At 47.1% G+C, this 72,089-nt stretch overlaps 1 protein-coding gene across 1 annotated transcript; it reads right to left on the reverse strand.

Annotated features, from left to right (window-relative positions):
* Positions 1-2,156: 2,156 nt before the first annotated feature.
* On the reverse strand, positions 2,157-15,427 carry LOC135057177 (parvalbumin, muscle-like). The gene is made up of 5 exons (XM_063963076.1): positions 15,364-15,427; positions 14,458-14,460; positions 11,869-11,998; positions 9,056-9,165; positions 2,157-2,319 (listed from the first exon to the last, which is right to left on the reverse strand). The coding sequence occupies exons 1-5, from the start codon at positions 15,425-15,427 to the stop codon at positions 2,291-2,293; spliced, it is 336 nt and encodes a 111-aa protein (XP_063819146.1). The 3' UTR covers positions 2,157-2,290.
* Positions 15,428-72,089: the final 56,662 nt, after the last annotated feature.

Here is a 72,089-nt window from a genome sequence, read left to right on the forward strand (position 1 = left end):
CAACACTATGGCATTTTTTTACAGCATACAGGACAGAACCAGCACCCCTGTATTTCCATATTACCCCAACATATTTTTACAGCATACAGAACAGTGCCCCTGCACAGCACAGTAACAGGACAGCAACACCCATGTACAGCTGAAGCACCCATAACAGCACAGGACACCACAGTGACAGAACAGCACCCCTAGAGAGCACACACTGACCTCACCCGACACCACCACCCACAGAGAGACAGAGGTCTGTCTCCCTCACTCTCCAAGTCTGGAGTGAAAATGGCGGTGACACATGGCTCTATATATGGAATTCAAAACCCATGAGAATCCGACAGCGGGATGATGACATTTTGCCTTGTTCTGGGATCCGAGTCTGGCAAGAAGTCCCGAGCTCAGACTGTGACGTTCGGGGAAGTTCGGTTCTCTGAGAACAGAACCCGCTCATCTCTAATTCTAATTTATAGAAATGATAGCATGGTGCATCTGTACCCATTCCTTTTTCAATCTCCTGCATGATATGAAGGGAAACGGAGCTAAAATAGATTTTCAATTAGGCACAGCACTAAGGGTGAGTGGTGGAGGGGGAATGTGGAAGTGTGCGTAAAGTGTTCCTAGTGTAAATGTAGCAGATGTTTGGGTGTGAAAAATAACTGAATGAATTGTATGTGAATGCAACATCACTTATTCTAAAAAAAAAGTTGGAGAAGTCACAGAGCTTTCCTTTATAATGAGTCTCTTGAATTAAATAGTCCATCTCAGTCTCAGTGTCACCACAAAGGGAGCCCTCTGGAGTGGTTATAAGTTTATTCTGGAGTTTGTGATCCCTGTGAATGAGTGCACTAACACGGATGGCATATTTTAGTCATCATAAAATTCTGTTTTCTTTCCATATGTACCGTAGCTTCCCAAACTCCGCTATTACTGTCCGGGTTTAAGGATATCCAAGCTTGAGTATACAATAGATGCGTACCTCCCAACTGTCCCAATTTTTGTGGGACAGTTCCGTTTTTTGTGACTGTCCAGCTCTCCCACCCGTAGGCCGCAATATCCCGCGGTGGGCAGTTGGGAGGTTCCTGTCATTGCTGCCCTGCAATAGTCTATTCAGTGAAGACAGAGGTAGAGGGGGCATGCCAGCAGCTCAAAGAGCATTAGGCATGCCCCCTTAGTGACGGTAAATGGTGGTGTGGCTCACGATTATGGCACTGCCGCGAGGCTCCTTTCGGATAGGCTATGCCCCCTTTTGCGCACACGAGGGAGTCCCGCTTCTTTCATTGAAAATGTTGGGAGGTATGTAGATGGTTAAATCAAATTGACTGAGATATTAATTAAGTCACTCAAGCATGGATTTCCTTAAAACCTGGACTGTAATGGCAGAGTTTGAGATCCCCAAATACTGTAGAGTTCTGCCCACCTTAAAAAAGATCGGGGCATATGTATGAAAGCTTGGAGAGAGATTAAACAGCGAAAGATAATGCACCAACCTATCAGGTTCTAAGTGCCATGTTACAGGCTGTATTTTAAAAATGGCAGTTAAGAGCTGATTGGTTCATTGGAATATCTACAGTATATTGGATGCAGGGTGTGTGGTGCACACGGGCCCCTAGGTCTGGGGGGTCCAACACCGCACACACTGCACCCATGTTTAATCATTTACCTTTTCGGAGTCCCACGTTGGCACTCCAGCAGAAATCACAGTCAAAATGGCCGCTGCACATGTGCAGCAGAGATTAGTCACCAGAAAATGGTGTGCACCATGTTTCCAGAGACCTGCACATGCGCAGTAGACTCTGGCACATTGCCAGTCTACTGCACTGTAGGGAGGAATGGGGCTTACGCAGATTCTGCACACAGGCCCCCTCCTCTGTTAAACCGTCCCTGGTTTGGTTGGTACTTTATCTCTCGCCAAGCCATGATACATATGCCCCATTATCATGCAAACACAGTCAGTAATTTGTAGAACTGAAAATTTAGCTTTCGTTTATACACCTTGTCCAGTTCCTCAGTGATGTCACTGGTTTCTTTCTAGTGAATTCATAGGCTGCATTAATATTGGTTCACACAAAATGGCTGCATCTACTGTGTTTTTACAACCCAATTACAATAGAAACCAATTAGTGGCAAAAAAAAGACAAGAGATTCCAGTTTCTGAGGTGTTTTTGCCCTTTATTGCATTTTGTTATGATTTGTTCCCGGAGGCAGGGACCAGAGGTGGAGTATAAAACAGGAGCAATAAATAATTTGGCTTTTAAGGAAGGTGAACGCTGTGCACAAATAACAACAGAGCTTCAGTGACTTAGGATTCAGACACCATGGTTATGAACTCTGTGAATACAGATGAAAGTACTCTGGTTAGGGGGAAACAAAATCTTTACATACAATATTTGAAATTGAAAAATAAAATTAAGATTTATGGTATATTTTGCTGCAATTTACAACTTTGTTCTTATGTAAATGTGTGTAATAAAATCATATTCCAAGAAAAGAAATGCAAAATAGGAGAATACATTATTAATTATTATTATTATAATTATTATTATTTACTTTTGCAATTGTATAGATGTCGCATACATTGTACATTATGAGTTTGTTATACTTTTTTTGGTAATGTTGTCTGTGTGCTGCCATTTAATTAAACAAATCTTGTTTCAAACCTCTGACTTCTCGGACATTTAGGGCAGATTCAATGAGCCCCACTAATTGCCATGGGCTTATACAGTGGCTGGGGTTATTCAATTGTAGGCTGCTGCAGCCCATGATAGGCCTGCAGGCTCCACTTATTGTGGAAATCCACGGTAAGGAGAGAATTCTGCCCTTATCGCGGGTGATGTAAACTTATGGGCACTTATCTCGGAATCTATGAGTTAATGCTGGTTAGCTGCAGATTTACTGTGTGATGAACAAGGCTTGTAATTGAATAGCTCCAGGCTGAGGTTGCAAGCCCTGTACCTTCCACGGTAATTAGTGTAGCTAATTGAATCTGGCCCTTAGGGTTTTTACTATTAAAAGCATTGCCCTTTTAAATTTAAGCCTTAAACGTGCCAGTTTTCCTACCTACTTCTCAATTTGAATCTCCACCTTAATATCTCAAATCATACTACTTATAAAGTCAAGACAGTTATTCCCCTTTTCCACTGCTCAGACCAGAGGTTCTCAAATGTGGGCCTCAAGGCACCCCAACGGACCAGGTTTTAGGTACAGTATATACAATGGTTCAGCACAGATGGTTAAACCAAATTAACTAAAGTGCTAATTTAGTCACCTGTGACCAAGCATGGATAAACTTAACACACTGACCATTTGGGTGGCTTAAGGACAGCATTTGAGAACCTCTGGCTCAGGATATTGCCAGGACTACTTGAGTCGCGGCTCACTGGAAAAGGGTCCTTGAAAAATAAGGGTAAAGCTGCAGTGTAAACAGGTGACCTGGGTCTCGTTAAAAGCCTATGGAAAGTTGTCTCACTTGTGCTTGGAGATGATGTCATCTCTAGGGTAGCCAATACCGGGATCGGCGGGAACCCGGCCTAAAATTGTCCAGGATTCAATCCTGGGATTGGAGCTTCCAATTCTGAGGATTTCCGGATTGGCCACCACCTTAGTTTTTTCTATAATGGGCATCATTGAATGTCCGTATGAGGCTCAGACCCTGCCTGGCTCACCCTGCTCAGCTCCCCTTGGCCCGGCTGTGCGCACTGCGCAGCATGACTTGAAGGTCAGAGGTCATGCTGCGCAGCCAGATGCCCGCCCTGCACTGCCTTGCACCTCACAGCAAGTGGCCCACCCTCCCTCTTGTCCACATTAGGGTGAGTTATCTTGGCTGGGCTGGGCTGGGCAGGGCAGGAGGGGTGGGGCACATTGAAAAGAAGCCAATTCCGGGAATCCCGGGATTTATCATTTTTCAATCCCGATTCCCTAGATTGAAAAAATGGCCCGGGATTGGCCACCCTAGTAATCTCCAAGCGGCAGCAGAGGGAACACTCGGATCCAGCCTGCAGTGTGAACGGGGTTTCTGTGACATGTCTTGAAATCTGTGCTCAATTGCCTGGGTCGGATCTGGGTTTTAAGTGGAAAAGTCCTATAAGGGGCCTCAGAGCTAATATTTATAGATTGTATATTTTCTATGACACCTTATGCATCTAGAATGAGAAAATGGCGTGCCAGGGTTATTGCATAGAGCATAGATCACTTTCTCACTACTCGATCAGTTCATGCGTACAAAAGGAATGTAATTTTTTTTTCTGTGGATTAGTTTTACAAAATACAGTATGTTTGACTGGTAAGTGACTAATGATGTTACCGCTGGGGATAGCGCTCTGGAACAGCAGAGTTTAGCGGCGACTATTATACTTGTTGGATAGGGTTTCTAATCAGTCATACCAGGACCAGGGGAGCGTTTCAGGCTGGACTAATTAAAGGCTTCTGCAGCTTGAAACCCTGGCATCATGTTACAGTGCTGCTTAGAAATTTGCCATTGAGATCATTTATTTTAATTACATATTAATGTTACGGAAATCCTGCACCACAGATCTGATTTGTATGTACTCGTTTCAGGATAAACGTTGTTTCTAAATAAAAATGGCAACTGTGAATGTCAGATATATATAATTTAAGGCATAGGCATGTGCTGGGTCTTCTTCAATGGTGTGCTTGACATAGCCACGCCCCACTCAGCCACATACCAACTTAGCCACGCCTCCAACTCAGCACACTCACATCTTCCTTGGAAGCTGATGATGTGGTGGTGTTGCATTTGGAGTGCTGACCAGCGCACTATCTGTGCCTACATGCCCCAGGTACACGGCTGGCATTGGTGTCTGACGAATTCTGTGCAGATTCGGGTTGGGGCTGCTACACCCTGCACAACTCGTGCACACGTCTATGATATAAAGTTCACTTTACACATTTACTGGTTCCCAAGAGCACTATATGTTCCTTATGCTTATTTTTGAGAACCACTTTACCTACTGTACTGTTGGGATTGATCTCAGGAGCCATTATATCACCCCTTACAGTATGTGAGTGCAAATACACATAAAATGCTGCTATAGATCCCTTCCATTCAAAGAGAGCAATATTTATTTTTAGTTTCCAATTGTGGGTTCAAGATGAGATGTCAACCTCATGTATAAGAAGGAAAAATGATAAAGTAACCCTACAGACAAATATATCACCTCAAATAGGTGAGTGTAGTTCACTATATCTGTGCTGGTGTGTCAAGATTAGGCTGCAACCTGGTAGACTGCAAGAACGCAAAGATCCACTTGTTAAATACCATTCTCTACGTGGTATCAAACACATTCCAGTACATATTCTGCTCCACATTTTGTTAGTGTTCCTGTTTCATGCTGTAGGCATAGAGTGATAGTATACTTGCCCTGGTCCTTCCAGTTCCCTACAATATGCTTATCTCATACATGAATCCCCATTAATATGTTAATATTAAAGCCATATTCCACACCAATCATCAAAATGTAACTAGAAATACATATAGATATAAATACTATAAAAGAGTCACTAAAGTAAAATACCTACACTGGAGGGCCACATTTCCTTCAATAATGAGCCTTTGAACCAGAGCCAGTCCTAGGCATAGGCAAACTAGGCAAATGTCTAGTGCATTTGTAATGTCATGGGGCACAAGCAGCTTCTGCTCAATAAAATGATATGCAGCATGCCTATATTCTATGTGTAACTGTGGCTCTATCTGCTTTCGAAATGCATTACTAATGTGCGGCATTATGTGTATAAGGTGTACTACAGTACTTTGTGGCGTAACATATAGAAAGGCCACTACTGTGTGGTGTAATGTGAATAAAGAGCAATATGGTGTGGTGTAATGTGAATAAAGAGCAATATGGTGTGGTGTAATGTGAATAAGGGGCACTACTGTGAGCAGTAATGTGGTACTACTGTGTGATGTAACGTGAATAAGAGACTATTGCATGATATAATATGAATAAAGTTGCAGTACTGTGTGGCGTAATTTCAACTGGGGGTATTATTGTGTGGCCATGCTCCTTCCTAGCAAGAACACGCCCCATTTTGGGCTGCACACCGAATGTGCACTGTTCCTATTTAAAATATAGGGGGGTAGGAGCACCAAAATGAGGACTGCTATGGGTGAGGGGTGATGGTGCTGGGAAAGGAGTACAGGGTCAGAGGCGGAACTAGCGTCTGTGCAAGGGGGCACCAGACAAAATCTTGCCTAGGCTATCATATTGGTTAGGGCCAGCTCTGGCGACAAGTTATCTGATAGGGAAGTAGTTACCATACCGTAGCGCTCGCCCCACAGCCGTCACACCAGTGGCCGGGATCCCACTGTCAGTATACTGACATTCAGTATCCCGGCCACCGAGATTACATACTGATCCCATCTGAAGCTTAAGCATTTGTTATACGGTACGCAATGATAATGGGCCTTTGAGTGAGTAGGCTACAGTATTTGTTAGTGTTCCAAAGCTCTAGAGCAATATGTTTAAGACACTAATGATTACGATGCTAGCTAAATCCTATATAATTCAGCATAAGGAATAATCTTGCTATGTCTTCTGATGTGACTCCATAGCTGGATTAATTGCTTTGTAATGACTGTTGATCGATTAAGGCGTATGATGCACATTAGATACATGTAGAAGACAAACCCAATAACTAAAGTATCATATTTTGAATAATGATCTCTTGTTGTAAACTAGTTTAAGCTAGTTTAATCCAATTCACTTAAGAGCTGTTGAGCTTTTATATAAAATGGTGCACAATTTAGCCTTGTCTATGTTTTACTCATCAGTATTTTTTAGGTTTCACATTCAAATCTTTATTTGTAATCCAGATGCTGATATTTTGCTTTCTAAAGGGTCTAATTTACCAATCACAAAACCTCTGAGCCTCTACCGTATGCACCTTGATTTAGCGGCACACAATAAGGTACATCCGGGTACATACCTCCCCACATGACCCTCTCCAAAAGGGACAGAATGCTCTGCTCCTGGGCTTCCCTCTTAATGTATGATTGCCGGCACCTGTGGTCAAACACCTTTCTTATCCATTAACCTGTTCTAAACAGGTATCGGTGATCATAAATTAAGAGGGAAGTCCAGAAGCAGAGCATTGTGTCCCTCCTGGAGAGGGTCATATTGGGAGGTATGCTGGTAGCACACTGACAAACATACAGAGAGGGGGCACAATAAGTTACATACAGTTAGCGGGTCAGGGGCACTCTTTAGAGCATGAAGACAGAGGGGGAGCACAATAAGGTACACAGATGGCAGGTGAGTGGCACTGGTGAGCATGAAGACGCGGGAACAATAAGGTGCACACAAGTGGCACATTACGGATACACTGATGAACATACAGAAGGGGGCGTCCATTTTCCCAGTGATTTTAGTACTGCACATGAGTGAAACGCCTGGAAAATTTCCACAGCGCCATTTTCCCAGTGACTTGTGTAGCACTGCTGCTGTCGACATGGGACTACAGAGGGGTAAGCATTCAAAAAATTGCACCCATTATGGATACACCACTGTAAAGCACATTTCTGAGACTGACCGTCTCCTGAGTTCCTCAATCATAACTCAGACTCTATGTGGCCACTATCCGCATGCTTATGCACTGCACAGTGGGACATGTACGCATACGCAGAAGAAAAAAATCTCTAATACTGTGTCTGACATTGGTAGTGCATGGGACTCAAGTGTGTCTGCAGTGATTGGGGCAAATTATTTTGGTGCACCTCATAGAGGAAATGTTCATATAGATGTTCAATAATAAAAACCAACAATTCTTCTTTGTTGCATCAATCATACGGATTATTGTAATAATGAGAAATAATGGACATGGGGCCTAATTCAGATCTGATCGCAGCAGCAAATTTGTTAGCAGTTGGGCAAAACCATGTGCACTGCAGGTGGGGCAGATATAACATGTGCAGGTTAAAATACAGACATTTAAAATGTCGACAGGTCAAAAAGTCAACACATGTTTTTCAGTGTGTATGTTGACATAGGTTGACATGGACACTGTATAAGTGTACCGTGTCCCCTCGCAGACCGTCGGGATTTTGATTGTAGGTATTTCATACTGATCCCCTCTGTGGTGAATGGCCACACCACTAAACATGGGCCCTATCACTACATTCCCCCCCAGGTGTGCCATTCCTGCCTCAGTCCAACACTGCACATGGCTAGATGGTTACTCTGCATTCCATCTCTTTGTGCTTGAGTCTGGTTAATATGTGTGCCTGCTGAGTCTGAGTCTAATAGGAAGTTAATTCTACTATATCATGGATATTCTTCTGTGTACAGATCAGATGCTAAATAAAAATAGTTTTTAAAATGTTTTAAATCACTCTTCCTTTGCCTGCTTATTGCAGTGAGAGAAACCAAGTGGTGGATCCAACTTCAAAGCATTAATTTCTGTTTATCAAAGAACCGTCTACATGCTGATATACCCTAAGAGGGTTCCTTTTCTTCTCACACATGGATGTGTGGGTTTTTGAGGGGATAATTTGTACCCTTTATTCCACAGGGCAAAGTTTTCTACTAAACGCATTGATTTCATCTGATGTCACCAGGGGTGGATGCTGTGAAGGTTTCATACTATTATGTCCACGTTTTTTCTATTATTATAGGTACCCATATGGAAGAATTGTTTTAGTTTATGAATGAAGATCCCTTTGAACATATTCTGTGTGGGTCACTATTAAGCGCCAACTTCCCTGAACGCTATTCTGTGGTGTTGTTCATTTTCGGAAGTTCAGTGATTCCTTATGGCTCAGGTTGGCTGCACATTGATTTGACCCTTAAAGATTTATCATAGTTTTTTTTTTTTTTGTATTTTGGGGCATCTATTAGATTCTTGCAAAAAAATAACATGGAAATGGAACAAGTAGCGCATCACATAGTGCAGCACGACACAAGTAAAAGTGACATTTGGTTGGTTAACACTAGAATCCATTGTATGTTACCATACCCATTGGTTTTTGGACTTTTATTGCATTCCCTTAAGCATCATACAGATTGGCCCTGATGTCAGTGTAACTAGTGTATAATCCCACCACAATACATACCATCAAGACTAATTTTTCCTTCTCCATTTTTGTCACCATCGGCTAGCATATCCTTTATTTCCTTTTCAGTAAGAGATCTTCCTTCAGGGGAGAATCCTTTCATCATATGACTGCAGAATGGGAGATGTAATTAGTATATTAGACTAATATAATCTGTTTTAAGAAACCATAACATGTAAAAAGATTTTCTATAAAGGCAAATGTAATATAATGCATGTTTAACCAATAAATCCAGAAATGTAACAACCTGCAATATTCAAAAATATTGTAAGCTGGATAAGTGGTCAGTGCGCTAGAGATGTGGGAACTTGAGGTAGAAATTGGCACAAATAGACATTTTGGCAACTTGGGCTGTCAGGTCGATGTGTGTAGCTCCATTGATACAATCTTCAAGTCACATATTGTTTTGCTATTTTACACTCTATGGGGGTCATTGCGACCCATTCGCACGCAGCGTTTTTTCGCTGTGGTGCAAACGGGTGCGGAATGCGCGGCAGCCGGGTTACGTCACGGCTACCGACGGAAGTGGTCGCACCAGTGACCGCTAAGAAGATTGACAGGAAGGAGTCGTGGCTGGGTGGATCCGGAACCGTTTGGAGCCGTTTTCAGGGAGTGGTGAGTGAAACGCAGGCATGTCCAGGACAACGGTGGGCGGAGGAGTGACATCAAAGCCGGGACCATCATCCCTGGATCCATCGCACAGGGTAAGTATGTCCAGGGCTAGTCTAGTTTTGCTTGAATTTTTTTTTAGCTTAGCAGGGCTGCACAAGCGATCGCAGCCCTGCTAAGCTAAAATACACTCCCCCCGTAGGCGTGGACTATTGATCGCAGCAGCAGCTAAAAGTTGCTGGCTGCGATCAACTTGGAATGGCCACCTATATGTTTGAGATGACAATGATCGTTTAATTCTGTGTGGTTGGAGGAGCACTGGGTATGTATAATGCAAAATGTACGCTGTCATGGAGAAAATATTTTGCAGAAAAGGTTTGGATATTTCCGGATGTTTGCAAATTTCATCAGCGGAATTTGGCATAAAGTCTCCTGCCCCAATCACAGCACTCACAATTAATTGACTGTCGTTGTCCTAACTCCATCCATAGACTGGCAATTTGTCAAAATGCAAATGGAGAAACAATATTGAAACTTGAAAATGGAGCTATGGGTTCGATTCAGAGTGTATGCAAACCTAATGTTTTGCAGTCGAGAGATTATTGCACCTGAGTCGCACTGTGCGTGTACCGCATTGGACTTGTGACGACATTTGCAGAGAGGATTTATTTGCAGAATAATTGATAGTCAGGGAACATTTGGGGAGGTACTTTAACTGGGAGTGGCTGCAAAAGTGTCAACGTGTCAAGACCATTTTCAAGGCAGGTCTCAGCCTGCTTCTGCAATCCCATACGCAGTAACAATGGCTCCGGCCAGGGCAGCCATCAGGGGGGGGACTGTGGGGGCTAGTGTCCCGGGACATTACAGAGAGTGGGGCCCACCCCTGCCTCCTACTACCAATACCTGGAGAGCTGCACTAGGCTATAAAACACTGTACTGTTGCGCAGGCAGGACATCTTAAAGCATGCCTTACCTGTGCAGCAGTTTTCACATAGGGGTGGAGCGAAGCGGCAGAATCTTTTTTTTTGGGATGGAGGGGCCCTGTCTATTTTTTTTTTCAGTAGAACTACAGGTACCAGCGGGCCAGTTTCCTCCCCGCATGCTGGTACTTGTGGTTCTCCAAGTACCAGCTTGCGGGGGACGCTTGCTGGGACTTGTAGTTCTTCTGCAAAAAACAATATTCTTTTATTTTACACAAGGCTATCAGCCCCCCAACCGCAGCCCATGGATGGGGGGGACAGCCTCAGGCTTCACCCATGGCCCTTGGGTGGCTGGAGGGGGGGGACCCCTTGATTGAAAAGGTCCCCACTCCTCCAGGGTACCCCGGCCAGGGGTGACTAGTTGGGGTTTTAATGCCACGGCCGCAGGGACCGATATAAAAGTGTCCCCCGGCTGTGGCATTATCTCTCCAGCTAGTGGAGCCCGGTGCTGGTGTTAAAAATATGGGGGACCCCTATGCTTTTTGTCCCCCGTATTTTTTGCACCAGGACCGGACGCAGAGCCCGGTGCTGGTTCTAAAAATACGGGGGATCCCCTGTCAATTTCCCCCCCGTATTTTTACAACCAGGACCGGCTCAAAGAGCCCGAGGCTGGTTATGCTTAGGAGGGGGGACCCATGCAATTTTTTTCAGGGTTTTTTAACCATTTTTGTGCCGTCCGAAAAGTCGAATCCAGGACGTACTTATCCGTCAATTGGTCCGATTTTTCGACAGCGGGACTGTCGAATCCGTTTTTTATTGAATATGTCGAATTCCGGCCCCGGCGGACGGAATTCGACAGTCGAATTGTGTTGAATTTAAAAACGGTCGAATTCCAGCCGGAATTCGACCGCAATTGCATATACCCCAATATTTGAGAACACTTTCACAGCTGCGGCAGAATTGGCGTACACCTATGCGTACTGCTGAAAATCTGGATTTCAGCAAAGTTTTACCAGAATCTTTAGTTCTTGGACATATAAACATTACCCAATGCATTAGAATTGCATATTGCCATGCTACATTGCTGGACATACTGGCTGAAGAATACATTATATTCCATTTGCCTACAGGATTTTTTATAGCATGACTTTATGCGGTTCACAATTTCTTAAAGTGGAAAAATGTTAGTAATGGTGTGTATTAAAAAATCCAGCATACTGAGGAGTACATATTAAACACTCTTTGTGTGTTTGAAAATGTTATAGAATATATCCATTAACCTACCCGAGCTCAACCTCCTTAAGAAATCCACTCTGGTCTGTATCCAGAATGTTGTAAACCTTTTTCAGGACAGCTTTACTCTTGTTCTTTAGGCCGAGCAATTCAAAGAATTTCTTGTAGTTAAAAGAATCAGCTGTAGTGAAACAAGAGACAAGATAATGGATGACAGATTCAAGTATATCAGAGGGATTCAGATTATGGATTCATTATGAGAGCAAAGTAAGGAAACTTTGGAAGTCTCAAATAACTACAATTTTACTTCACTTTCACCAATGTCTCCCATACTAGGGGAAACAATGCAGACGTGATTTCAGCATAAAGGCTGCAACCATAACAAACTGGAATCAAAAAACGACCCTGTTTCACTGAAATTCAAACTGGCATGCTATTAGTTTGTAATTTGTGTGTCTACATGGAGGATATGTCCAGGAGCAGTTCTAGGCACGGGCAAGCAGGGTGGGTGCCTGGGGCGCTGCGGTCACCCCGCAGGCACCCGCCGCCCACCTGCACCCCGCATCCCGCTCCCCGGCGCCACTGTCAGACGTGAGAGGTCATAATTTACCTCTAGTGTCTGTGCGGCGCTATGGGAGAGATTTCATGACGTATCTCCCATAGAGAAGAGCGGGAGGCTAGAGAATGAGCAGCAGCGGCAGCAGCGGACGGGAAGCAGGAGTGGGGCTGGTAAGTATTGTGGGTTTTTTTTTGTTTGTTTGTACAGTAAGCGGTGTTACTAGGGTGCACAGCTACAGGGGTCACAACTACAGGAGTCACAACTACTGGGGGCACAACTACTGGGGACATAATTGTGGCCACGCCCCTTCCTTATGAATACACGCCCCTATTTTTGGGCATGCGCCTTCGGTGCACACTAACTCTGTTTTACCTGTCGGGGGGGATTTTTTTTTTTTGGGGGGGGGGCGCACCAAAGGAAACTTTTGCCCTGGGCGCCACAAGGTCTAGAACTGGCCTTGGATATGTCGACATGAGGAACTGTTGACAAACATTCCCTGGTGGTCTAGTGGTGTTTTACCTTGGGCGGGATGTACTAATGTACATCGCCGCCCTGCGCCACGATGCTGATCGCATATGTACTTACATATGCGATCAGCATTGCGGAGGACAGCTCTTCCGATAAGAGCTGTCCTCCGCGATGCACAGCGGCAGCCTCACTTCCGGGATTCGGCCCCAGGAGTCAGTCTGCGCATGCGCAGGGTGACGGGGGTGGCCGCAAGGCATGCTGGGAGGGATCCGATCGGATCCCTCACACAGCGCAGCGGAGAGAAGCCCATAGGCTTCTATGGACTATCGCCAGCTAAAGCTGGCGAACCCCGCCGCGGCGCTGACCTGCCGGCCGGGGGATGGTACACGAGGAAAATGCGGTAAACAGCGGGTTTACTGCATTTTCCGCTTAGTACATCCTGCCCCTTGTCCCTTGTATCAGTGTCAGGCAGGAACTCTTCCCTATCCCTAGCCCTACCATGTTTTCCAAGTCTCCTCGTAGAATCACAAGTGGAATAAATTATAACCACCTGTGAATCTTTTAATTTTTTTGTCATTTATCAATGAATACATCTGTGGTTCAGCAAGAAGATTAGGAAAACATGCACTGATAATGTGTCCCGAGGACTGGGTTTGAGAAGCACTGGTTTAGCACATATTTGTGTACGCTTTTCTGTAAATTACAGGGATATTAGAAGTCGCAGTGGAATTCAGTGACTATTTAGAAGCAGCAGGCTACAGAGTTTATGCACATATTAAGATCTCATGTATACTATATCCTGGTGCATGATAATGAGTTAGTATTCTGCAGCAAATCCTGAGCAAGGCGAGAGACCACAATACAATGGGGTACATATATATTTGGGTGCGGATCATAGGGTCGACCACATTTAGGTTGACAGTGTCCGACATTTTTTCTAGGTCGACATGGTCTAGGTCTACATAACAGAAGGTCGACGTGAGTTTTTCACAATTTTTTTTTTTACTTTTTCATGCTTTACGATCCACGTGGACTAGAATTGGGAATGGTAACCTTGCCCAAAGTTCACATGCCATGCGAGGGGACACGGTGCACTAACTGGGGTTCCCGGTCACTCTATGGAGAAAATGACACCCCAAAAAATAAAAAAAACTCATGTTGACCTTTTGTCCTGTCGACCTTGTACATGTCGACCTGCAGATTATATCAGCCTAGAAACCATGTCGACCAATAGTGGTTGACCTAGACACTGTCGACCTAAGTGTGGTAGACTCTATGATCCACACCCCTCTACACCTGCATCATTCTGCTGCATAGTAATTCCATGGAAATTTCTTTTTTTTCTGCAATATTATTTTTAGGCAAACTTTCCAAAATAAGATATTTCATAAAATGTCATGTTCTAGGTTACATAAGAAGGCTTATTATTTTATGTGACACAATTTTATTTACAGTTTATCCTAATCTGGCTGGATCTGTCTCTTGCATCATTTTATCTTTAATTGCTTTTTGGGAACAATAAAGCATGGTGTCCCTCAGGCTGCAATTCTCTGTTATCTAAAGATGTTAATCAGATGTTCCTTTAGAACACAGATGGGGAACCTTTGGCCCACCAGCTATTGATGAACTACACATACTGTACCAGCATGCCTTGCTACAGTTTTGCTATATGGCTATGCTAAAACTGTTGCAGAGCATGCTGGGATGTGTAGTTCAACAGCAGCTGGAGGGCCAAAGGTTCCCCATCCCTGCTTTAGAGTGAAGGCAGCCTAATGGCCCACTTTTTGCAGATTTATAACCACATAACCAGTTGTGAAGGACAGATGGAGAGATTTCCACAAAAGAAGAAGACAGAGATGGAAGGAGAGGGGATAAGATGCAATAGCAGCAAGAAAAAAGCAAAGAGTAAGTAATAGATAGATGGGAGGGGACCATGGGAAGTGAATGCTGCAATTTGGGCAATAAAACTTGGCAGAAGATGCCCAAGGACAACCATCATTTTAAAGTGTTTCTTGATTTTTTAAGTGGAATACCCTTTTTTATTACAGCAAAAAACAGTATTATAATCTAGCATGGTACACGATCGGTGTTACTATCTAGTGCAGGCATGTCCAAACTGCGGCCCTCCAGCTGTTGAGAAACTACACATCCCAGCATGCCCTGACACAGCTATAGCATTCTCTGACAGTAAAACTGTGTCAGGGCATGCTGGGATATGTAGTTTCACAACAGCTGGAGGGCCGCAATATGGACATGCCTGATCTAGTGTTTATACTGCGTAAAGTTTTAATTTTTTGATTTTTCTGCAAAGCATGAAAGTGCTGCATAAAGTTCTGAAAGCCGCATTAGCAGGACCAGGTGGGCACTAAAGAGTTACTTAGCTTTCCTGCAGCATAGTGGTATGTGCCATTGTAAAGTATACTATTATAAAGTCACATACTGTTCATTAAAATGTTTTAAGTAATGAAATAGCTTTCATCCATCCCACACAAGCACACACACTGCATAACATATCCTACCTGTAAATTCCTCCACAGCCTCTTTGATAGCAGCAGCAGCAAGGATATCGGTCATAGCAGTCATTGCGGCTTTGGATCTGGAACAGAGTGGGACAGAGAGAACAGATTATATACTGGTGGACCCATCACTTCCAAGGGGCGGTATACATACAGTAAATGGATTATGAAACACCAAGGTAATTAAGATTAATCAATATCAGGTGATATATCCACACACCTATATAAAATATTAATCACCCTTAAATGATTGTCCTTTAATTACAGGAAAGCCATACACAGGTATTCCTTAATATGCAGTTCTCACAAAATAAATGACAATAATGTAGCAGCAATGATTGATGGAGAGCTCCTCTATAATAAAGCACTAATGAAAATACTGTAGTAAGCTCATTTTATAATCTGTGTCTTCCTCCCATGTGTAAATAATCACAGGTTGGAGGGACACAAGAGCACACCGTAGTGCAGAGACCTTTGACAGATGAAAGGATTGTAAGAACTCAATGCACTTACGTAGTAAAGACGTTTTAAAAACATAATGCACCATCCAGTGGCGGAACTACCACCAGTGCAAAAAGGGCCTTGCACTGGGGCCCACTGCTGTCAAGGGGCCCAAAGGCAGCGGCATTTAACCTCTTCATTGGCATGGCTGGAAAATTTCCGGGGGCAGCTGCGCTGAGCAGATTGGCAACACCGGAAATTTTCCGGGCATGCCAGTGCTCCCCCTACCTCCCTCCTCCACTCAGCCGGCCCGATGGATGACGCGAATCATGACGTCGTGATGCTATTGTGACATGACATCATGACTTGATCATGTCATTCCAGAAAACTCTGCCAGCCGAGCGGAGTACAGGAGAGGAGGGAGGAGGGAAGGGGAGAGGATTATAGTGCTGGCGGGCTAGTGCCCACCAGCAAATGCAAATGCTAGGAATAGCCATCAGTGGGTTATCCATCGATGGTCACCATCAATGGATAACATCGATGGTCAGTGGCCATCTCTAGATATCCCTAGGCAACGAGCATTCCCTAGGTAACGAGCATTCTTCGTGGCAACGAGCATGGATCCCAGAGCAGAAAGCATCTGGGAAAAAGCCTGACACAACATGTAAAACCCCTGGCAATGCACATGAAACCCCTGGCAACACGCAGGTAAAAATATCTAAACTGGCACTGTGGGGGAATATCTGGCACTATGAGGGCATATCTGGCACTGTGGGGGCATGTGTATCTGGCAATGTGGGAGCATATCTAGCAACGAGGGGGAATATGTGTATCTGGCACTGTATGGGGCATATCTAGCACTGTGGGGGCATGTGTATTTGGCAATGTGGGGGCATATCTGGCAACGTGGGGGAATATGTGTATCTGGCACAGTGGGGGCATAGCTAGCACTGTAGGGGCATATCTGGCACTGTGGGGGCATATGTGTATCTGACACTGCACTATTTGGGTCATATGTGCCACACCCAGTTTCTGCTGGCGCGCACACAGTACAACTAACAATTTTTTTCTACTTGCACCACTGTGAATATATAATAAGATTTTACTTACCGGTAAATCTATTTCTCGTAGTCCGTAGTGGATGCTGGGGACTCCGTAAGGACCATGGGAATAGACGGACTCCGCAGGAGACATGGGCACTTTAAGAAAGAATTTAGATTCTGGTGTGCTCTGGCTCCTCCCTCTATGCCCCTCCTCCAGACCTCAGTTAGAGAAACTGTGCCCGGAAGAGCTGACAGTACAAGGAAAGGATTTTGGAAATCCAGGGCAAGACTCATACCAGCCACACCAATCACACCTTATAACTTGTGATAAACTTACCCAGTTAACAGTATGAACAACAACAGAGCATCAGATCAACCCTGATGCAACTATAACATAACCCTTATTTAAGAAATAACTACAGTAAGCATTGCAGAAGAAGTCTGCACTTGGGACGGGCGCCCAGCATCCACTACGGACTACGAGAAATAGATTTACCGGTAAGTAAAATCTTATTTTCTCTAATGTCCTAGTGGATGCTGGGGACTCCGTAAGGACCATGGGGATTATACCAAAGCTCCCAAACGGGCGGGAGAGTGTGGATGACTCTGCAGCACCGATTGAGCAAACACAAGGTCCTCCTCAGCCTGGGTATCAAACTTGTAGAACTTTGCAAAGGTGTTTGAACCTGACCAAGTAGCCGCTCGGCAAAGCTGTAATGCCGAGACCCCTCGGGCAGCCACCCAAGAAGAGCCCACCTTCCTTGTGGAATTGGCCTTAACTTATTTAGGCAGCGGCAACCCAGCCGCAGAATGAGCCTGCTGAATCGTGTTACAGATCCAGCGAGCAATAGTTTGCTTTGAAGCAGGCGCCCCAAGCTTGTTGGAAGCATACAGGATAAACAAAGATTCTGTTTTCCTGACCCTAGCCGTTCTGGCTACATAAACCTTCAAAGCCCTGACCACATCAAGTAACTCGGAATCCTCCAAGTCAGTAGTAGCCTCAGGCACCACAATAGGTTGATATGAAAGGATGAAACCACTTTCGGCAGAAATTGTGGTCGGATCCGCAATTCTGCTCTATCCGCATGGAAACCCAGATAAGGGCTTTTATGTGACAAAGCCGCCAATTCTGACACACGCCTAGCCGAAGCCAGGGCTAGTAGCATGACCACCTTCCACGTGAGATATTTCAATTCCACCATTTTGAGTGGTTCAAACCAGTGTGATTTCAGGAAACTCAACACTACGTTAAGATCCCAAGGTGCCACTGGAGGCACAAAAGGGGCTGAATATGCAGCACTCCCTTTACAAACGTCTGAACTTCAGGCAGAGAAGCCAGTTCTTTTTGAAAGAAAATGGATAGCGCCGAAATCTGGACCTTAATGGAACCCAATTTAAAGACCAAAGTCACTCCCGACTGTAGGAAGTGAAGGAAACGGCCCAGCTGGAAATCCTCCATAGGGGCATTCCTGGCCTCACAACAAACCACATATTTTCGCCATATACGGTGATAATGTTGAGCCATCACGTCCTTCCTAGCCTCTATTAGCGTAGGAATAACCTCATCCGGAATGCCTTTTTCTGCTAGGATCCGGCGTTCAACCGCCATGCCGTCAAATGCAGCCGCGGTAAGTCTTGGAACAGACAGCGCCCCTGTTGCAACAAGTCCTGTCTTAAAGGCAGAGGCCACGGGTCCTCTGTGAGCATTTCATGCAGATCTGGATACCAAGCCCTTCTTGGCCAATCCGGAACAATGAGTATTGTTCTCACTCCTCTTTTTCTTATGATTCTCAGCACCTTGTGTATGAGAGGAAGAGGAGGAAATACATAGACCGACTGGAAAACCCACGGTGTCACCAGGGCGTCTACAGCTATCGTCTGAGGGTCTCTTGACCTGGCGCAATACCTATTTAGCTTTTTGTTGAGGCAGGATGCCATTATGTCCACCTGTGGCAGTTCCCACCGACTTACAACCTGCGTGAAGACTTCTTGATGAAGTCCCCACTCTCCCGGGTGGAGGTCGTGCCTGCTGAGGAAGTCTGCTTCCCAGTTGTCCACTCCCGGAATGAACACTGCTGACAGTGCACTTACGTGATTCTCCGCCCAGCGAAGAATTCTGGTGGCTTCTACCATCGCCACCCTGCTCCTTGTGCCGCCTTGGCGGTTCACATGAGCCACTGCGGTGATGTTGTCTGACTGAATCAGAACCGGTTGGTCACGAAGTAGGGACTCCGCTTGACGTAGGGCGTTGTATATGACCCTAGCTCCAGGATGTTGATGTGAAGGCAAGTCTCGTGACTTGACCACAGACCTTGGAAATTTCTTCCCTGTGTGACTGCCCTCCACCCTCGGAGGCTTGCATCCGTGGTCACCAGGACCCAGTCCTGAATGCCGAATCTGCGACCTTCGAGAAGGTGAGCACTCTGCAGCCACCACAGGAGAGACACCCTGGCCCTGGGGGATAGGGTGATTAACCGATGCATCTGAAGATGTGGTCTGGACCACTTGTCCAGTAGATCCCATTGAAAGGTCCTCGCATGGAACCTGCTGAAGGAAATGGCCTCGTATGATGCCACCATCTTTCCCAGGACTCGCGTGCAATGATGCACCGACACCTGTTTTGGTTTTAATAGGTCTCTGACCAGTGTCATGAGTTCCTGAGCCTTCTCCATTGGGAGTTAAACCCTCTTCTGGTCTGTGTCCAGAATCATGCCCAGGAAAGGCAGACGAGTCGTAGGAATCAACTGCGACTTTGCAACATTCAGTATCCAGCCGTGTTGTTGTAACACTTCCAGAGAGCGTGCTACGCTGATCAGCAACTGCTCTCATGACCTCGCTTTTATGAGGAGATCGTCCAAGTATGGGATAACTGAGACCCCTTGCTTCCGCAGGAGTACCATCATTTCCGCCATTACCGTGGTAAATATTCTCGGTGCCGTGGAGAAACCAAATGGCAACGTCTGGAATTGGTAATGACAATCCTGTACCACAAATCTGAGGTACGCCTGATGAGGTGGATAAATGGGGACATGAAGGTATGCATCCTATATGTCCAGAGACACCATAAAATCCCCCCCTTCCAGGCTTGCAATGACTGCTCTGAGCGATTCCATCTTGAACTTGAACCTTTTCAGGTATATTTTCAGGGATTTTAAGTTCAATATGGGTCTGACCGAACCGTCCGGTTTCGGTACCACAAACATGGTCGAATAATAACCCTTTCCTTGTTGAAACCTTGACCACCACCTGTCGAAGATACAATTTGTGAATTGCAGCTAACACTATTTCCCTCTCTAGGGGGAAGCTGGCAGGGCCGATTTGAGGTAACGGTGAGGGGGCATCTCTTCGAATTCCAGCTTGTATCCCTGAGACACAATCTCTATTGCCCAGGGATCCAACTGGGAGTGAATCCACTTGTGGCTGAAATTTCGGAGACGCGCCCCCACTGGGCCTAGCTCCGCCTGTGGAGCCCCAGCGTCATGCGGTGGATTTAGTGGAAGCCGGGGAGGACTTCTGTTCCTGGGAACTAGCTGCGTTGTGCAGCTTCCTTCCTCTGCCCCTGCCTCTGGCAAGAAAGGACGCACCTCGGACTTTCTTGCCTTTTTGTGATCGAAAGGACTGCATTTGGTAATACGGTGCTTTCTTAGGTTGTGAGGAAACATAAGGCAAAAAATTTGACTTTCCAGCAGTAGCTGTGGAGACCAGGTCCGAGAGACCCTCCCCAAACAATTCCTCACCATTGTAAGGTAAAACCTCCATGTGCCTTTTTGAGTCGGCATCACCTGTCCATTGCCGAGTCCACAGGACCCTTCTGGCAGAAATCGACATAGCAGTTATTCTAGAGCCCAGTAGACTAATGTCTCTTTGAGCATCTCTCATATATAGGACAGCGTCTTTTATATGCCCCAGGGTCATTAATATATTATCCTTGTCTAAGGTGTCCAGTTCCTCAGACAAGGTATCCGTCCATGCTGCTACAGCACTACACACCCAGGCTGACGCAATTGCCAGCCTTAGGAAGGTACCTGAATGTGTATAAATGGACTTCAGGGTACCCTCTTGCTTTCTATCCGCAGCATCTTTCAGGGTGGCCGTATCCTGTGACGGCAGGGCTACCCTCTTTGATAAGCGTGTTAAAGCTTTGTCCACCCTAGGGGAGGATTCCCAGCGTAACCTGTCCGTTGGCGGGAAAGGATACGCCATAAGCATCCGTTTGGAAATCTGCAGTTTTTTATCTGGAGATTCCCAAGCCTTTTCACATAACTCATTTAGCTCGTGTGAAGGGGGGAAGGTCACCTCCTGCCTTTTTTCCCCATACATATTAGAGATGAGCGCCTGAAATTTTTCGGGTTTTGTGTTTTGGTTTTGGGTTCGGTTCCGCGGCCGTGTTTTGGGTTCGACCGCGTTTTGGCAAAACCTCACCGAATTTTTTTTGTCGGATTCGGGTGTGTTTTGGATTCGGGTGTTTTTTTCAAAAAACCCTAAAAAACAGCTTAAATCATAGAATTTGGGGGTCATTTTGATCCCATATTATTATTAACCTCAAAAACCATAATTTCCACTCATTTTCAGTCTATTCTGAATACCTCACACCTCACAATATTATTTTTAGTCCTAAAATTTGCACCGAGGTCGCTGGATGACTAAGCTAAGCGACCCTAGTGGCCGACACAAACACCTGGCCCATCTAGGAGTGGCACTGCAGTGTCACGCAGGATGGCCCTTCCAAAAAACACTCCCCAAACAGCACATGACGCAAAGAAAAAAAGAGGTGCAATGAGGTAGCTGTGTGACTAAGCTCAGCGACCCAAGTGCCCGACACAAACACCTGGCCCATCTAGGAGTGGCACTGCAGTGTCACGCAGGATGTCCCTTCCAAAAAACCCTCCCCAAACAGCACATGACGCAAAGAAAAAAAGAGGCGCAATGAGGTAGCTGTGTGAGTAAGATTAGCGACCCTAGTGGCCGACACAAACACCGGGCCCATCTAGGAGTGGCACTGCAGTGTCACGCAGGATGTCCCTTCCAAAAAACCCTCCCCAAACAGCACATGACGCAAAGAAAAATAAAAGAAAAAAGAGGTGCAAGATGGAATTGTCCTTGGGCCCTCCCACCCACCCTTATGTTGTATAAACAGGACATGCACACTTTAACCAACCCATCATTTCAGTGACAGGGTCTGCCACACGACTGTGACGGATATGACGGGTTGGTTTGGACCCCCACCAAAAAAGAAGCAATTAATCTCTCCTTGCACAAACTGGCTCTACAGAGGCAAGATGTCCACCTCATCATCATCCTCCGATATATCACCGTGTACATCCCCCTCCTCACAGATTATCAATTCGTCCCCACTGGAATCCACCATCTCAGCTCCCTGTGTACTTTGTGGAGGCAATTGCTGCTGGTCAATGTCTCCGCGGAGGAATTGATTATAATTCATTTTAATGAACATCATCTTCTCCACATTTTCTGGATGTAACCTCGTACGCCGATTGCTGACAAGGTGAGCGGCGGCACTAAACACTCTTTCGGAGTACACACTTGTGGGAGGGCAACTTAGGTAGAATAAAGCCAGTTTGTGCAAGGGCCTCCAAATTGCCTCTTTTTCCTGCCAGTATAAGTACGGACTGTGTGACGTGCCTACTTGGATGCGGTCACTCATATAATCCTCCACCATTCTTTCAATGTTGAGAGAATCATATGCAGTGACAGTAGACGACATGTCCGTAATCGTTGTCAGGTCCTTCAGTCCGGACCAGATGTCAGCATCAGCAGTCGCTCCAGACTGCCCTGCATCACCGACAGCGGGTGGGCTCGGAATTCTGAGCCTTTTCCTCGCACCCCCAGTTGCGGGAGAATGTGAAGGAGGAGATGTTGACAGGTCGCGTTCCGCTTGACTTGACAATTTTGTCACCAGCAGGTCTTTGCACCCCAGCAGACTTGTGTCTGCCGGAAAGAGAGATCCAAGGTAGGTTTTAAATCTAGGATCGAGCACGGTGGCCAAAATGTAGTGCTCTGATTTCAACAGATTGACCACCCGTGAATCCTTGTTAAGCGAATTAAGGGCTGCATCCACAAGTCCCACATGCCTAGCGGAATCGCTCCCTTTTAGCTCCTTCTTCAATGCCTCCAGCTTCTTCTGCAAAAGCCTGATGAGGGGAATGACCTGACTCAGGCTGGCAGTGTCTGAACTGACTTCACGTGTGGCAAGTTCAAAGGGCATCAGAACCTTGCACAACGTTGAAATCATTCTCCACTGCACTTGAGACAGGTGCATTCCACCTCCTATATCGTGCTCAATTGTATAGGCTTGAATGGCCTTTTGCTGCTCCTCCAACCTCTGAAGCATATAGAGGGTTGAATTCCACCTCGTTACCACTTCTTGCTTCAGATGATATCAGGGCAGGTTCAGTAGTTTTTGGTGGTGCTCCAGTCTTCTGTACGTGGTGCCTGTACGCCGAAAGTGTCCCGCAATTCTTCTGGCCACCGACAGCATCTCTTGCACGCCCCTGTCGTTTTTAAAAAAATTCTGCACCACCAAATTCAAGGTATGTGCAAAACATGGGACGTGCTGGAATTTGCCCATATTTAATGCACACACAATATTGCTGGCGTTGTCCGATGCCACAAATCCACAGGAGAGTCCAATTGGGGTAAGCCATTCTGCGATGATCTTCCTCAGTTGCCGTAAGAGATTTTCAGCTGTGTGCGTATTCTGGAAAGCGGTGATACAAAGCGTAGCCTGCCTAGGAAAGAGTTGGCGTTTGCGAGATGCTGCTACTGGTGCCGCCGCTGCTGTTCTTGCGGCGGGAGTCCATACATCTACCCAGTGGGCTGTCACAGTCATATAGTCCTGACCCTGCCCTGCTCCACTTGTCCACATGTCCGTGGTTAAGTGGACATTGGGTACAACTGCATTTTTTAGGACACTGGTGAGTCTTTTTCTGACGTCCGTGTACATTCTCGGTATCGCCTGCCTACAGAAGTGGAACCTAGATGGTATTTGGTAACGGGGGCACACTGCCTCAATAAATTGTCTAGTTCCCTGTGAACTAACGGCGGATACCGGACGCACGTCTAACACCAACATAGTTGTCAAGGACTCAGTTATCCGCTTTGCAACAGGATGACTGCTGTGATATTTCATCTTCCTCGCAAAGGACTGTTGGACAGTCAATTGCTTACTGGAAGTAGTACAAGTGGGCTTACGACTTCCCCTCTGGGATGACCATCGACTCCCAGCAGCAACAACAGCAGCGCCAGCAGCAGTAGGCGTTACACGCAAGGATGCATCGGAGGAATCCCAGGCAGGAGAGGACTCGTCAGAATTGCCAGTGACATGGCCTGCAGGACTATTGGCATTCCTGGGGAAGGAGGAAATTGACACTGAGGGAGTTGGTGGGGTGGTTTGCGTGAGCTTGGTTACAAGAGGAAGGGATTTACTGGTCAGTGGACTGCTTCCGCTGTCGGCCCAAGTTTTTGAACTTGTCACTGACTTATTATGAATGCGCTGCAGGTGACGTATAAGGGAGGATGTTCCGAGGTGGTTAACGTCCTTACCCCTACTTATTACAGCTTGACAAAGGGAACACACGGCTTGACACCTGTTGTCCGCATTTCTGGTGAAATACTTCCACACCGAAGAGCTGATTTTTTTGGTATTTTCACCAGGCATGTCAACGGCCCTATTCCTCCCACGGACAACAGGTGTCTCCCCGGGTGCCTGACTTAAACAAACCACCTCACCATCAGAATCCTCCTGGTCAATTTCCTCCCCAGCGCCAGCAACACCCATATCCTCCTCATCCTGGTGTACTTCAACACTGACATCTTCAATCTGACTATCAGGAACTGGACTGCGGGTGCTCCTTCCAGCACTTGCAGGGGGCGTGCAAATGGTGGAAGGCGCATGCTCTTCACGTCCAGTGTTGGGAAGGTCAGGCATCGCAACCGACACAATTGGACTCTCCTTGTGGATTTGGGATTTCAAAGAACGCACAGTTCTTTGCGGTGCTACTGCTTTTGCCAGCTTGAGTCTTTTCATTTTTCTAGCGAGAGGCTGAGTGCCTCCATCCTCATGTGAAGCTGAACCACTAGCCATGAACATAGGCCAGGGCCTCAGCCGTTCCTTGCCACTCCGTGTGGTAAATGGCATATTGGCAAGTTTACGCTTCTCCTCCGACAATTTTATTTTAGGTTTTGGAGTCCTTTTTTCACTGATATTTGGTGTTTTGGATTTGACATGCTCTGTACTATGACATTGGGCATCGGCCTTGGCAGACGACGTTGCTGGCATTTCATCGTCTCGGCCATGACTAGTGGCAGCAGCTTCAGCACGAGGTGGAAGTGGATCTTGATCTTTCCCTAATTTTGGAACCTCAACATTTTTGTTCTCCATATTTTAATAGGCACAACTAAAAGGCACCTCAGGTAAACAATGGAGATGGATGGATACTAGTATACAATTATGGATGGACTGCCGAGTGCCGACACAGAGGTAGCTACAGCCGTGGACTACCGTACTGTACTATGTCTGCTGCTAATATAGACTGGTTGATAAAGAGATGTAGTAGTAGTATGTATGTATAAAGAAGAAAGAAAAAAAAACCACGGGTAGGTGGTATACAATTATGGACGGACTGCCGAGTGCCGACACAGAGGTAGCTACAGCCGTGGACTACCGTACTGTACTGTGTCTGCTGCTAATATAGACTGGCTGATAAAAAGATGTAGTAGTAGTATGTATGTATAAAGAAGAAAGAAAAAAAAACCACGGGTAGGTGGTATACAATTATGGACGGACTGCCCAGTGCCGACACAGAGGTAGCTACAGCCGTGGACTACCGTACTGTACTGTGTCTGCTGCTAATATAGACTGGTTGATAAAGAGATGTAGTAGTAGTATGTATGTATAAAGAAGAAAGAAAAAAAAACCACGGGTAGGTGGTATACAATTATGGACGGACTGCCGAGTGCCGACACAGAGGTAGCTACAGCCGTGGACTACCGTACTGTACTGTGTCTGCTGCTAATATAGACTGGTTGATAAAGAGATGTAGTAGTAGTAGTATGTATGTATAAAGAAGAAAGAAAAAAAAACCACGGGTAGGTGGTATACAATTATGGACGGACTGCCCAGTGCCGACACAGAGGTAGCTACAGCCGTGGACTACCGTACTGTACTGTGTCTGCTGCTAATATAGACTGGTTGATAAAGAGATGTAGTAGTAGTATGTATGTATAAAGAAGAAAGAAAAAAAAACCACGGGTAGGTGGTATACAATTATGGACGGACTGCCCAGTGCCGACACAGAGGTAGCTACAGCCGTGGACTACCGTACTGTACTGTGTCTGCTGCTAATATAGACTGGTTGATAAAGAGATGTAGTAGTAGTATGTATGTATAAAGAAGAAAGAAAAAAAAACCATGGGTAGGTGGTATACAATTATGGACGGACTGCCGAGTGCCGACACAGAGGTAGCTACAGCCGTGAACTACCGTACTGTGTCTGCTGCGACTGGATGATAAATAATGATATAAAAAATATATATATATCACTACTGCAGCCGGACAGGTATATATTATATAATGACGGACCTGCTGGACACTGTCTGTCAGCAGAATGAGTTTTTTATAGAATAAAAAAAAAAACACCACACAAGTGAAGTCACACGACGAGTGTTTAACTTTTTCAGGCAATCACAATATAGTATACTATACTACTAACTATACTGGTGGTCAGTGTGGTCAGGTGGTCACTGGTCAGTCACACTGGCAGTGGCACTCCTGCAGCAAAAGTGTGCACTGTTTAATTTTAATAATAATATGTACTCCTGGCTCCTGCTATAACCTATAACTGGCACTGCAGTGCTCCCCAGTCTCCCCCACAATTATAAGATGTGTGAGCTGAGCACAGTCAGATACGAGTGTTTAACTTTTTCAGGCAATCACAATATAGTATACTATACTACTAACTATACTGGTGGTCAGTGTGGTCAGGTCACTGGTCAGTCACACTGGCAGTGGCACTCCTGCAGCAAAAGTGTGCACTGTTTCATTTTAATAATAATATGTACTCCTGGCTCCTGCTATAACCTATAACTGGCACTGCAGTGCTCCCCAGTCTCCCCCACAATTATAAGATGTGTGAGCTGAGCACAGTCAGATATATACATAGATGATGCAGCACACTGGGCTGAGCAGTGCACACAGATATGGTATGTGACTGAGTCACTGTGTATCGTTTTTTTCAGGCAGAGAACGGATATATTAAATAAAACTGCACTGTCTGGTGGTCACTGTGGTCAGTCACTAGTAAACTCTGCACTCTCTACAGTTCTACAGTACTCCTAAGCTCCAGTAAATCAGGTCAATCTCTCTCTCTCTCTCTTCTAATCTAAATGGAGAGGACGCCAGCCACGTCCTCTCCCTATCAATCTCAATGCACGTGTGAAAATGGCGGCGACGCGCGGCTCCTTATATAGAATCCGAGTCTCGCGAGAATCCGACAGCGTCATGATGACGTTCGGGCGCGCTCGGGTTAACCGAGCAAGGCGGGAAGATCCGAGTCGCTCGGACCCGTGAAAAAAAACATGAAGTTCGTGCGGGTTCGGATTCAGAGAAACCAAACCCGCTCATCTCTAAATATGAACCCTCTTGTCAGGGACTGGGGTTTCCTCTGTGATGCGCAACACATCCTTAATTGCTATAATCATATAACGGATGGATTTAGCCAATTTAGGCTTTAACTTTGCATCATCATAATCGACACTGGAGTCAGAATCCATGTCGGTATCAGTGTCAACAATTTGGGATAGTGGGCGCTTCTGAGACCCTGACCGCCTCTGCGATGTAGGATCAGGCACGGGCTGAGACCCTGACTGTCCTAAGGCTTCAGCTTTATCCAACCTTTTATGCAAGGAATTAACATTATCATTTAAAACCTTCCACATATCCATCCAATCAGGTGTCGGCGCCGTCGGCGGAGACACCACATTCATTTGCTCCCGCTCTGTTTCCATATAGCCTTCCTCGTCAAACATGTCGACACAAGCGCACCGACACACCACACACACAGGGAATGCTCTTTTTGAAGACAGTTCCCCCACAAGGCCCTTTGGAGAGACAGAGAGAGAGAGTATGCCAGCACACACCCCAGCGCTATATAACCCAGGAATAACACAGTAACTTAATGTTAACCCAGTAGCCGCTGTTATAATGATTTCTGTGCCTAATTATGTGCCCCCCCCTCTCTTTTTACCCTCTTCTACCGTGTATCTGCAGGGGAGAGCCTGGGCGGCGGGCTTCTGTCCCGCTTTTCTGTTAGGGATGAGCGGGTTCGGTTCCTCGGAATCCGAACCCGCCCGAACTTCATGTTTTTTTACACGGGGCCGAGCGACTCGGATCTTCCCGCCTTGCTCGGTTAACCCGAGCGCGCACCGAACGTCATCATCCCGCTGTCGGATTCTCGCGAGGCTCGGATTCTATCGCGAGACTCGGATTCTATATAAGGAGCCGCGCGTCGCCGCCATTTTCACACGTGCATTGAGATTCATAGGGAGAGGACGTGGCTGGCGTCCTCTCCGTTTATAGAGAAGAGAGTGAGACAGTAGAGAGAGACACAGTAGTAATTTTGGGGAGCATTAGGAGGAGTACTAGTTACTTGCTGAAGTGATAGATAGTGTGACTGTATATTATCTGACTTGTGGGGGAGACACTGACAGTGGGGAGCAGTTAGAGTCTGAGAGCAGGACTCAGGAGTACATATAACGTACAGTGCACACTTTTGCTGCCAGAGTGCCACACTGCCATTGTGACCACACTGACCACCAGTATAATATATATTGTGATTGTCTGCTTAGGAGTACTACTTGCAAGTTGCTGATAGTGTGACCAGTGACCTGACCACCAGTCACCACCAGTTTAATATATATATATATATATATAATTGTATATAATATATATATAATATTGTATACCACCTACCCGTGGTTTTTTTTTTTTTTTTCTTTCTTCTTTATACATACTACTATAGTAGCTTACTGTAGCAGTCTGCGGTGCTGCTGAGCTGACTGTGTCCAGCAGGTCCGTCATCAGTCATTATATAATAAATATATATACCTGTCTGGCTGCAGTACTAGTGATATTATATATATATATATTGATTTCATCTCATTATCATCCAGTCTATATTAGCAGCAGACACAGTACGGTAGTCCACGGCTGTAGCTACCTCTGTGTCGGCAGTCGCTCGTCCATCCATAATTGTATACCACCTACCCGTGGTTTTTTTTTTCTTCTTTATACATACTACTATAGTAGCTTACTGTAGCAGTCTGCGGTGCTGCTGAGCTGACAGTGTCCAGCAGGTCCGTCATCAGTCATTACATAATAAATATATATACCTGTCCGGCTGCAGTACTAGTGATATTATATATATATATATATATATATATATTAATTTCATCTCCTTATCATCCAGTCTATATTAGCAGCAGACACAGTACGGTAGTCCATGGCTGTAGCTACCTCTGTGTCGGCAGTCGCTCGTCCATCCATAATTGTATACCACCTACCCGTGGTTTTTTTATTTATTTCTTCTTTATACATACTACTATAGTAGCTTACTGTAGCAGTCTGCGGTGCTGCTGAGCTGACAGTGTCCAGCAGGTCCGTCATCAGTCATTACATAATAAATATATATACCTGTCCGGCTGCAGTACTAGTGATATTATATATATATATATATATATATATTGATTTCATCTCATTATCATCCAGTCTATATTAGCAGCAGACACAGTACGGTAGTCCACGGCTGTAGCTACCTCTGTGTCGGCAGTCGCTCGTCCATCCATAATTGTATACCACCTACCCGTGGTTTTTTTTTTCCTTTCTTCTTTATACATACTACTATAGTAGCTTACTGTAGCAGTCTGCGGTGCTGCTGAGCTGACAGTGTCCAGCAGGTCCGTCATCAGTCATTACATAATAAATATATCTACCTGTCCGGCTGCAGTACTAGTGTGATATAATATATATTGATTTCATCTCATTATCATCCAGTCTATATTAGCAGCAGACACAGTACGGTAGTCCACGGCTGTAGCTACCTCTGTGTCGGCAGTCGCTCGTCCATCCATAATTGTATACCACCTACCCGTGGTTTTTTTTTTCTTTCTTCTTTATACATACTACTATAGTAGCTTACTGTAGCAGTCTGCGGTGCTGCTGAGCTGACAGTGTCCAGCAGGTCCGTCATCAGTCATTACATAATAAATATATATATACCTGTCCGGCTGCAGTACTAGTGATATTATATATATATATATATATATATATATATTAATTTCATCTCCTTATCATCCAGTCTATATTAGCAGCAGACACAGTACGGTAGTCCACGGCTGTAGCTACCTCTGTGTCGGCAGTCGCTCGTCCATCCATAAGTATACTAGTATCCATCCATCTCCATTGTTTACCTGAGGTGCCTTTTAGTTGTGCCTATTAAAATATGGAGAACAAAAATGTTGAGGTTCCAAAATTAGGGAAAGATCAAGATCCACTTCCACCTCGTGCTGAAGCTGCTGCCACTAGTCATGGCCGAGACGATGAAATGCCAGCAACGTCGTCTGCCAAGGCCGATGCCCAATGTCATAGTACAGAGCATGTAAAATCCAAAACACCAAATATCAGTAAAAAAAGGACTCCAAAATCTAAAATAAAATTGTCGGAGGAGAAGCGTAAACTTGCCAATATGCCATTTACCACACGGAGTGGCAAGGAACGGCTGAGGCCCTGGCCTATGTTCATGGCTAGTGGTTCAGCTTCACATGAGGATGGAAGCACTCAGCCTCTCGCTAGAAAAATGAAAAGACTCAAGCTGGCAAAAGCACCGCAAAGAACTGTGCGTTCTTCGAAATCCCAAATCCACAAGGAGAGTCCAATTGTGTCGGTTGCGATGCCTGACCTTCCCAACACTGGACGTGAAGAGCATGCGCCTTCCACCATTTGCACGCCCCCTGCAAGTGCTGGAAGGAGCACCCGCAGTCCAGTTCCTGATAGTCAGATTGAAGATGTCAGTGTTGAAGTACACCAGGATGAGGAGGATATGGGTGTTGCTGGCGCTGGGGAGGAAATTGACAAGGAGGATTCTGATGGTGAGGTGGTTTGTTTAAGTCAGGCACCCGGGGAGACACCTGTTGTCCGTGGGAGGAATAGGGCCGTTGACATGCCTGGTGAAAATACCAAAAAAATCAGCTCTTCGGTGTGGAAGTATTTCACCAGAAATGTGGACAACATTTGTCAAGCCGTGTGTTGCCTTTGTCAAGCTGTAATAAGTAGGGGTAAGGACGTTAACCACCTCGGAACATCCTCCCTTATACGTCACCTGCAGCGCATTCATAATAAGTCAGTGACAAGTTCCAAAACTTTGGGCGACAGCGGAAGCAGTCCACTGACCAGTAAATCCCTTCCTCTTGTAACCAAGCTCACGCAAACCACCCCACCAACTCCCTCAGTGTCAATTTCCTCCTTCCCCAGGAATGCCAATAGTCCTGCATGCCATGTCACTGGCAATTCTGACGAGTCCTCTGCCTGGGATTCCTCCGATACATCCTTGCGTGTAACGCCTACTGCTGCTGGCGCTGCTGTTGTTGCTGCTGGGAGTCGATGGTCATCCCAGAGGGGAAGTCGTAAGCCCACTTTTACTACTTCCACCAAGCAATTGACTGTCCAACAGTCCTTTGCGAGGAAGATGAAATATCACAGCAGTCATCCTGTTGCAAAGCGGATAACTGAGGCCTTGACAACTATGTTGGTGTTAGACGTGCGTCCGGTATCCGCCGTTAGTTCACAGGGAACTAAACAATTTCTTGAGGCAGTGTGCCCCCGTTACCGAATACCATCTAGGTTCCACTTCTCTAGGCAGGCGATACCGAGAATGTACACGGACGTCAGAAAAAGACTCACCAGTGTCCTAAAAAATGCAGTTGTACCCAATGTCCACTTAACCACGGACATGTGGACAAGTGGAGCAGGGCAGGGTCAGGACTATATGACTGTGACAGCCCACTGGGTAGATGTATGGACTCCCGCCGCAAGAACAGCAGCGGCGGCACCAGTAGCAGCATCTCGCAAACGCCAACTCTTTCCTAGGCAGGCTACGCTTTGTATCACCGGTTTCCAGAATACGCACACAGCTGAAAACCTCTTACGGCAACTGAGGAAGATCATCGCGGAATGGCTTACCCCAATTGGACTCTCCTGTGGATTTGTGGCATCGGACAACGCCAGCAATATTGTGTGTGCATTAAATATGGGCAAATTCCAGCACGTCCCATGTTTTGCACATACCTTGAATTGCTGTCGGTGGCCAGAAGAATTGCGGGACACTTTCGGCGTACAGGCACCACGTACAGAAGACTGGAGCACCACCAAAAACGCCTGAACCTGCCCTGCCATCATCTGAAGCAAGAAGTGGTAACGAGGTGGAATTCAACCCTCTATATGCTTCAGAGGTTGGAGGAGCAGCAAAAGGCCATTCAAGCCTATACAATTGAGCACGATATAGGAGGTGGAATGTACCTGTCTCAAGCGCAGTGGAGAATGATTTCAACGTTGTGCAAGGTTCTGCAACCTTTTGAACTTGCCACACGTGAAGTCAGTTCAGACACTGCCAGCCTGAGTCAGGTCATTCCCCTCATCAGGCTTTTGCAGAAGAAGCTGGAGGCATTGAAGGAGGAGCTAAAAGGGAGCGATTCCGCTAGGCATGTGGGACTTGTGGATGGAGCCCTTAATTCGCTTAACAAGGATTCACGGGTGGTCAATCTGTTGAAATCAGAGCACTACATTTTGGCCACCGTGCTCGATCCTAGATTTAAAACCTACCTTGGATCTCTCTTTCCGGCAGACACAAGTCTGCTGGGGTTCAAAGACCTGCTGGTGACAAAATTGTCAAGTCAAGCGGAACGCGACCTGTCAACATCTCCTCCTTCACATTCTCCCGCAACTGGGGGTGCGAGGAAAAGGCTCAGAATTCCGAGCCCACCCGCTGGCGGTGATGCAGGGCAGTCTGGAGCGACTGCTGATGCTGACATCTGGTCCGGACTGAAGGACCTGACAACGATTACGGACATGTCGTCTACTGTCACTGCATATGATTCTCTCACCATTGAAAGAATGGTGGAGGATTATATGAGTGACCGCATCCAAGTAGGCACGTCAGACAGTCCGTACTTATACTGGCAGGAAAAAGAGGCAATTTGGAGGCCCTTGCACAAACTGGCTTTATTCTACCTAAGTTGCCCTCCCACAAGTGTGTACTCCGAAAGAGTGTTTAGTGCCGCCGCTCACCTTGTCAGCAATCTGCGTACGAGGTTACTTCCAGAAAATGTGGAGAAGATGATGTTCATTAAAATGAATTATAATCAATTCCTCCGTGGAGACATTGACCAGCAGCAATTGCCTCCACAAAGTACACAGGGAGCTGAGATGGTGGATTCCAGTGGGGACGAATTGATAATCTGTGAGGAGCGGGATGTACACGGTGATATATCGGAGGATGATGATGAGGTGGACATCTTGCCTCTGTAGAGCCAGTTTGTGCAAGGAGAGATTAATTGCTTCTTTTTCGGTGGGGGTCCAAACCAACCCGTCATTTCAGTCACAGTCGTGTGGCAGACCCTGTCACTGAAATGATGGGTTGGTTAAAGTGTGCATGTCCTGTTTATACAACATAAGGGTGGGTGGGAGGGCCCAAGGACAATTCCATCTTGCACCTCTTTTTTCTTTCATTTTTATTTGCGTCATGTGCTGTTTGGGGAGTGTTTTTTGGAAGGGCCATCCTGCGTGACACTGCAGTGCCACTCCTAGATGGGCCAGGTGTTTGTGTCGGCCACTAGGGTCGCTTAGCTTACTCACACAGCTACCTCATTGCGCCTCTTTTTTTCTTCTTTGCGTCATGTGCTGTTTGGGGAGTGTTTTTTGGAAGGGCCATCCTGCGTGACACTGCAGTGCCACTCCTAGATGGGCCAGGTGTTTGTGTCGGCCACTAGGGTCGCTTATCTTACTCACACAGCTACCTCATTGCGCCTCTTTTTTTCTTCTTTGCGTCATGTGCTGTTTGGGGAGTGTTTTTTGGAAGGGCCATCCTGCGTGACACTGCAGTGCCACTCCTAGATGGGTCAGGTGTTTGTGTCGGCCACTAGGGTCGCTTAGCTTACTCACACAGCTACCTCATTGCGCCTCTTTTTTTCTTCTTTGCGTCATGTGCTGTTTGGGGAGTGTTTTTTGGAAGGGCCATCCTGCGTGACACTGCAGTGCCACTCCTAGATGGGCCAGGTGTTTGTGTCGGCCACTAGGGTCGCTTAGCTTACTCACACAGCTACCTCATTGCGCCTCTTTTTTTCTTCTTTGCGTCATGTGCTGTTTGGGGAGTGTTTTTTGGAAGGGCCATCCTGCGTGACACTGCAGTGCCACTCCTAGATGGGCCAGGTGTTTGTGTCGGCCACTAGGGTCGCTTAGCTTAGTCATCCAGCGACCTCGGTGCAAATTTTAGTACTAAAAATAATATTGTGAGGTGTGAGGTATTCAGAATAGACTGAAAATGAGTGGAAATTATGGTTTTTGAGGTTAATAATACTTTGGGATCAAAATGACCCCCAAATTCTATGATTTAAGCTGTTTTTTAGGGTTTTTTGAAAAAAACACCCGAATCCAAAACACACCCGAATCCGACAAAAAAAATTCGGTGAGGTTTTGCCAAAACGCGGTCGAACCCAAAACACGGCCGCGGAACCGAACCCAAAACCAAAACACAAAACCCGAAAAATTTCAAGTGCACATCCCTATTTTCTGTACAATATTTTGGCGGGGGCTCATACATATATACAGTGCCCAACTGTATATATGCAAAACTTTTGCTAAGAGGTCCTAATTGCTGCCCAGGGCGCCCCCCCCCCATGCGCCCTGCACACTTACAGTGACCGGAGTATGTGGGTGTGTGTGGGAGCAATGGCACACAGCTGCAGTGCTGTGCGCTACCTCAGTGAAGACTGGAGTCTTCTGCCGCCGCTTTCAAAGTCTTCTTGCTTCTTATGCTCACCCGGCTTCTTTCTTCCGGCTCTGCGAGGGGGACGGCGGCGCAGCTCAGGGATCGGACGACGAGGGTGAGATCCTGTGTACGATCCCTCTGGAGCTAATGGTGTCCAGTAGCCTAAGAAGCAGGACCTATCTGCAGAGAGTAGGGCAGCTTCTCTCCCCTTAGTCCCACGATGCAGGGAGTCTGTTGCCAGCAGAGCTCCCTGAAAATAAAAAACCTAACAAAACACTTTCTTACAGCAAGCTCAGGAGAGCTCACTGAACAGCACTCAGCTCGTCCGGGCACAGATTCAAACTGAGGTCTGGAGGAGGGACATAGAGGGAGGAGCCAGAGCACACCAGAATCTGAATTCTTTCTTAAAGTGCACATGTCTCCTGCGGAGCCCGACTATTCCCATGGTCCTTACGGAGTCCCCAGCATCCACTAGGACGTTAGAGAAATAAATATATATATATATATATATATATACATATACACATCCGGCACTCTGTGCAGCAATGTAAATGCCTGGGTGCCTTCCTAAGGATAATGCAGTATCTGTACCTTCCCCACCTGTGGCTCAGGTGTATCTGGCAAAGGACAAGAGGCGGCACTCCAAGGTCTTGAAAAAACTTTTATATGCAAAGCATAGTGCAAAAAAGGGCAATAAAGTGCAAAAAATAGAGAGACATGGTGGTCTTACGACGTTTCAAGGCATCGAGCCTTTTCCTCAGGTAAGGATACCCATGTGGCGTGTAGTGTGCAGAAGGAAACACTACACGCCACATGGGTATCCTTACCTGAGGAAAAGGCTTGATGCCTTGAAATGTCGTAAGACCACCATGTCTCTCTATTTTTTGCACTTTATTGCCCTGTTTTGCACTATGCTTTGCATATAAAAGTTTTTTCAAGACCTTGGAGTGCCGCCTCTTGTCCTTTGCCAGATACACCTGAGCCACAGGTGGGGAAGGTACAGATACTATATATATATATATATATATATATATATAAAATACGGGAGCATGCAAAAGATCTCTAATTTGGAGTTGGGCGGGTGGACTTGGATGGGATGAGGGGGGGGGGCAAGCATTTTGTTGCACCTGGGCCCACCGCTCGCTAGTTCCGCCACTGGCACCATCGCTTGGAAAGTGATAACATGGAGAGTAAAAAAGTCTCAGCCAATCAGCTCCTAACTGCCATGTCACAGGCTGGGTTTGTAAATGACAGTTAGGAGCTGATTGGCTGAGACTTTATCACTCTCCATTTTATCACTTTCCAAGCGATGATGCATCGAGCCCTATATCTCCTCAAATGGCAGGAACAAATTGGTCACCATTCAATGTCCCATGCAGATGGCGAGTAGGGAATGCAGTAGTGTGTCAATTCCGGATTCTGTACCCTCCTCGTAGAATGTATACCAGTGCCCACAGACGCCAATTGGAGTAAAAAGATCCTAACTTAACGTATTTCAGACCTAAGTAGGTCTATTGTAAGAATATTGACCTATTTGTTTCTGTCTTGCAATTTGAGGAGATATATTATGGTTTTTTTTAAATATCTTTAATGTGTAAGTGCAGGGCTGTAGAGAGCATTGCCTAGTACTGGATGGAGTCATGGGCTAAATAGGGGCATGGCTAATGTCCCTAATAAATAAATAAATTATATATATATATATATATATATATATATATATATTAGAGATGAGCGCCTGAAATTTTTCGGGTTTTGTGTTTTGGTTTTGGGTTCGGTTCCGCGGCCGTGTTTTGGGTTCGAACGCGTTTTGGCAAAACCTCACCGAATTATTTTTGTCGGATTCGGGTGTGTTTTGGATTCGGGTGTTTTTTTCAAAAAAACCCTAAAAAACAGCTTAAATCATAGAATTTGGGGGTAATTTTGATCCCAAAGTATTATTAACCTCAAAAAACATAATTTACACTCATTTTCAGCCTATTCTGAACACATCACACCTCACAATATTATTTTTAGTCCTAAAATTTGCACCGAGGTCGCTGTGTGAGTAAGATAAGCGACCCTAGTGGCCGACACAAACACCGGGCCCATCTAGGAGTGGCACTGCAGTGTCACGCAGGATGTCCCTTCCAAAAAACCCTCCCCAAACAGCACATGACGCAAAGAAAAAAAGAGGCGCAATGAGGTAGCTGTGTGAGTAAGATTAGCGACCCTAGTGGCCGACACAAACACCGGGCCCATCTAGGAGTGGCACTGCAGTGTCACGCAGGATGTCCCTTCCAAAAAACCCTCCCCAAACAGCACATGACGCAAAGAAAAAAAGAGGCGCAATGAGGTAGCTGACTGTGTGAGTAAGATTAGCGACCCTAGTGGCCGACACAAACACCGGGCACATCTAGGAGTGGCACTGCAGTGTCACGCAGGATGTCCCTTCCAAAAAACCCTCCCCAAACAGCACATGACGCAAAGAAAAAAAGAGGCGCAATGAGGTAGCTGTGTGAGTAAGATTAGCGACCCTAGTGGCCGACACAAACACCGGGCCCATCTAGGAGTGGCACTGCAGTGTCACGCAGGATGTCCCTTCCAAAAAACCCTCCCCAATCAGCACATGATGCAAAGAAAAAGAAAAGAAAAAAGAGGTGCAAGATGGAATTATCCTTGGGCCCTCCCACCCACCCTTATGTTGTATAAACAAAACAGGACATGCACACTTTAACCAACCCATCATTTCAGTGACAGGGTCTGCCACACGACTGTGACTGATATGACGGGTTGGTTTGGACCCCCCCCAAAAAAGAAGCAATTAATCTCTCCTTGCACAAACTGGCTCTACAGAGGCAAGATGTCCACCTCATCTTCACCCTCCGATATATCACCGTGTACATCCCCCTCCTCACAGATTATCAATTCGTCCCCACTGGAATCCACCATCTCAGCTCCCTGTGTACTTTGTGGAGGCAATTGCTGCTGGTCAATGTCTCCGCGGAGGAATTGATTATAATTCATTTTAATGAACATCATCTTCTCCACATTTTCTGGATGTAACCTCGTACGCCGATTGCTGACAAGGTGAGCGGCGGCACTAAACACTCTTTCGGAGTACACACTTGTGGGAGGGCAACTTAGGTAGAATAAAGCCAGTTTGTGCAAGGGCCTCCAAATTGCCTCTTTTTCCTGCCAGTATAAGTACGGACTGTGTGACGTGCCTACTTGGATGCGGTCACTCATATAATCCTCCACCATTCTATCAATGTTGAGAGAATCATATGCAGTGACAGTAGACGACATGTCCGTAATCGTTGTCAGGTCCTTCAGTCCGGACCAGATGTCAGCATCAGCAGTCGCTCCAGACTGCCCTGCATCACCGCCAGCGGGTGGGCTCGGAATTCTGAGCCTTTTCCTCGCACCCCCAGTTGCGGGAGAATGTGAAGGAGGAGATGTTGACAGGTCGCGTTCCGCTTGACTTGACAATTTTGTCACCAGCAGGTCTTTCAACCCCAGCAGACCTGTGTCTGCCGGAAAGAGAGATCCAAGGTAGGCTTTAAATCTAGGATCGAGCACGGTGGCCAAAATGTAGTGCTCTGATTTCAACAGATTGACCACCCGTGAATCCTTGTTAAGCGAATTAAGGGCTGCATCCACAAGTCCCACATGCCTAGCGGAATCGCTCCGTGTTAGCTCCTTCTTCAATGCCTCCAGCTTCTTCTGCAAAAGCCTGATGAGGGGAATGACCTGACTCAGGCTGGCAGTGTCTGAACTGACTTCACGTGTGGCAAGTTCAAAGGGCATCAGAACCTTGCACAACGTTGAAATCATTCTCCACTGCACTTGAGACAGGTGCATTCCATCTCCTATATCGTGCTCAATTGTATAGGCTTGAATGGCCTTTTGCTGCTCCTCCAACCTCTGAAGCATATAGAGGGTTGAATTCCACCTCGTTACCACTTCTTGCTTCAGATGATGGCAGGGCAGGTTCAGTAGTTTTTGGTGGTGCTCCAGTCTTCTGTACGTGGTGCCTGTACGCCGAAAGTGTCCCGCAATTTTTCTGGCCACCGACAGCATCTCTTGCACGCCCCTGTCGTTTTTTAAAAAATTCTGCACCACCAAATTCAAGGTATGTGCAAAACATGGGACGTGCTGGAATTTGCCCATATTTAATGCACACACAATATTGCTGGCGTTGTCCGATGCCACAAATCCACAGGAGAGTCCAATTGGGGTAAGCCATTCCGCGATGATCTTCCTCAGTTGCCGTAAGAGGTTTTCAGCTGTGTGCGTATTCTGGAAAGCGGTGATACAAAGCGTAGCCTGCCTAGGAAAGAGTTGGCGTTTGCGAGATGCTGCTACTGGTGCCGCCGCTGCTGTTCTTGCGGCGGGAGTCCATACATCTACCCAGTGGGCTGTCACAGTCATATAGTCCTGACCCTGCCCTGCTCCACTTGTCCACATGTCCGTGGTTAAGTGGACATTGGGTACAACTGCATTTTTTAGGACACTGGTGAGTCTTTTTCTGACGTCCGTGTACATTCTCGGTATCGCCTGCCTAGAGAAGTGGAACCTAGATGGTATTTGGTAACGGGGGCACACTGCCTCAATAAATTGTCTAGTTCCCTGTGAACTAACGGCGGATACCGGACGCACGTCTAACACCAACATAGTTGTCAAGGACTCAGTTATCCGCTTTGCAGTAGGATGACTGCTGTGATATTTCATCTTCCTCGCAAAGGACTGTTGAACAGTCAATTGCTTACTGGAAGTAGTACAAGTGGGCTTACGACTTCCCCTCTGGGATGACCATCGACTCCCAGCGGCAACAACAGCAGCGCCAGCAGCAGTAGGCGTTACACGCAAGGATGCATCGGAGGAATCCCAGGCAGGAAAGGACTCGTCAGACTTGCCAGTGACATGGCCTGCAGGACTATTGGCATTCCTGGGGAAGGAGGAAATTGACACTGAGGGAGTTGGTGGGGTGGTTTGCGTGAGCTTGGTTACAAGAGGAAGGGATTTACTGGTCAGTGGACTGCTTCCGCTGTCACCCAAAGTTTTTGAACTTGTCACTGACTTATTATGAATGCGCTGCAGGTGACGTATAAGGGAGGATGTTCCGAGGTGGTTAACGTCCTTACCCCTACTTATTACAGCTTGACAAAGGGAACACACGGCTTGACACCTGTTGTCCGCATTTCTGGTGAAATACCTCCACACCGAAGAGCTGATTTTTTTGGTATTTTCACCTGGCATGTCAACGGCCATATTCCTCCCACGGACAACAGGTGTCTCCCCGGGTGCCTGACTTAAACAAACCACCTCACCATCAGAATCCTCCTGGTCAATTTCCTCCCCAGCGCCAGCAACACCCATATCCTCCTCATCCTGGTGTACTTCAACACTGACATCTTCAATCTGACTATCAGGAACTGGACTGCGGGTGCTCCTTCCAGCACTTGCAGGGGGCATGCAAATAGTGGAAGGCGCATGCTCTTCACGTCCAGTGTTGGGAAGGTCAGGCATCGCAAACGACACAATTGGACTCTCCTTGTGGATTTGGGATTTCAAAGAACGCACAGTTCTTTGCGGTGCTTTTGCCAGCTTGAGTCTTTTCAGTTTTCTAGCGAGAGGCTGAGTGCTTCCATCCTCATGTGAAGCTGAACCACTAGCCATGAACATAGGCCAGGGCCTCAGCCGTTCCTTGCCACTCCGTGTGGTAAATGGCATATTGGCAAGTTTACGCTTCTCCTCCGACAATTTTATTTTAGGTTTTGGAGTCCTTTTTTTTCTGATATTTGGTGTTTTGGATTTGACATGCTCTGTACTATGACATTGGGCATCGGCCTTGGCAGACGACGTTGCTGGCATTTCATCGTCTCGGCCATGACTAGTGGCAGCAGCTTCAGCACGAGGTGGAAGTGGATCTTGATCTTTCCCTAATTTTGGAACCTCAACTTTTTTGTTCTCCATATTTTATAGGCAGAACTAAAAGGCACCTCAGGTAAACAATGGAGATGGATGGATTGGATAGTTTACTAGTATACAATTATGGACGGACTGCCACGGTTAGGTGGTATAAAAAAACCACGGTTAGGTGGTATATATTATAATAATAATACAATTATGGATGGACGGACTGCCTGCCGACTGCCGACACAGAGGTAGCCACAGCCGTGAACTACCGCACTGTACACTGGTTGATAAAGAGATAGTAGTATACTCGTAACAACTAGTATGACACTATGACGACGGTATAAAGAATGGAAAAAAAACCACGGTTAGGTGGTATATATTATAATAATAATACAATTATGGATGGACGGACTGCCTGCCGACTGCCGACACAGAGGTAGCCACAGCCGTGAACTACCGCACTGTACACTGGTTGATAAAGAGATAGTAGTATACTCGTAACAACTAGTATGACACTATGACGACGGTATAAAGAATGGAAAAAAAACCACGGTTAGGTGGTATATATTATAATAATAATACAATTATGGATGGACGGACTGCCTGCCGACTGCCGACACAGAGGTAGCCACAGCCGTGAACTACCGCACTGTACACTGGTTGATAAAGAGATAGTAGTATACTCGTAACAACTAGTATGACACTATGACGACGGTATAAAGAATGGAAAAAAAACCACGGTTAGGTGGTATATATTATAATAATAATACAATTATGGATGGACGGACTGCCTGCCGACTGCCGACACAGAGGTAGCCACAGCCGTGAACTACCGCACTGTACACTGGTTGATAAAGAGATAGTAGTATACTCGTAACAACTAGTATGACACTATGACGGTATAAAGAAAGAAAAAAAAATACCACGGTTAGGTGGTATATATTGTAATACAATTATGGATGGACGGACTGCCTGCCGAGTTCCGACTGCCGACACAGAGGTAGCCACAGCCGTGAACTACCGCACTGTACTGTGTCTGCTGCTAATATAGACTGGTTGATAAAGAGATAGTATACAATACATACAACAATATACTACTATACTGGTGGTCAGGCACTGGTCACCACTAGTCACACTGGCAGTGGCACTCCTGCAGCAAAAGTGTGCACTGTTTAATTTTAAATTAATATAATATTATGTACTCCTGGGGGCTCCTGCTATAACAACCTGCAGTGCTCCCCAGTCTCCCCCACAATTATTATAAGCTTTGCCTTTTATACATTGATGTGCAGCACACTGGGCTGAGCTGAGTGCACACAGACTGAGTCACACTGTGTGACTGGCTGCTGCTGTGTATCGTTTTTTTTCAGGCAGAGAACGGATATAGCAGAGAACGGATATATATTAAAATAAATAAAAGTTAACTAACAACAACTGCACTGGTCACTGTGGTAAACTCTGTCTGACTCTGCACAATCTCTCTCTCTCTTCTAATCTAATTTCTAATGGAGAGGACGCCAGCCACGTCCTCTCCCTATCAATCTCAATGCACGTGTGAAAATGGCGGCGACGCGCGGCTCCTTATATAGAATCCGAGTCTCGCGAGAATCCGACAGCGTCATGATGACGTTCGGGCGCGCTCGGGTTAACCGAGCAAGGCGGGAGGATCCGAGTCTGCTCGGACCCGTGAAAAAAACATGAAGTTCGTGCGGGTTCGGTTTCAGAGAAACCGAACCCGCTCATCTCTAATATATATATACATATATACACACTAGGTGATTCATCATGCCCTTCGGGCGCTCTTCACACCGTCGCAAGGGGCTATGCCCCCTTCACCCTTGCACGCCCTTGGGTCGTGCAATATTTTTATTATATGGAGTATTACCGCCAATCATAATTTTGTGAGTGGTTACATATTGCACAGACAAAGGGCGTGTGATGGTTAAGGGGCCGTAGCCCCATACGACGGCATGAACAGCGCATGCAGGGCACGATGAATCACCTAGCAGGTGCTGTGGTTGGGGGAGTAGCAGGTGGAGATGCGGGTGGGGGAGAGGCAGGTGCAGGGTTGCTGTGTGTATTGGAGAGGGGAGGTTGTGGGGGTGACGTGGGTGGGGGAGGGGGTCCGGAGCCACTGCGGGTGGGAGAGGGGCATTGCGGGGGTGCCGCAGATGGGGGAGGGGTGGGGAGGTGGCGGGAGGAAGTCCTGAACCACCGCAGGAGAGGCGGTTGTGGAGGTGCCACAGATGGGGGGTTGCTGTGGGTGGGGGAGGGGCGATTGGGGGGGTGCCGCGGGTGTGGGGTGCTGCAGATGTTGGAGGGGCGTTTGCGGGGGTGCTGCGAGTGGGGGAGGGGCGTTTGCGAGGGTGCCGCGAGTGGGGGTGGGGTGGGGATTGGGTGCTGCGGGTGGGGGGGGGGTGGGTGTGCCACGTGTGGGGGATGGGGTGAGGATGGGGGTGCATATATATGTATAGCAGTAGACCTTCCACCCCCAGTCCTCGAGAGATTTTGTAAGGCCAGAGGCAGCAGCGGGTCTGAGGCCGCCGGGCGTGAGGACGGAGGAGGTGGTGGCGGCTGCAGGGCCGGAGCGGGCTGTGCATTGGAGACGGACTGCCTCCAGACAGCGGTGAGGTGAGTGAGACGGGTGGGTATGGGGGAAGCCTCAGCTGCACCGTCCGCGCATCATTTCCCTGGGCAGGGTGGGGATAGCAGAGGCCGGGACGGCGGAATAGGGACTCCCCCCACCCCCATCATCTTCATATAGCATAGCATAGAGTGCGCGCTCCCGATGCCCGCCTGTCACATCACGCCCTGCATCCAGCCACTGACTCTGTGACTCATGCTGGGCATTGTGACTCCTCCCAGCATTAGCCACACAGTCACAGAGTGACAGATCTGGGCTAATATATAGGAGATATGTGTGTGTGTGTGTATATATATATATATATATATATCCTCCAAATAATAGAGTAACTCCCGGACTACCAACTTGGTGAAAATTCAAGGTGCTTTAATCTTCAATGTTTCGGGGTGCTGCCCCCCGTCATCAGGACACACATGTGTTATTATTATTTGGAGGATATTACTGAGGTTGGCGGGCCTCTAGAGAGCACCCTGGCAGGTTATTGATATTTTTCCGTGGAGTGCCGGCTGTTCGAGTTGGGTATATATATATATATATATATATATATACTGTATATATCTTTCAGATGGGTAGGGGGGCTGCTGGGGAGGTGCATCTATCTTATCTGGCTTGATTTGGGAAACAGATCCAGTCATCCTGGGTCGGCACCATCTGCCCAGTGATATTCAGGAAGGTGGAACATGTGCAGTAGAGCGCAATGAGCCGTTGCTTTCACTCTGCAGCACCATCTCCCCAAAGTTATCATTGTGTAGATGGTGCTGTGGAGGAGGAAGGAGTGCCTTCCCAGACCAAGGTAAGTATACTCAGGAGAGGATGGGGACGGCGGACCCGGGTCACTGTTTAGCCACACCAGCGAGCCCGGGCCTGGGTAGTTAGTACTGGCTCAATCCCCCCCCTCCCCCCGTGGTGCCAGTGTGTAAGTGCATTGAGTTAATAAACTCCTTTTATCCATCAAAGGTCTCTGCACTATGGTCTGTTTTTGCTCTTGTGTCTCCAACATGTGATGATTTACACATGGGAGGAGGACACAGTTGTTGTATCAGATTATAAGGTGAGGCGCTTTCTATCATTCTGTGTCACTTTATCATAGCAGAGCTCTCCATCAATCAATGCTGCTACATTATTCGGCATTTTTTTGTGAGAAATGCATACTAAAGAACACTTGTATATGGCCTTCCTATGATTAAATGACAAGATTTTAAAGGTGATTATCCTTTTATTAATTGGGTGAGTGGATATCTCTCCTGGTATCACCTTTTCTCTGACGTCCTAAGTGGATGCTGGGGACTCCGTCAGGACCATGGGGAACAGCGGCTCCGCAGGAGACAGGGCACAAAAGTAAAAGCTTTAGGATCAGGTGGTGTGCACTGGCTCCTCCCCCTATGACCCTCCTCCAAGCCTCAGTTAGATTTTTGTGCCCGGCCGAGAAGGGTGCAATCTAGGTGGCTCTCCTAAAGAGCTGCTTAGAGTAAAAGTTTGTTAGGTTTTTTATTTTCAGTGAGTCCTGCTGGCAACAGGCTCACTGCTACGAGGGACTTAGGGGAGAGAAGTGAACTCACCTGCGTGCAGGATGGATTGGCTTCTTAGGCTACTGGACACCATTAGCTCCAGAGGGAGTCGGAACACAGGTCTCACCCTGGGGTTCGTCCCGGAGCCGCGCCGCCGACCCCCCTTGCAGATGCCGAAAAGTGAAGGTCCAGAAACGGCGGCAGAAGACTCTTCAGTCTTCATAAGGTAGCGCAAAGCACTGCAGCTGTGCGCCATTGTTGTCAGCACACTTCATAGCAGCGGTCACTGAGGGTGCAGGGCGCTGGGGGGGGGCGCCCTGGGCAGCAATGATAGTACCTTATTCTGGCTAAAAATACATCACATATAGCCCCTGGGGGCTATATGGATGTATTTAACCCCTGCCAGGTCTCAGAAAAACGGGAGAAGAAGCCCGCCGAAAAGGGGGCGGGGCCTATTCTCCTCAGCACACAGCGCCATTTTCCCTCACAGAAATGCTGGTGGGAAGGCTCCCAGGCTCTCCCCTGCACTGCACTACAGAAACAGGGTTAAAACAGAGAGGGGGGGCACTTATTTGGCGATATGTATATATATATTAAAATGCTATAAGGGAAAAACACTTATATAAAGGTTGTCCCTGTATAATTATAGCGTTTTTGGTGTGTGCTGGCAAACTCTCCCTCTGTCTCCCCAAAGGGCTAGTGGGGTCCTGTCCTCTATCAGAGCATTCCCTGTGTGTGTGCTGTGTGTCGGTACGTGTGTGTCGACATGTATGAGGACGATGTTGGTGAGGAGGCGGAGCAATTGCCTGAAATGGTGATGTCACTCTCTAGGGAGTCGACACCGGAATGGATGGCTTATTTAAGGAATTACGTGATAATGTCAACACGCTGCAAGGTCGGTTGACGACATGAGACGGCCGGCAAACAATTTAGTACCTGTCCAGGCGTCTCAAACACCGCCAGGGGCTGTAAAACGCTCATTTACCTCAGTCGGTCGACACAGACACTGACACTGACTCCAGTGTCGACGGTGAAGAAACAAACGTATTTTCCTTTAGGGCCACACGTTACATGTTAAGGGCAATGAAGGAGGTGTTACATATTTCTGATACTACAAGTACCACAAGAAGGGTATTATGTGGGGTGTGAAAAAACTACCTGTAGTTTTTCCTCAATCAGATAAATTAAATGAAGTGTGTGATGATGCGTGGGTTTCCCCCGATAGAAAATTATTGGCGGTATACCCTTTCCCGCCAGAAGTTAGGGCGCGTTGGGAAACACCCTTTAGGGTGGATAAGGCGCTCACACGCTTATCAAAACAAGTGGCGGTACCGTCTCCAGATAGGGCCGCCCTCAAGGAGCCAGCTGAGAGGCTGGAAAATATCCTAAAAAGGTACTGGTGTTATACTGCGACCAGCGATCGCCTCAGCCTGGATGTGCAGCGCTGGGGTGGCTTGGTCGGATTCCCTGACTGAAAATATTGATACCCTTGACAGGGACAGTATTTTATTGACTATAGAGCATTTAAAGGATGCATTTCTATATATGCGAGATGCACAGAGGGATATTTGCACTCTGGCATCAAGAGTAAGTGCGATGTCCATATCTGCCAGAAGATGTTTATGGACACGACAGTGGTCAGGTGATGCAGATTCCAAACGGCACATGGAAGTATTGCCGTATAAAGGGGAGGAGTTATTTGGGGTCGGTCCATCGGACCTGGTGGCCTCGGCAACAGCTGGAAAATCCACCTTTTTTACCCCAAATCACATCTCAGCAGAAAAAGACACCGTCTTTTCAGCCTCAGTCCTTTCGTCCCCATAAGGGCAAGCGGGCAAAAGGCCAGTCATATCTGCCCAGGGATAGAGGAAAGGGAAGAAGACTGCAGCAGGCAGCCCATTCCCAGGAACAGAAGCCCTCCACAGCTTCTGCCAAGTCCTCAGCATGACGCTGGGGCCGTACAAGCGGACTCAAGTGCGGTGGGGGGTCGTCTCAAGAGTTCAGCGCGTAGTGGGCTCACTCGCAAGTGGACCCCTGGATCCTACAAGTAGTATCCCAGGGGTACAAACTGGAGATTCGAGACGTCTCCCCCTCGCAGGCTCCTGATGTCTGCTTTACCAACGTCTTCATCCGACAGGGAGGCAGTATTGGAAACAATTCACAAGCTGTATTCCCAGCAGGTGATAATCAAAGTACCCCTCCTACAACAAGGAAAGGGGTATTATTCCACACTATATTGTGGTACTGAAGCCAGACGGCTCGGTGAGACCTATTCTAAATGGGAAATCTTTGAACACTTACATACAAAGGTTCAAATCAAGATGGAGTCACTCAGAGCAGTGATAGCGAACCAGGAAGAAGGGGACTATATGGTGTCCCTGGACATCAAGGATGCTTACCTCCATGTCCCAAATTGCCCTTCTCACCAAGGGTACCTCAGGTTCGTGGTACGGAACTGTCACTATCAGTTTCAGACGCTGCCGTTTGGATTGTCCACGGCACCCCGGGTCTTTACCAAAGTAATGGCCGAAATGATGATTCTTCTTCAAAGAAAAGGCGTCTTAATTATCCCTTACTTGGACGATCTCCTGATAAGGGCAAGGTCCAGAGAACAGTTGGAAGTCGGAGTAGCACTATCTCAAGTAGTTCTACGACAGCACGGGTGGATTCTAAATATCCAAAATCGCAGCCGTTTCCGACGACACGTCTGCTGTTCCTAGGGATGGTTCTGGACACAGTCCAGAAAAAGGTGTTTCTCCCGGAGGAGAAAGCCAGGGAGTTATCCGAGCTAGTCAGGAACCTCCTAAAACCAGGAAAAGTGTCAGTGCATCATTGCACAAGAGTCCTGGGAAAAATGGTGGCTTATTACGAAGCGATTCCATTCGGCAGATTCCACGCAAGAACTTTTCAGTGGGATCTGCTGGACAAATGGTCAGGATCGCATTTTCAGATGCATCAGCGGATAACCCTATCTCCAAGGACAAGGGTTTCTCTCCTGTGGTGGTTACAGAGTGCTCATCTTCTAGAGGGCCGCAGATTCGGCATTCAGGATTGGATGCTGGTGACCACGAAGGCCAGCCTGAGAGGCTGGGGAGCAGTCACACAGGGAAAAAATTTCCAGGGAGTGTGATCAAGTCTGGAGATTTTTCTCCACATAAATATACTGGAGCTAAGGGCAATTTACAATGCTCTAAGCTTAGCAAGACCTCTGCTTCAAGGTCAGCCGGTATTGATCCAGTGGGACAACATCACGGCAGTCGCCCACGTAAACAGACAGGGCAGCACAAGAAGCAGGAGGGCAATGGCAGAAACTGCAAGGATTTTTCGCTGGGCGGAAAATCATGTGATAGCATTGTCAGCAGTGTTCATTCCGGGAGTGGACAACTGGGAAGCAGACTTCCTCAGCAGGCACAACCTCCACCCGGGAGAGTGGGGACTTCATCGGGAAGTCTTCCACATGATTGTGAACCGTTGGAAACCAAAGGTGGACATGATGGCGTCCCGCCTGAACAAAAAACTGGACAAGTATTGCGCCAGGTCAAAAGACCCTCAGGCAATAGCTGTGGACGTTCTGGTAACACCGTGGGTGTACCAGTCGGTGTATGTCTTCCCTCCTCTGCTTCTCATACCCAAGGTATTGAGAATTATAAGACGTAGAGGAGTAAGAACTATACTCGTGGCTCCGGATTGGCCAAGAAGGACTTGGTACCCGGAACTTCAAGAGATGCTCACAGAGGACTCATGGCCTCTGCCGCTAAGAAGGGACTTGCTTCAGCAAGTACCATGTCTGTTCCAAGACTTACCGCGGCTGCGTTTGACGGCATGGCGGTTGAACGCCGGATCCTAAGGGAAAAAGGCATTCCGGAAGAGGTCATTCCTACCCTGGTCAAAGCCAGGAAGGAGGTGACCGCACAACATTATCACCACAGGTGGCGAAAATATGTTGCGTGGTGTGAGGCCAGGAAGGCCCCATGAAGAAATTTCAACTCGGTCGTTTCCTGCATTTCCTGCAAACAGGAGTGTCTATGGGCCTCAAATTGGGGTCCATTAAGGTTCAAATTTCGGCCCTGTCGATTTTCTTCCAGAAAGAATTGGCTTCAGTTCCTGAAGTCCAGAAGTTTGTCAAGGGAGTACTGCATATACAACCCCCTTTTGTGCCTCCAGTGGCACTGTGGGATCTCAACGTAGTTCTGGGATTCCTAAAATCACATTGGTTTAAACCGCTCAAATCTGTGGATTTGAAATATCTCACAGGGAAAGTGACCATGCTGTTGGCCCTGGCCTCGGCCAGGCGGGTGTCAGAATTGGCGGCGTTTGTCTCAAAAAGCCCATATCTGATTGTCCATTCGGACAGGGCAGAGCTGCGGACTCATCCCCAGTTTCTCCCTAAGGTGGTGTCAGTGTTTCACCCGAACCAGCTTATTGTGGTACCTGCGGCTACTAGGGACTTGGAGGACTCCAAGTTGCTAGATGTTGTCAGGGCCCTGAAAATATAGTTTCCAGGACCGCTGGAGTCAGGAAGACTGACTTGCTGTTATCCTGTATGCACCCAACAAACTGGGTGCTCTTGCTTCTAAGCAGACGATTGCTAGTTGGATGTGTAGTACAATTCAGCTTGCACATTCTGTGGCAGGCCTGCCACAGCCAAAATATGTAAATGCCCATTCCACAAGGAAGGTGGGCTCATCTTGGGCGGCTGCCCAAGGGGTCTCGGCTTTACAACTTTGCCGAGCTGATACTTGGTCAGGGGCACACCCTGACTGAGGAGGACCTGGAGTTCTCTCATTCGGTGCTGCAGAGTCATCCGCACTCTCCCGCCCGTTTGGGAGCTTTGGTATAATCCCCATGGTCCTGACGGAGTCCCCAGCATCCACTTAGGACGTCAGAGAAAATAAGAATTTACTTACCGATAATTCTATTTCTCGTAGTCCGTAGTGGATGCTGGGCGCCCATCCCAAGTGCGGATTGTCTGCAATACTTGTACATAGTTATTGTTACAAAAATCGGGTTATTATTGTTGTGAGCCATCTTTTCAGATGCTCCGCTGTTATCATGCTGTTAACTGGGTTCAGATCACAGGTTGTACAGTGTGATTGGTGTGGCTGGTATGAGTCTTACCCGGGATTCAAAATCCTTCCTTATTGTGTACGCTCGTCCGGGCACAGTATCCTAACTGAGGCTTGGAGGAGGGTCATAGGGGGAGGAGCCAGTGCTCACCACCTGATCCTAAAGCTTTTACTTTTGTGCCCTGTCTCCTGCGGAGCCGCTGTTCCCCATGGTCCTGACGGAGTCCCCAGCATCCACTACGGACTACGAGAAATAGAATTATCGGTAAGTAAATTCTTATTATTAGTTATACACCTGGTGTTTCATAAGTGAATGGGTTTAAATAAGGGAGCAAGTGTTGCATAATCTATTTATGTATTCTGTTTCTTTTATTAGTGCTAGATAAACACCCTATATATGCAATTCGAGCAGCAGGTTTATTGTTTTTTAACAGAGCACTATTTTAAGTTATGTAATATATTCACTTCCAAAGGGAGGGCAACCTAACTGGGGGTGGGTTATAGCCATACTTGCCTACCTGACCCTCTCCATGAGGGAGAAAATGCTCTGTTCCTGGACTTTCCTGGTAATATATGATTGCCATCACCTGTGGTGAGCTAGTTAATTGATAAGAAAGGTGTTTCACCACAGGTGATGGCAATCATACATTACCAGGAAAGTCCAGGAACAGAGTATTTTCTCCCTCATGGAGAGGGTCAGGTAGGCAAGTATGGTTATAGCTCAGGGTGAAACCACTGGCTGAAAGCTACAGGGAAAATTGTAAGTCACCTGAGCATTTACCAATGTCACATTACCCCAGCGTTTGCATACCTCCCAACATGACCCTCTCCAGGAGGGACAGAATGCTCTGCTCCTGGACTTCCCACCTAACATATGATTGCCGGCACCTGTGCTGAAACGCCTTTCTTATCTATTCACCTGTTAAAATCAGGTGATGGCAATCACAAATTAAAAGGGAAGTCCAGAAGCAGAGCATTCTGTCCCTCCTGGAGAGGGTCATGTTGGGAGGTATGCGTTTGGGGCACAATGGCGCTTAGGTCAGGGACGTAGCTAGGTATGCTTATGGTAAAGTCCACCAATGTCAGCCATCCTACTAATGATTTCAGATCCGGATTAAGCCTTGGGGGTGCCCGGGGCACTTAAGTCAAGGGGGCCCCCGGTGGAAGGTGGTGAACTGTATTTTAAATTGTGTATACCCCCCAACGTGATCCATTCCAGGAGGGACAAAATAATCTCTTATCTGGACTTCCCTCTTAATATATGATTGGTGTTACCTGTGTTGAACTATTTAATAGATAAGAAAGGTGTTTCAACACAGGTGATTGCAATCATAACTTAGTACAGCATGTTATCCCTCCAGGACTGGGTCATGTTAGGCTGTATCGATTGTAAAGAATGTAACAAAGCGCTTGATAGTATGTATAATGAGTGTATGTGGTATGTAACAGTTTGTATATAAAAGAATAGTGCAATACCTGAAAATAAAAAGGAAGTTAGTAAATGTTTACAGCCCTTTTCATGATTGTCTTGCGGTCTCCAGATGTAATTGAAGAGGTTCCATATATGCCGTCTGATGGAGGTACGTATAAATGAAGTCCCGGTCACCTAACTGTCCCTATACTAGCAACCTTATCGCGGTGGTGATGTCTGTCGGCTTCCGTCCTCCTCCGGCTGGTTCCCCCTCTCCGTCTCGCTGCACTCTCCGGCCGCTACTCACATGCGCCGTGCGGCGCTGAGTGTTTGATTGCTGTCCCGGTCTGTGAGGCAGCTTGTAAAGAAACCAGCGGCGTGCTGGTAACAGCAGAGTGGAGCAAATAAAGTATTTTTGGAGTCCGTGAATACAGCGCTTTTATTTTTTATTTACCTATGTATGGATTGTGTATATTAAATTTAACCCAATGCGGTATATTAGATTTAAACTAATAGTTTAATAATGCCTGGGTACCGATTATAACTTTACCTAATTTTCTTGTAGTGGAACAAAGACAACTTAAACAACCTTAGAATACACATAGAATTTTTTTTTAATAATTTATCTTGTCACAATCAAGAACAGCAGCAGCCTCTGTACTACTTACACACTGGGACAGGACTCAGGAGGACTCTATATGTCTGTGTCTCTCTCTATCCCTAGACCTCATTAGATTACAGATTACACTGAACTCAGACACCCAGTCAGGAAGGAGAAGCTGGGATCCCTGTGTCACTTACACTCCACCCTCCTATCTCTCCTCTGGTCGGAAAGCTCATTCAGTAGCTCATAAAACCGGATACTCTGCCTGAACTGTATACTGCCCTCCTCGCATTCTGGCTGTCTGGTTCTGCTATTATGTGAGAGGGAAAGCTATCGATGTAGGTGTGCTCTGGCCGGGGTATCGTATGCCCTAAGACCCCCCCCTTAATCTGGCTATGAATGATTAGGAAATGGGGTGGGGGGGGGGGCGCGGACAACTACAGATGGTGGTGAGAGGGTTAAGTATTATTCAAACCTCATATATTCACTGATGTGCTCTTTATGATTTTAGCATAAATCATTTTCTCACGGCTACATTAAAGCACAGTGGAGAATTCTTTCTCATTGATTAGTCTGTCTTACTGTAGCTTTTAGTTTTGCAGCAAAGGCTGTACTGGTTAGATCGTGTTTCATCTAGTGATGAGCGGGTTCGGTTCCTCAAGATCCGAACCCCCCCGAACTTCACCCATTTTACACGGTTCCGAGGCAGACTCGGATCTTCCCGCCTTGCTCGGTTAACCCGAGCGCACCCAAACGTCATCATCCCGCTGTTAGATTCTCGCGAGATTCGTATTCTATATAAGGAGCCGCGCATCGCCGCCATTTTCACTCGTGCATTGGAGATAATAGCGAGAGGACGTGCAGCGTTCTCTCAGTTTCTGTGTTCAGTGTGCTGCAAATATCTGTGCTCAGTGTGCTGCAAATATCTGTGCTCAGTGTGCTTGCAAATTTCTGTGCTCACTGTGCTGATAATATCTACGTTCTATGCCTGAAAAACGCTCCATATCTGTGCTGCATTGTAGTATATAGTAGGAGGACAGTGCAGAATTTTGCTGACCACCAGTATTATATAGCAGTTCGGTACAGTAGTCCACTGCTCTACCTACCTCTGTGTCGTCAAGTATACTATCCATCCATACCTGTGCTACATTTTAGTTGTGCGCAGTATATATAGTAGGAGGACAGTGCAGAATTTTGCTGACCACCAGTATATATATATATATAGCAGTACGGTACAGTAGTCCACTGCTCTACCTCTGTGTCGTCAAGTATACGACAAAAATTCAGTAAAATGGCCCAAAAATCAAAATTAAAAGCGTCTCATGAGAAGCGTAAACTTGCCAATATGCCATTTACGACACGGAGTGGCAAGGAACGGCTGAGGCCCTGGCCTATGTTCTTGGCTAGTGGTTCAGATTCACATGAGGATGGAAGCACTCATACTCTCGCTAGAAAACTGCCGTGCCACTCCTAGATGGGCCAGGTGTTTGTGTCGGCTACTTGGGTCGCTTAGTTTAGTCACACAGCTACCTCATTGCACCTCTTTTTTTCTTTGCATCATGTGCTGTTTGGGGTCTATTTTTTAAATCTGCCATCCTGTCTGACACTGCAGTGCCACTCCTAGATGGGCCAGGTGTTTGTGTCGGCCACTTGGGTCGCTTAGCTTAGCCATCCAGCGACCTCAGTGCAAATATTATGACTAAAAATAATATTGTGAGGTGTGAGGTGTTCAGAATAGACTGAAAATGAGTGGAAATTATGGTTATTGAGGTTAATAATACTATGGGATCAAAATGACCCCCAAATTCTATGATTTAAGCTGTTTTTGAGGGTTTTTTTGTAAAAATACACCCGAATCCAAAACACACCCGAATCCGACCAAAAAATTTCAGGGAGCTTTTGCCAAAACGCGTCCGAATCCAAAACACGGCCACGGAACCGAATCCAAAACCAAAACACAAAACCCGAAAAATATCCGGTGCACATCACTAGTTTCATCACATACTGCATAGCATCCACTACTGTCTGACTGCAACTTATTGGGTAAACACTGTTTGTAACTAGAAATGTGATTAAAATCGCAATGGACAGCTCTCCCGATAAGTGCTGTCCTTTGCAATAGAAGGACTGCAATATAAAATGATAGCTGCTCAATCAATTTAGTAATACTTCTTGAGTGCATGAAAGGGAGGGGGCTATGTCCCAGCAGTCCTTCTACACATGAGCAGAATAATGTGCTCCGCAGTGGGCAGTGCTGGGAGAGATCCGTTTGGATCTTCAATCACATTTTGAAGCTATATCCCGCCCCGTGGCGGAACTAGCGAGCGGTGGGCCCAGGTGCGACAAAATGCTTTGCCCCCCCCCTCATCCCATCCAAGTCCACCCCCTCACCCCTCGAGAGGATCTGGTGAGGGGGACCTGCTCAGGGCCAGAGAAATGGATACCTAGCAACAGTGCCGTAACTAGACATTTTAGCACTGTGTGCAAGAAACGGCATCGGAGCCCCACCCCTGCATGCAAAATAGGGGCAGTGCGTGCCATAGGCGCGCACAAAAATACATAGTGGCGTGGCTTCGTAGGGAAGGGGTGTGGCCACAAAATAATACCAATTCATAGAACGGTGCACAGTAGTCTCCATTATTCAAATTATGCCGCACAGTAGCACCACTACACCAGGTAGAGACCCTTTTACACCTTACAGCGGACAGATTCCTCTTTTTACACATTACGGCAGACAGCGTCCCCTTTTTACACATTACGGCAGACAGCGTCCCCCTTTTTACACATTACAGCAGACAGCGTCACCTTTTTACACATAAAGGCAGACAGCGTGCCCTTTTTACACATAGTGGCAGACAGCGTGCACTTTTTACACATAGTGGCAGACAGCGTGCACTTTTTACACATAACGGCAGACAGCATCCCCTTTTTACACATAACGGCAGACAGCGTACACTTTTTACACATAACGACAGACAGCATACACTTTTTACACATAACGGCAGACAGCGTGCCCTTTTTACACATAGTGGCAGACAGCGTGCACTTTTTACACATAACGGCAGACAGCATCCCCTTTTTACACATAACGGAAGACAGCGTACACTATTTACACATAACGGCAGACAGCGTACACTTTTTACACATAACGGCAGGCAGATTCCCCCTTTTTACACATTGCGGCAACGATTCCCCCTTTTTACACATTACAGCAGACATATTCCCCCTTTTTACACATAACGGCAGACAGCGTGCCCTTGTTAAACATAGCGGCAGACAGCGTACACTTTTTACACATAATGGCAGACAGCGTCCCCCTTTTTACACATAACAGCAGGCAGATTCTCCCTTTTTACACATTGCGGCAACGATTCCCCCTTTTTACACATTACGGCAGGCATATTCCCCGTTTTTACACATTGCGGCAGGCAGATTCCCCCTTTTTACACATTGCGGCAGGCAGATTCCCCATTTTTACATATTGCGGCAGACAGCGTCCCCCTTTTTACACATTGCGGCAGACAGTCCCCCTTTTTACACATTGCGTCAGGCAGATTCCCCCTTTTTACACATTGCGGCAGACAGTCCCCCTTTTTACACATTGCGGCAGACAGTCCCCCTTTTTACACATTGCGGCAGACAGTCCCCCTTTTTGTACATGGAAAGAAAGAAACAGAGAAAGAAAGAAAGAAAGAAAGAAAGAAAGAAAGAAAGAAAGAAAGAAAGAAAGAATGAATTATACTTACCCTCTCCGCTGGCTCAGGCTCCTCGGTGCAGCTTTTTCTGATCATGATTCCCGGGCAGGAGAGAAGGAGGAGGAGGGAGGTGGAGGAGGGAGCCGCAGCAGCGCTGTGTTATTGGTGGAGGCGCTGCTGCTGCTGTCCCTCTGCTTCACTATAGGCTGTTATCGGAAGACACCCTATAGTGAAGCAGAGGGACAGCAGCAGCAGCGCCTCAACAAGTAGTAAAACGCTGCTGCGGCTCCCTCCTCCACCTCCCTCCTCCTCCTTCCCCCGTACCGCTGCGCTCCTCTCCTCTCTGTTCGGGCGGCTGTGTGCTGCGGGCAGCGGTTTCCCGCAGCACACAGCGGCATGTAATGAGTCAGTTTGACTCATTACATGCTTTGGTTCCCTGGACAGTGGCGGGCCCCAGTGCAATGCACTGGTTGCACTGGCGGTAGTTCTGCCTCTGATCCCGCCCATAGAGTTTCTTAAAGCAGCACAAATTATTTCTTTAGCGGATATATATAATTGCTTTAACAAATCTGTTCAACATAAATGTCTGTTATCGGGGACTTCTCGAAGACCTAAGGCCCATGTGACAACTGCGCAAATCACACCTACCAAGCTACGTGCATGCAGGGTAATGTTACAAGTTCCTTGAAAGAAAGCATTTTTGGGGGGATGGGAAAAGATGAAGATTAAAAAAAAGCTCTCATTGTAGCCATGTGACATTTCCCTGACTACTACGCACATTGGGGGTCATTCCGACCCGTTCGCACGCAGCGGTTTCTCGCTGCGGTGCGAATAGGTGTGGAATACGCATGCGCGGCGGGCGCAGTGCGCATGCGTGATGTTGCCCGGCGACAGGGGTTGCCGGGTTACTTCGCGGCTACCGACGCTAAGAAGATTGACAGGAAGGAGGCGTGGATGGGCGAATCCGGACCATTGGAGAGCGTTTTCGGGAAGTGGTGAGTAAAACGCAGGCATGTCGAGGACAACGGAGGGAGGAGGAGTGACGTCAAAGACGGGCCCATCATCGCTGGATCCATCACACAGGGTAAGTATGTCCGGGGCTGCTGTACTTCTACTTGAAATTTTTTTTAGCTTAGCAGGGCTACACAAGCGATCACAGCCCTGCTAAGCTAAAACACACTCCCCCGTAAGTGTGGACTATTGATCGCAGCAGCAGCTAAAAGTTGCTGGCTGCGATCAACTCGGAATGACCACCATTGCTCAGATTATAAAGTGTGACGCACACACTGAGAAATGTCAGGATTGCCCATTTAATGCAGAAGTGCTGATCCTTTTCTGGATGAGCGGAGGCTAATTTCTCTGCTACAGTGTGCCTCAGGGGATAATTCAGACCTGATCGCTAGGGTGCGGTTTTTGCATCCCTGTGATCAGGTAGTCGCCGCCTACGGTGTGTGGGAGGGTGTATTGTGTGTGTGCAGGTGTGCGATCGCTTGTGCTAGAGGGCTGTGCAAACAGTGTAACAGGCCCGGACAATGATATAGTGCCTGCTGCCGTGCAGGTGTCGTCACTCCACCCACCTGTGGCAACTCCCTTCACAGACGATACCCAGAAGTGTCAGGGAGCTCCGCCTTCCGGATCAATCACCAGCACGAACACCTCCCTGCAGTGGTCGATGAAGAACCTAGAAGGAAGGAACGTACCGGTTGAGACGTGCGTGTCGACCTCCGTCAGAGGTACAGGGCGCGTTAGGGGTAGCAGCGACCTTCACCGGCTGGGCGGAAGGTCATCACTGGCCGAAAGGCCTCAGCTACCCAGTTCTCACACACTTGCACTCTCGCACGTTCTGTGGTGAGAGGGGTCCTCATGTCCGTGAGCGAACCCCCAACCGATATACGGGGACGATGACAAAACAGACACAGAGTAATACTCACTCCCAACTTGCTGGTCACCTTGATGGTCGCACCTCTCCGCTCCTGTTGGGGCAAGAAGAGCAGCCTCCCTAACTGCAGGCTACACTAACGGCAAACAACAACTTACACCTGCCTGAGCAAACTATCTTCAGCAACTGAGGCTACTGGTTCTATTCCGAACTAGCAGAGACCGGACTAACAAAACACATTTGCTAACCAACAAGCCAGTAGAAAAATTCCCCGTGGCACAGGCCGAGAGGGCCTGGTTATTCCCCGCAGGCCTAGTGCCTGTCCCTGGTGCTCTAGGGTGGACTAAATATAGGTGCAGGTGGCCCAAGGCCGCCTACCTGTCTCGGTGCGAGAGGCTGCAGCGGGGAGCTTCGTTAGCTCTTTTGCTCTCCACACGCTGCAGCACTCTCCGCCGGACTTCCGCTGCTGGGCGCCTTCCTCCACCGACGTCTTCCTCTTCATCATCCTCGCCGCCGGCTCTGTAGGGTCCGCTGCTGCCGTCGCCGCCCGGTCTTCAGTCTTCTGCAGGGGATCTTCTTTCTTCTCCAGGAGCTCTTCTTCCTTCCTCGTCCGGCGTCCGATTGAGCTCTGAACTTGAGCTAAGACCGCACCCAACCCATGCAGACTTCCATCCGTGTGTAAAATGAAGGGCTTCTCAAAATCTGCATACCCTAACACCGGAGCCTCCGTGAGACTTTCCTTCAGTTGGTTAAAGGCCAGGTCCTGCGCTCCTCCCCATGTCTCCAGGGTTGCTTTCCTCGTGGTCGCAATCCCTCGAAGCAACGCATGTAGGGGTTCTGCGATCCGGGCAAAGTCTTTGATGAAGCGTCGGTAATTTCCCACCAAACCCAGGAACGCCCGCAGTTCTGTGACAGTGGTGGGCACCTTCCACTCCTGCCGCAACCTTGCTGGGGGTTGGGTATACTCCATCGCGGGACACCACATGCCCGAGATACTCCAAACTGGATTTCAACAGATGGCACTTCCGAGGCTTAAGCTTCAGACCATACTTCTCCAACCGCTGGAGAACCATGTCAAGTCGAGCAAAGTGTTCCTCCAAGGTTGCTGCAAACACGATGATGTCGTCCAGGTAGATCAGTAAGGCCTCAAAATTCAAATCTCCCAAACATCTTTCCATCATCCAGTAGAACGTGGCGGGCGCATTGTTCAACCCAAACGGCATGCGACAAAATTCGAACAATCCCATGGGAGTAACAAACGCGGTCTTCTCCCTATCCTGTGGGGCCACAGGTACTTGCCAGTATCCACTGGCCAGGTCCAAGGTTGAAAATAATTTTGCATTGCCCAACGCGGCTAGTGACTCCTCGATCCTGGGGAGAGGGTAAGCATCACGGACGGCGCAACTGTTCAACTTCCGATAGTCCACACAAAAACGGATAGTCCCGTCCTTCTTTCGGACTAGGACTATGGGTGCTGCCCATAGACTCTTACTCTCCTGGATCACGTGATTGTCCAGCATCTGACGCAGCATTGTCTTTACTTCTTGATACAAACGGGGAGGTATCGGCCGATACCGTTCTCGAACAGGGGGGGCATCTCCGGTGCGAATCTCATGTTGCAGGTCATCCATGTATCCGAAATCCTCCTCATGTCGCGAGAAAACTTTCTGCCGATTCCAGAGCATCTGGTCCAACTTAGCCACATCCCCGGCCGCGCACTCTTCCAGCGACACGTCCATCTGTGTTCGGATAACCGTACCGTTCCACTCGGGGCTGGCCTCTTCCAGCTCTTCCACTCGAACAGACAATGCCCATGCTAGCGAAGCCTCTGGCTGTAGCTGGGATTCGACAAAGCTGGTCGTGAGGTTACAGAAACGGACGGAGACCTTTCCCCCGGTCACCACCGACACGGTACGAGCCATCATCACCCCAGACCCTACCCCTAGCACATCTGTTTGCTCTACCATTACCTCCATGCCATTTAGGCTCTGGTGAGTCCGTACCTCCAAAGGGATAAGGATCTCTTGACGAGGGGGTAACTCCAGGCGCTGGTGGTGACCAATCTTCAAAAGGCCCACGTGTTCATCGATAGCCCCTAGGCCCCTGGCTCCTTGTTGTCGTCCCACCTGTTGGAGAGCCTGCTGGACAGGATGCTGAACTCCCAGACTCTTCCAATATCGTGGTCCATTTTCCTGGAATAATTGCTGATCGAGATGTCGGAGCACATTCATTCCGAGGATTACCGGGCCATGGCTCAGTCCGGGACTACTAACTACCAGCAGCCCCTTTCTGCCCAGGTTTTGGCCACAAACTTCCATTTCAATCCACACCACCCCCACCACGGGGATGGGCAGATTATTAGCCGCCGTGAGGGTAATGAAGCTCTCAGACACCTCACCCTTGAGATGAGCGTAGTGTTCCAAAAAACATGCCTCAGACATGGTGGATACCTGAGAGCCGGTATCCAACAGGCAGGACTGATCTTTCCCCCCCAAGGCGGCCGACTACTATGGGACACTCTCCTACCAATTCAGCCTGTTCGTTAATGGCTGACTTCTCCTCGTCGCTCTCCCTCACGGGTGGTCCCGTTACCGCGAGGGAGGTCAGTTTAACTGTGCCTCCAAGATCGCTTCCGTACAGGTTCGGGCAATATGCCCATACCGATGGCAGCGGTAACAACGAGGGCCCCGGCCCTCTCCAGGACGGCTATCTGGTCCAGTGCTCCGTCCACGGGGCCGTCTGGTGTCCCTCTCTCGGGACCTGGACTCCGTACCCTGGTGGTCCCGCAGGTACACTTCATCCCGCAGTTGGGCGACTTCTTCCCTCATCTCTTTGGTCACCCGGAGGAAGGTTTCTTTTAGATCTTGCACACAGGTTTCCAATGGGTTGGTTTCCTTGCTACCCACTGGCGCGGACACCGGTTGCACCCATTGTGGGAACACAGCGTGAGGTCCGTAATTGGCATTGCGGTCCCTGGCTACGGCGTCAATTTCTACCTGATGGAAGGTCAAGGTGTCATCCTGGGATATTTTATCCAGCATGACCTGCCTCAAGGGCACATTCCTTAGTCCCATGGCGAACTGGTCCCGCAATATATGGCTGGTGTTGGTGAGTGCCCCAAACCCATCGGGATCCTTTCGACGCACTTCTCCCATCATCTCCTGGAGTGCGTTGGCGTACTGGGGTATGGACTCGTCCTCCCTCTGGAACCGGCCAAACAGGCGCTGCCGGAGGGTTCCCGCTGAGGAGGTGTCCCCGTAGATATCCCCCAGTATATCGTAGATCTCCTCCAGTTCCTCACGTTCATCTTCAGGTCGTAAGAGGATCGTCCGGCGAGCCTCGCCTTCCAGGGAATTCAGGGCGAGGGGCACTCGCAGGTCGTCGGGCACCCGGTAGATAAGGAAAGTCGCCTCTAGTCGGGCTTTCCAGTCCTCTAAGGTCATATTACGCCCATACCGAGGTAGGTGGGCGAGGGCTGGTCCGACGTTGAGTCGACGGGATGACCTTCGTCGCTCGTCGTCCGACCCCCTCCGGGCCACCTGAGTGGAACTGGCATCTGAGTCCCTCCGGGCGGATCGTCGTGGCTCATCTCCTAACGTCTTCTCGGCGGCGAGGTGTGACTGATCTTCGTCCATCCTGCCGACTACGCCAAATGTAACAGGCCCGGACAATGATATAGTGCCTGTTGCCATGCAGGTGTCGTCACTCCACCCACCTGTGGCAACTCCCGTCACAGACGATACCCAGAAGCGTCAGTGAGCTCTGCCTTCCGGATCAATCACCAGCACGAACACCTCCCTGCAGTGGTCGATGAAGAACCTAGAAGGAAGGAACGTACCGGTTGAGATGTGCGTGTCGACCTCCGTCAGAGGTACAGGGCGCGTCAGGGGTAGCAGCGACCTTCACCGGCTGGGCGGAAGGTCATCACTGGCCAAAAGGCCTCAGCTACCCAGTTCTCACACACTCGCACTCTCGCACGTTGTGTGGTGAGAGGGGTCCTCACGTCCGTGAGCGAACCCCCAACCGATATACGGGGACGATGACAAAACAGACACAGAGTAATACTCACTCCCAACTTGCTGGTCACCTTGATGGTCGCACCTCTCCGCTCCTGTTGGGGCAAGAAGAGCAGCCTCCCTAACTGCAGGCTACACTAACGGCCAACAACAACTTACAGCCAACTACACCTGCCTCAGCAAACTATCTTCAGCAACTGAGGCTACTGGTTCTATTCCGAACTAGCAGAGACCGGACTAACAAAACACATTCGCTAACCAACAAGCCTGTAGAACAATTCCCCAGTCCAACAGGTTAACCCCGAATAACCAATTCCACTTACCAAATGCTGGTCACTAGCTACTTCCTTCCGCTCTCAACTGAGGACGTGAACAAAGGATCCAGAGCGGACGGCTGTCCACTCCAGACTACCGGGAAATAGTGGCGCGTGGGACGGGGACGTTACTCCACACTCCCTAATCCCCGGTAGTGTACACCACGTGGGGCCAGCCGGCTCCTCACGTCCGACCACGAACCCCTCGGAAGCTGCCACACGGCCCGCTTCCAAATGATCCTGTCCGGGCCGGTCTGTACAGAACCACCCCGAGTCCTGTAAGATGCAGTAGGTGACAGCCTGGGCGAGGGCGCAGGCCTGGAGGGCTTGACGTGTGGGCACAGGCCTGGAGGGCCTGACATGTGGGCACAGGCCTGGAGGGCCTGACGTGTGGGCACAGGCCTGGAGGGCCTGACGTGTAGGCCGGAACTGTGGGTGCAGGCCGGAGGCCTGAACTGTGGGCGCAGGCCGAAGGCCTGAACTGTGGGCGCAGGCCGGAGGCCTGAACTGTGGGCGCAGGCCGGAGGCCTGAACTGTGGGAGCAGGCCTGAAGGGCCTGGATGGGCACAGGCCTGAAGGGCCTGGATGGGCACAGGCAGGAGGCCTGACTACCGTGGCACAGGCCGAGAGGGCCTGGTTATTCCCCGCAGGCCTAGTGCCTGTCCCTGGTGCTCTAGGGTGGACTAAATATAGGTGCAGGTGGTCCAAGGCCGCCTACCTGTCTCGGTGGGAGAGGCTGCAGCGGGGAGCTTCGTTAGCTCTTTTGCTCTCCACACGCTGCAGCACTCTCCGCCGGACTTCCGCTGCTGGGCGCCTTCCTCCGCCGACGTCTTCCTCTTGGTCGTCCTCGCCGCCGGCTCTGTAGGCTCCGCTACCGCCGCCGTCGCCGCCCGGTCTTCAGTCTTCTGCAGGGGATCTTCTTTCTTCTCCAGGAGCTCTTCTTCCTTCCTCGTCCGGCGTCCGACTGAGCTCTCCCGCTCCACAGCGTCTCTTATATGATGCTGGGAACGGGCGGAGCTATGACGCGGCGAGCTCCGATTGGCTCGCCGCGGCGTCTTCTCATTGGCGGCCAAGGCGCGAGCTCTGATTGGCTAAACAGCTTGTCAGTACCATGAGTTTCCTGAGTGCAGAGTAAACGAGCTCCATCTGTGGTGATTAACCTTCTGTGTGAATCTGAATTCAGCAATCTGTAGTTTAGGCCTAAAAGCCAGCAGCCTCTGTTTATTTGTAGGAGTTCAGGCTTTAGTGTTCTTTCGGCCTGCTAGGCCTCACTCCACATCAGAGCCTAATCTATAGTACTGACGTGACAGTGTCTGATCACCTGACCTGGAGTATCCAATCCTGTGCCAGCCTGAGACTCTCTGAATCACCTGACTCTGCTCACCAATCACCAAGGACCAGGAAGTATCAGTCAGGAGACTTGAGTTGCAGACTCTGCCAGTTCCTTGTGTCACACACTCAGCTATGTCTGAGCTTAGAAACTGAGGTCCCTAAAGGTAACACTTGTACTTTGGTTCCTGTAAAACTCTGCTCTTTTGCTACCTAGTCTGGATTACAGTTGTGTTACCATTGATATCCAGTATTCGTCTCATCTTAAAGTCACAGCTGCAGTATTTTTCAGTCTCGTCTTAAAGTCACAGCTGCAGTATTCTACAGTCTCGTCTTAAAGCCACAGCCACAGTATTCTTCAGTCTCGTCTTAAAGCCACAGCCGCAGTATTCTTCAGTCTCGTTTTAAAGCCACAGCCGCAGTGTTCTTCAGCCTTGTCTTAAAGTCACAGCCACAGTCATTGTTCTACTTACAGTTGCATTTCCAGTTATATCCGGTACCAGCCCCGATTACAGTTCCATTCCAGTATACCAGTACACAACCCGGTTCACAGTGCGGGTCCCAGTCTCACCGGTAACCAGCCCGGTTCTCGGTCTCACCGGTAACCAGTCCGGTTCAACGTCTTCAGCTCTCCTCCCAGTTCTGCGCAACTCCAGAGAACCTATTTCATATAAACCTTGAGTTCACAAGCACCTACTTCTGTGACATTATATCCTGTTAAATCTCACCAATACATTCAACATCCTCCTATCAACACCAAGTCCCTGGTGATCCAGTGGTCAGGATACGGTTCCCTCTGCCAAGGCCCAGGTTCGATCCCCGGTCAGGGATAGCTCCTTCTCCTCGCTGATCCCTACAGACCAGCCTAATATACACATTGTCCTCCAGTCACCCGCACAGACTTCACTAACAGACCGGGTTCACAAAAACCACAGTCATGACAACGCGCAGAGGAGGCTCCGGGGCGCAGGGAGTATGCGGCACAGGGAGGGTTATGAAAGCCTTCCACTGCACCACTTTCATACACATCTATGCACAGTGGCGATGCATTTGTACTTGAAGAGTAACTCCCAGCCAGCGCAGCACCTGTGGCTGGCCTGGAGTTACTCGTTGGTGCCCTGGTTGCAGCGGCTGCGTTGGTTGGACCGTTCCCACAAAATGGCGGCCACACGCCGCCATGCCCCAGCGACCACCGCTGCCTTTCAATTAGGCAGAGGCAATCGCTAGGCAATGACAGCCATTGGCTGTCAGTCATGCGCCGGCGCATTGTTGTGCCGGCGCATGTGCAGTTCTGACCTGATCACTGCACTGCAATGAACTGCAGCAAGTGACCAGGTCAGAATGACCCCCATAGGACGCTGCAGTAAAAGTTTTATTTTCCTCTATCTACAGCACAGAGACTTGCTGCAGATGTAGTGGCATACCCTCCAGCTGCACCTTTTTGGCAGGTACAGACCCTTTTTTTAAGGTCTGTAGTGATTTTTGAAAGTATAGGAAAAGGGGCATGGCCACACCACTGTACCCATGGCCACGCCCCCTTTTCAAATTTGTTCCGATATTTTGTGTGTAAATTGTTGGAGGGTATGTTGCTGCAGATGCGGTGGGGCCTATTTTGGGGTGTGGACCTGGAGCTGCAGCTCCATCAGCCCCATTGTTAACCCTGCTCTGGGAACACACAGCAGCCAAAGGGCAGAGCCTCCCATTGGATGTATCCTGTGTGGGAGGGTGTTTCTCACCCAATCAGCTGTGGACTGAGTGTGATAGACCTGCTGCTAACCCGATGAGAGCTCCTAGCCACGCCCAGCGTTATCCACACAGTCACAGAGTGACAGATCTGGGCTATTATATAGGAGATAGGGAATTTGATAGTTTTACAATTAATACATGGAGGAAGTGGCAGTCAGGGACTACAAAAATCCTCAAAAAGTTTATTTAATTAAATGCTGGAAAATTTCACCATGGGGATGCATTTTGCATTTAGTTAAATAAGTTTTTTAAGGATTTTTCCCTATACTATATAATTATGTATGATGACTAGGATAGAAGGATGCGATATGCAACCAATGAGATACATTTCTCTGAATCTGAAAACTCCCTAATGTATTGGTACAATTAATCTGACAATTTGATAAGATAAAATTATTATTTTTTTAGGAATTTAGGAATAAGAACAAAATGTTGGTACAATCTTTGGCTACAAACACTCCCTAAAAATAAAGTCTTGATTTGGAAAAAAAAACAACAGGGTAAATCTACAATCATGAGGCCAAGAATCATATATCAATGGATGTAACCTGTGTGGGAGGGCATTTCTCACCCAATCAGCTGTGGACTGCTGCTAATCCAATAAGAGCTCCTAGCCACTCCCAGCATTATCCACACCGTCACAAAGTGACAGATCTGGGCAATTATATAGGATATATATATATATATATATATATATATATATATATACATACATATATATATATATATATATATACATACATATATATATATATATATATATATATTGCTCAAAAAAATAAAGGGAACACTAACATAACACATCCTAGATCTGAATGAATGAAATATTCTTATTAAATACTTTGTTATTTACATAGTTGAATGTGCTGACAACAAAATCACACAAAAATTATCAATGGAAACCAAATTTATTAACCCATGGAGGTCTGGATTTGGAGTCACCCTCAAAATTAAAGTGGAAAAACACACTACAGGCTGATCCAACTTTGATGTAATGTCCTTAAAACAAGTCAAAATGAGGCTCAGTAGTGTGTGTGGCCTCCACGTGCCTGTATGACCTCCCTACAATGCCTGGGCATGCTCCTGATGAGGTGGCGGATGGTCTCCTGAGGGATCTCCTCCCAGACCTGGACTAAAGCATCCGCCAACTCCTGGACAGTCTGTGGTGCAACATAGCGTTGGTGGATGGAGCGAGACATGATGTCCCAGATGTGCTCAATTGGATTTAGGTCTGGGGAACCGGCGGGCCAGTCCATAGCATCAATGCCTTCATATTGCAGGAACTGCTGACACACTCCAGCCACATGAGGTCTAGCATTGTCTTGCATTAGGAGGAACCCAGGGCCAATCGCACCAGCATATGGTCTCACAAGGGGTCTGAGGATCTCATCTCGGTACCTAATGGCAGTCAGGCTACCTCTGGCGAGCACATGGAGGGCTGCGCAGCCCCCCAAAGAAATGCCACCCCACATCATTACTAACCCATTGCCAAACCGGTCATGCTGGAGGATGTTGCAGGCAGCAGAACGTTCTCCTTGGCATCTCCAGACTCTGTCACGTCTGTCACATGTGCTCAGTGAGAACCTGCTTTCATCGGTGAAGACCACAGGGCGCCAGTGGCGAATTTGCCAATCTTGGTGTTCTCTGGCAAATGCCAAACGTCCTGCACGTTGTTGGGCTGTAAGCACAACCCCCACCTGTGGACGTCGGGCCCTCATACCACCCTCAAGGAGGCTGTTTCTGATCGTTTGAGTAGACACATGCTCATTTGTGGCTTACTGGAGGTCATTTTGCAGGGCTCTGGCAGTGCTCCTCCTGTTCCTCCTTGCACAAAGGCGGAGGTAGCGGTCCTGCTGCTGGGTTGTTGCCCTCCTACGGCCTCCTCCAAGTCTCCTGATGTACTGGCCTGTCTCCTGGTAGCGCCTCCATGCTCTGGACACTACGCTGACAGACACAGCAAACCTTCTTGCCACAGCTCACATTGATGTGCCATCCTGGATGAGTTGCACTACCTGAGCCACTTGTGTGGGTTGCAGGGAGGTCATACAGGCACGTGGAGGCCACACACACTACTGAGCCTCATTTTGACTTGTTTTAAGGACATTACATCAAAGTTGGATCAGCCTGTAGTGTGTTTTTCCACTTTAATTTTGAGTGTGACTCCAAATCCAGACCTCCATGGGTTAATAAATTTGATTTCCATTGATAATTTTTGTGTGATTTTGTTGTCAGCACATTCAACTATGTAAATAACAAAGTATTTAATAAGAACATGTCATTCATTCAGATCTAGGATGTGTTATTTTAGTGTTCCCTTTATTTTATTGAGCAGTGTATATATATATATATATATATATATATATATATACACATATATACTAGCTGGAGTACTCGGCGTTGCCCGGGGTTTTAAGAATGTTTGTTTACAAAAAATAATTTAAATATTAAACACACAGTATAAATAACATAGTATAAAAAAGCTTGTAAAATGTTATACACATCAATAAAATGAAAACCCAATTTAAAAATAGCACAGCACATTATGTATCTCCTGATATACTCTGTGCTGCTGGGGGACCGTGCTACTTACACTATATAACGCTCAGTGTGTGGGTTTGTGCTACCTCCATTCCCCTCCTCACATCATAATGTATATTTAAAAGGTACGTGAAGTTACGTTGTTATTTGGCTGGAGTTGGCATTTTTTCTTTTGGATTTTCACCTTCCTTTCTTTCTCTTCTGGTAAGTACATGGTGGGGTTTGCAGTGATGTGTTTTTTTGGCACAGTGTGTTGTGTTATTAATGTATGTATAATTTTTTTTCTGTCAAAGGCTGTGTGACTTTAAGTATTTTTTTCTGGTCGGAGTTGCCTTCTTTTGCGTTTTATCCTTTTATTTATTCTCTGCTGGTTAGTGTATGGTGGGGCTCTGTGGAAGAGAATTGCTATGGGTGAGGGGTGATGGGTGTTGCAGGCTGCTTATCAGATCTGTGTTGCTGGGTGATATGTGGTGTCCTGGGAGATGTGTGCTGGGTCAGAGGCAGTGCTACAGGGCACCAGCCAAAATCTTGCCTAGGCATCAAATTGGTTAGGGACTGCTCTGCATCTACACCCAAACACAATTCGCAAGTATAAAAAAATTAATTTCTTGTTTTTTGTAAAATAAAACCAATCATGGATCAGTTGATAGAAGAGCAGGAGCAGCAACCCAGTACTAGTGCTATGGTTGCTACTAGGTATGATAATACTTCAACATCTACTAAAGTTGGTTGTCCAGGGGAAATAAGGTTTAAGAAAGGGCACTTAAAATCAAAAAAATATTTGACAATGTAAAGAAAACATCACCTCTAATAGTAAAAGGAATATTTATTGCTGAAAAACAAAAAGCCAACATGCTATACATCACATGCAGTGGCAAGGAAAGGCTCAGGCCATGGCCTTTTTTGCAAGTGGCAGTCCTACTAGTGCTACTGCATTAGAATGCCTATTGTGGAAGCTGGTACAAAACACAGGCATCTTCTTATGTAACCTTGCATGATGATGCATCCCTACTTGCTCTAGATGAGATGTCACCTGTAAATCAGGCAAATCAGCACAGAAAAAACACTGGAGACTGGATGTAATGCTGACCGAGTTCGGTGGCCGACTTTTTTTAACGGGATAATCACTTACAAGGTATGGTTTTGCCTTATAAATGATTGTCACTTTTAAAAAAAAGAGCAGAATTCAGGCGGCATCCCGCATGCCTGCTGGACTCGGTGGCATTACACCCCACCCTAAGGCTGAAGAACAAACGGTGTCTTCACATACTTCACAAATCCCTGTAAAGAGTCTAAAGGGCTTTACACACTTACAGATTGCACTGCACAATATGAATGTTCTCGTTCATATCGTTCAGTGTGTAGGCACCAATGATGAAAGATGCGGGGGCCTGCGCTCATTCATCGTTTGTGCCGGGTCGCTTATGCATGCAGGCCAATATGGACAATCTCGTACATTTTAGCATGCAGTGCTATGGAGCCGGGTGACGGGGGAGTGAAGAAACTTCACTTCCCTCGTCACCTCGCCCCCGCCGCTGGGTCACCCGTCGGCCATATCCGCCGTCGGGCAGCTCAGCGACGGATACATGTGTGTAGGGCCCATTAGGGTATTCACAAGTGCTATGTGTGAGTTTGACATTTCTGACACTGTATTTGAAGAGAACCCTCTTCCACCATTTATGCATCCTCTGCAAATGTGGGGTTGAGCAATACAAGTAAAGATCTTGACCTGATCGCTGCTGTATGCATTCGCACGCAGCCGATTACATAATGACAACTCATCGCATGTGTGCGCTCACACATAAAAACACACCAAGTTCGCATGACTGCACAAAAAGTGCAACAGTGCAAAAAAGGTGATTACAATTCTATAACAGTGGCGAGCGATGCGTTCGCATAGCAGTGATTCGCACCACCACCATCAGAAGAGTTGTCGTACATGTGCATAGCAATCACTACTTAGCAACCAATCGCACAAAGGTGAGTTTTTTCCCCCCTAAAGTAAAAAACCTAAGGAATGGAAATGTGATTGAACAACTAAGTCAGGCCTGGCCAACCTGTGGCTCTCCAGATGTAGTGAAACTGCACATCCCAGCATGCCCTGCCACAGTTTTAGCATTCCCTAATAGCAAAACTGTGGCAAGGCATGATGGGACTTGTAGTTTTACAACAGCTGGAGAGCCACAGGTTGGCCAGGCCTGAACTAAGTGATCAAACATTGCAAATTGAAAAGTTTGTCAATCTAATTGCTCAATGACATTCAGCAATTAAGGCAACAAACATATCCATATAATATCCAATATCCATGTCCTATTTGCACAATACACTCAATACTATTTAAAAATACTATATATAAAAAATATTTAGTATTTGGAAATAGTTATGTTGTTAACCCCACACAAAAAAACAAAGTCGGCAAAGACAGATACATGAAATGTTGAAAATTGAAAAATAGACACATACAGTATAGAAAAACATTGATGACATAGAAACTAGACAGATAAAACTATATAAGATTATGTTTAGTAAAAACACCACACAATAGGTAAATTGTAAAAGTTTACTTTTTTAAACAAAAAACAACAACTTGAAACAATAATAAAATCAAAACAAATAAAAATAAATGTAACATATGGTTCACATTGGCCAGCAGGGCCAGGATATGGGCCTGCATGGCTAGCATCTTTATCCGGATCACTTCATTACAATCTCCAACCTTAGGGTCTGTAATAATTGGGGGGAAATGAAATAAAAAACACAATTACAAACATAATGCAAAATTCATAAAATACTCATCACTACAAACCATGAATAATGCCACCGCAAAGCTAATTTTAAACACACAACGACATCATGCAATTAGAGAGGCGGTGGTCCGACCTCCGCCGGCGACAGCCTGGTTTGCTGGCACAACTATGCCAGCAAATACATCAACGTAAGTAATGCATACTGTAGCATTACCGTATATATCTGTGTGCGCATGAGTGTGTTTGTAGGTTCATATAAAAAAGATATTAACATTTGCTACCATTAGTGTGTGTATGTTGTATGGCCTGTAGATAGTGTTAATGTGTGTATGTATGTATGTATGTATGTATGTATGTATGTATGAATGCATGTTTGTATGCATGTATACAGTATGTGTGTGGGTTTTATTTTGACTAATTTTAAAACAGTGGTTATTAATAACGTTAATTTTGACAACAAAAAGTATGTTTGTAGTTAATCATAATGTATTTTAACTGTAATATAACTAAAGAAATGCTAATATTTATACAGTATGCCGTATGTTGATTGGCCCACAGTTATGATGCATATAAATACAAATAAACTTTATTGATGCACATGGGAGTTGACATGGTGTATCAGGGAATGGATTTGTTCACAGTAGCGAAGGTTTTCAACTCATATCCATAAAAACGCAATCACTTATCACACTTTTTTTTGGCATCTTCTCAACTAAACATTCCAGGGATCATTGTCATAATTTTTTTTAATGTAATAATAAAAGAAAAAACAAACATTGTTAATAAAATAAGGTTATGGCCATTGTGCTTAGCCTAACACACAACATCATGACAGGTTACAATTCCAAATCTTAGTCCATGTGGATCGTAAATTATGAAAAAATTCACAAACTTAAAACAAATGTGAACCACTCATGTTGTCATTTTCATGTGTTGACCTTGGCCATGTAGTCCCATTGTCCATGTCGACCTAAACACCATGTATACCTAATGCATGTCGAACAATAGTTGACGTAATGTGTGTCGACCTAAGTGTTGTCGACCTAAAGACCAGATACCATATTGGTAAAGCACATCAACTTGGACAGCAAATTAAAATTATTGGTATTTTAAAAACATACTAAAAAAAGCACATTATGTGTTTTTATATTACAACCAAATAACAATTATTTAAAAAAAAAACATGCCTGAAATATTGTGCAACAATTCACTCGCTTATAGAATGTCCGAGTCTGTTTATTGGCCCCCAGAAATGGCCAACCCCTGGCTCCTCATCCTCTGTGGGCAAGATATCATGTGCCGGCAATGCCATATAAATAAATTTGTTAGCCTACACATACAGTCACATTTACACATGATGTCAAAAAATTCACCCAAAATCCACATGGTTAATTTTTGACATCCTTGATTGCCGAATCACGTGTTAATCATGGCCACTTCCTGGGTATGTTTTCCATAACTTAAACAAAAACAAAAGGAGGGAAGGAAAAATAATTATGTTTCAGTATTAACAAAAATCTGCAAAAATGTCAAAATGTAATATACTGTGCCAAAAAACACACCACTGCAAACCCCACCATACACTTACCAGCAGAGAATAAATAGAAGGATAAAACTCAAAAGAAGGCAACTCCATCCAGAAAAAAATACTTCAAAGTCACACAGCCTTTTATAAAAACCAAATTATACATACATTAATTACACCACATACTGTGCCAAAAAAACACACCTCTGCAAACCCCACCATATACTTACCAGCAGAGAAAGAAAGGAAGATGAAAATCCAAAAGAAAA

The sequence above is a fragment of the Pseudophryne corroboree genome, chromosome 3, assembly GCF_028390025.1.
Source record: "Pseudophryne corroboree isolate aPseCor3 chromosome 3, aPseCor3.hap2, whole genome shotgun sequence".
In the NCBI taxonomy this organism is placed as follows: Eukaryota; Metazoa; Chordata; class Amphibia; order Anura; family Myobatrachidae; genus Pseudophryne; species Pseudophryne corroboree.

Coding starts and splice junctions, on each gene's coding strand:
- LOC135057177 (XM_063963076.1), bottom strand. CDS start 15,427: ATGACTGCTATGACCGATATCCTTGCTGCTGCTGCTATCAAAGAGGCT. Junction 9,166..11,868: donor CTTAAGGAGGTTGAGCTCGG/GTAGGTTAATGG, acceptor CCCATTCTGCAG/TCATATGATGAAAGGATTCT. Junction 2,320..9,055: donor AGGAAAAATTAGTCTTGATG/GTATGTATTGTG, acceptor CTGTATTCACAG/AGTTCATAACCATGGTGTCT.